Below are 72,089 nucleotides of genomic sequence, written 5' to 3'. Positions count from 1 at the left end.
GGAACAGGACGTACTGGACTCTGGAGACGCACAGGAAGCTTGGTGCGTGGTGTTGGTACTGGTGGTACTGGGCCGTTCCCTCCTTTCACGCTGCTTGGTCCTGGTCTGGTGAGTAATTCTGTCACGTTCGTTCTCCTCCTCATCTGATGAGGTGCATGGATCGGACCAATACGCAGAGTGATACGAATACATCTTCTTTTATTATAGACGAAGACGAAACGAACAATATACAAACTAATACAAAAAAACAATAAACCACGAACGTGAAGCTACAAATGAAAGTGCACACACAGCTACTAACGTTAGACATAGTCAATTACCCACAAACACCTAAAGCCTATGGCTGCCTTAAATATGGCTCCCAATCAGAGACAACAATAAACAGCTGTCTCTGATTGAGAACCAAACCAGGCAACCATAGACTTTCCTAAACACCTACACTGAACACAACCCCATACTGTAACGATTCTCTAGCTCTTCCTCCTCCTCGGACGAGGAGAGGCGAGACGGATCAGATGACCAATATGCAGCCTGGTAGTTTGACATGATTTATTTAAACAAGACACAAAACGAACTATACTTGATTAACTAACAAAATAACAAAACGAATGTAGACTGACCTGAACGTAAGAACTTACATGTAACAAAGAACGCACGAACAGGAAAAACAGACTACACAAAAGAACGAACGTACAAACAAACCGAGACAGTCCCGTGTGGCGCGACAAACACAGACACAGGAGACAACCATCCACAACAATCAATGTGAAAACACCTACCTTAATATGGCTCTCAATCAGAGGAAATAAAAACCACCTGCCTCTAATTGTGAGGCATATCAGGTCACCCTTTAACCAACATAGAAACACATAACATAGACTACCCACCCAAACTCACGCCCTGACCGTCAAACACATACAAAATAACAGAAAACCGGTCAGGAACGTGACACATACATTCTAAAAAAAAAACTAAACAATACACACACCCTAAACTAGACAAAATACACAAACATCACCCATGTCACACCCTGACCTAACTAAACTAATAAAGAAAATCAATATAACAAAAGCCAGGGTGTGACAGCTAGGTTTAACCACTTTGGTGAACTTAATTTCCTTGGCTTGGTGGACTGCAAACAATTTCAAACAATGTCACAAAAGTTAGACAAAAGTTAGACACCAGAAAACGAAGGCCTGTCAAAAAAATGCCAAGTACATAGATTTTGTTAGACTTAAGGCTGATCTTGTCGTATTGTACAGTTAAAAAATGGTACGAGAAAAATCACCGGGACAGCTCGTCAGCTTTTTGTTCCAGCATGTCCTGACACAGACTGTCCCCAAGGCAATAAAGTTACTGCAGCTGGTCCTCACTGTATCAGCCACAACAGTATCCGTTGAGAGGTAATTTTCTGCACTGAAATGGATAAAGACATACAGTCAAAACCAGACCAATCAAGGACGACTCTCATTCCATGCCATCATCTCCAATCGAGACCGAGAGACTTTTAAAATAGTTTTACATTCACTGATGTCTTTACCCAGACGGAAGGACATTGTTTACAAGAAAAAGTAAGTGCAAGTGTTTATGTACAGTGTCTACTATTATTACATGTCTATTGTGTGAGTATGTATCTCAATCAGTATCGCTGACTACTAGGCATTTTGTGTGTGTAGCGCTGTCTACAAATAGGTCTACTCGCTGGTATTTGGGTCGCTGTCTGGTGCTGAATGTCGCCTGTTCATGCAGGGCAGTTGTGTGGGGTACAAGCTCTTAGGCCCGTGAATGTGTGTCTAATGGTATCACCGCCTACCTGCTTCTGTTTGATGGTTGGTTGTGGTTGTTTGATGGTTATCTTTGTGATTGTGTCATACCGATAAACACCGAAAATGCCTACCCGGCATCAGACCTCACCGCACATCACTGCTCACCAAGGCATTCAGATGTAGAGGTGGGTCATGTATGTACAGTGCCTTCATAAAGTATTCACACCCCTTGACTGGAATATATTTTGTTGTGTTACTGTAACGGTTGCCTTCCCTCTCTTCACGAGCAGAGAGGGTGGAACAGGGATCGGACCAACACGCAGCGTAGCCAGTGCTCAACATATTTAATTTAACGAACTGTGAACACTTACAACAAATACAAAACAACAAAAAGTGGCAAACCGAAACAGTCCTAGCTGGTGCAGACAAAACACAGAGACAGGAAACAACCACCCACAAAAACCCAACACAAAACAAGCCACCTATATATGATTCTCAATCAGGGACAACGATTGACAGCTGCCTCTGATTGAGAACCATATTAGGCTGGACACAGAAACAGACAAACTAGACACACAACATAGAATGCCCACCCAGCTCACGTCCTGACCAACACTAAACAAGCAAAACACATAAGAACTATGGTCAGGATGTGACAGTTACATTCTGAGTTTAAAATAGATTACATTTCTTCTTTTTTGTGACTGGCCCCATAATGTCAAAGTGGAATTATGTTTTTTGACATTTTTACAAATTAATTAAATATGAAAAGCTGAAATGTCTGGAGTCAATAAGTATTCAACCCATTTGTTATGGCAAGCCTAAATAAGTTCAGAAGGAAAAATGTGTGCAATAATACTGTGTCACATAATACATTTCATGGACTCACTCTGTGTGCAGTAATATTGTTGTTTAACATGATTTTTGAATGACTACCTCATCTCTGTACCCCACACATACAATTATCTGTAAGGTCTCTCAGTCGAGCAGTGAATTTCAAACACAGATTCAACCACAAAGAGCAGGGAGGTTTTCCAATGCCTCGCAAAGAAGGGCACCTATTGGTAGATGGTTAAAATTACCCAATACATGATTCACCACTCAGTTCCTATTGGGCAAAACAGAATCCTCAACACAACCAAAACAAACTGCAAATGCATCCAACAACTTTTTAGAGTCACAAGCTTGATGTAGTCATTGAGTGCAATAAATATGGGACCAAATACAAAACTTTTGACTACTTTAATCCACTTTAAGTGAATTTTTACAAATACTTCCTCAAATGGGGGGACTAGATACATAAAGTGCATTCATTTCAGTAAACGGTAAAACAGATATGTATGAAAATACCATCAAATAAAATGTGACATTCTGTACTGTTGCCTCTTCGAACATTTGATCTCAAATCCAAAATGGTGGAGTATAGAACAACTTTTACATTTTTTACTTCACTGTCAAAATACATATGGAGGGGAGTGTACCTGTTACGTTTTTTGCACCACCCACTCTTTTTATATCAAAATTATTCAATTATTAATATGTTTCTTTCTCACAGAGGCCCAGAAGCACTCCCTTTACAGTACGGACAGTCTTTTGTCAACACACTACAATCGTTGTTCGTTGACAGACAGAGATAGAAGAGGAGAAGGACTCTGGTTTGCTAAAACTTTACACCAGACTTGTTAAGTGTGTGTCCGAGAGTGAAGTACTTCTCCCCCACCCCCTACCATCCAGAGGGGCAAGGCTGATCAATAGGGATTAAGCCCCTCACCCTAAAAACCAAAACTTCCCACACCACCAATGCCAGATCCCCTGGAAATGGTCCCTCACTCTCTGTCTGCCAGTCACACATGCTCTACATTATAGGCTCTCATGCCCTTAAAGCAGAAGGTAATTCCAAACAAAACACACAGCTTGGCAGCCCCCAAGGAAAATAACAGTCCACAGCTGACAGTTGAAAAATAACCCATGTAGCATGCATAGAGATCCCTCAGTCGTGAACAGTGAGTGAGGCGAGTGAATAATGTTGAAAACAGAAACCGCAGCTTTAACTTATACAGCTCTTTCCTCCTCGTCTCCTGACACCAAATCAATCACCTCAGAGAGGTCGTTCGGGGAACATGACCCTGTTCAGATGTTACAGCTCTGTGTGGCAAGTCTTATATACATTTTCATAGGTGTCAGATTGGATGTCATAAATGGTCACGAGCTATCAAACTGATTTGTTTAATGGGTCATGCTGTGTAATTTCAGTATGTCAGTACCAATGAGTGTCGACTCAAATGTCAAACCATGTCATAAACGGACAGAAACTGGCATGTCCCTGCCAATGCCTCTGGACTGTAGCCTTGTTGTCCTGTGGCAGTGCAGTGTGTTTTTGTCTTTGTGTTTGGCAGTGGTACACATAACAGAGTGGGTAACTTCTGTCTCACGCCTAGTGCCAAAATATGCCGCTGACCGTTTCTTTCCCTTTTTGTATCCTCTGTTTTGCCCTCTTAAGTCTTTATTTGTTTACATTCGCACTGCAAAACACACAGGGAGATGCAGCCAGCCACTAACCCTGTACTCCCTCCCTTCTGCCCTTTTTTCTTTCCTTCCCTTTCTTTTATGAAAGCCAGGCAGTCTGGCCCAAATCAGCGTCTGGGTCTGGGGGTCCCGGGGGAGCCCCACTCCCCCAAATAATAGATGGGTAGAGAGGAAAGCAGAGCAGAACAGAGAGGGAGGAATTGGGTAGCATTGGACGGGGCTTTCCAAACCCCTATACAGAGTCTTTTACTAAGCTTTATTCTGTTTAAAAACCACAAGACCCTCAGCATGTGATGAGGAAAAATATTGACTGTAAAGTGGCCCTTTTCACTTCACACAGTTGTTATGATAGGCTTTCAATCATCTGTGTCTTGTGTTTTTCTTGTTGCCATGTTTTGTTATTTAGCTTTAGTTCAAGTCTCAACCAGCTTCTACATTCCTTTTAAAGTTACTCATTTTCCGTGTGTGTGTTTGTTTGTGTGTTTATGTTGGAGTGTACTGCATGACTGTGTGTCTCCATAGTACCCTGTGGATTCCAGTGCTGGGGAGTTGAGACAGATAGGGCAGTAAATTTCAAATGGAAGTTGATAAATCGGAGCAGCTGTGACAGTTGAACTTCCTCCCCTTAGAGTGGCTCCCCCTCCCTAACCTTGGGAAAGAGATGCCACGTGCTCTAGAATTAGAGGTCGCACATCTTGCTGATGAAGTGTAAAGGTGGAAGTGTAAAGAGATAGAGGAGGCAACGTTCACATCTCAGGCAAGTGTGAAGTGCGTTTTCACTTGTTCACTCACATACACAAACATTGACTCTCATGCACAGGCCAGCCTGTTTGATCATAGAACAACTGTATACAGTCAGTATTGTACAGAAAGTGCTCAGTACAGTAAGCTACAAAATTGAAATGCATTTAACATTGGCATGTGCAGACACATTCTTGTTATCTCTCTATCACCCTCTCTCGCTTTCTGTCTCTCTCTCTCTGTCTCTCAATCACTGACACAAAATCGCACGAACACCGACATCAGCTGTGTCCTAGTCTGACCAGTTATCTATCCATCATCCTTCACATCTTTCAAGTGCAGGTATGAAGGTATTTCACACACTCTCATATCTCTGTGATGCCACAGGACCATGTTGTTGTGCATGCCTGCGTACGTATGAGGGATCCAAGGACAGCTCATCTCTCCAGGTACTGCAGATATGTATACGATTCTCTGCTATAAAAAAACCTGCCTGGATTATTATTATGTTACACCACTCCTAATTACTACTGACGTACTGCACTGTACTGAAGTGTACTGTGTGTGTGTGTGTGTGTGTGTGTGTGTGTGTGTGTGTGTGTGTGTGTGTGTGTGTGTGTGTGTGTGTGTGTGTGTGTGTGTGTGTGCGTGTGTTAGAATAGCAAATATAAGATCCAGAAAATATCTTAATATGTTAATTTGACTAAAAACATAACATGGCATATCTCTTGTATCTCATTATTACACTTTGCCTTGCATTTTGATTTTGTTTGTGCTTATGCATGCATGTGTGAAAGATTGGGTAAGGGGTGGAGTGGTTGAGAAAACATCTCAACAGACACTCAGTGTTACCCAGGAAAACACAGCCCTACCAGAGAGCAAACCACAGACAGACAACTATAAACACAACGATGTCTCTCCTCTCTCAGTGCACTGTCAGACTGATTACCTCAAAGCAACCCTCTCTATCCCCGCTGTTCGGCAGGGCTACGGTCAGAGTGAACAATAATATGATAACGCCCCTACAGAAGCAGAATTGTATTGACATTCAGCCCACTAGTACTTCAAAGAGGCATAAAGCACAGGAAGAGCACCAATAATTTAGAGTTTCGCAAACATTCTTATTGTCCTTCCTTCTAGATCAAACCCACCTATGGCTATCATTGACAGAGACCTATGCCAAATACCATTATAACTGACAGAGACCTGTCAGCAACATCAACAGATAGGAGGGTTATAAACAGTTGTGGGAACCTGGGAAACAATAGGCACAATCCCTTCAGTCCCTTCACATTCCAGTCTCATGCCAGATTCCAGGTTGCTTTTATAGATAGATATATTTATTTGACCATTTTAAAAGTATACAACCACACATGTGGGTAATGCATTTAAAATCATTGAGGATGACACAAAAAAAAAGTTTGAAAATGTATTTCCATTGTGGTCCTCTTAAACAAATGGTTAAAAATGTTTACAAACATTTCAACATAGTAGGCCTAGGCTACATAGTAGGCCTAGATTACATAGTAGACCTAGCCTACATAGTAGACCTAGCCTACAAGGCATACTTGGGTCACACATATATAACACATATCAAAAAGGACAGGATGACAGTAGCCATGGAGCAGGACTCCCTCAGTAGATCAGAACTATTAAGGCTCAATGGATTGATGATGAATTTAAAAACTGTATGGTTGAAAGAGATGGGGCGAAAAGAGTGGCTAATAAGTCTGGCTGCATATCTGACTGGTTGACTTAGTGCAAATTGAGAAATTATGTGACTAAACTCAACAAAAAGAAGAATAAACTGTATTATGGAGCAAAGATCGATCATATAAAAAAAACTGGAGTACTTAAAATGAAATTATGGACATAAAGACAAATTATACTACAACTTTTATCGAATCAGATGGCTTATTCACCATAAAACCATTTGATGTAGCCAATTATTTTAATGATAACTTCATTGGCAAAGTGGGCCTGAATTCAAAATGACTCAGTTGATTGTTTGTCTCACCCATCTACACACAATACACCATAATGACAGTGAAAATATATTTTTAGACATTTTAGCTAATTTATTGAAAATTAAATACAGAAATATCTCCTTTACAAAAGTATTCACACTCCTGAGTCAATACTTTGTAAAAGCATACAGAGATGAGGTAGTCATTAAAAAATCATGTTAAACACTATTATTAAAAGTGTGTGTCACGATCGCGTTGACATGAACGATAGGACCAAGGCGCAACATGATTTGAATACATCTTCTTTAATATAACGACGAAGATGAACACGTAACACTTATACACAAAACAAAAACAACAAACGATCGTGAAACCTAAAACGCAAGTGCACACACAAACTACTTACGTTCGCCATAAACATCTACATAAACAATGACCCACAAACAGCTAAAGCCTATGGCAGCCTTAAATATGGCTCCCAATTAGAGACAACCGAAATCAGCTGTCTCTAATTGAGAACCCATTCCGGCCACCATAGACTTTCCTAGACAACTACACCCAACATAGACACAGCTAGACACATACACTCAACACAAAACCATAAACTACAACCAACACCCCCTCTACCATATAATACCCCAAAATACACACATACCCCATGTCACACCCTGACCTAACTAAAATAATAAATAAAACAAATAATACTAAGGCCAGGGCGTGACATAACCCCCCCCCTTAAGGTGCGAACTCCGGACGCACCAGCACATAGTCTAGGGGAGGGTCTGGGTGGGCTTCCTTCCACGGCGGCGGCTCCGGCACTGGTCGTGGTCCCCACCCCACCATAGTCATAAGGGGCAGCACCGGGATAAGGGGCAGCACCAGGATAAGGGACAGCACCAGGATAAGGGGCAGCACCAGGATAAGGGGCAGCACCAGGATAAGGGGCAGCACCAGGATAAGGGGCAGCACCAGGATAATGGGCAGATCCTGGCTGGATGACGGCTCCGGCGGATCCTGGTTGGACGGCTCATGACTGGCTGACAGATCTGGCTGCTCATGGCTAGCTGACGGATCCGGCTTCTCATGGCTGGCAGACGGATCTGGACGCTCATGGCTGGCTGACGGCTCTGGCAGATCCTGTCTGGTTGGCGGCTCTGGCAGATCCTGTCTGGTTGGCGGCTCTGGCAGATCCTGTCTGGTTGGCGGCTCTGGCAGATCCTGTCTGGTTGGCGGCTCTGGAAGATCCTGTCTGGTTGGCGGCTCTGGCAGATCCTGTCTGGTTGGCGGCTCTGGCAGATCCTGTCTGGTTGGCGGCTCTGGCCGATCCTGTCTCGTTGGCGGCTCTGGCCGATCCTGTCTGGTTGGCGGCTCTGGCAGATCCTGACTGACGAATGGCTCTAGCGGCTCCTGACTGACTAATGGCTCTGACGGCTCGGGACAGACGGGCGGCTCTAATGGCTCTGGACAGACGGATGGCTCAGACGGCACTGGGCAGACGGATGGCTCAGATGGCGCTGGGGAGACGGATGGCTCAGACGGCGCTGGGGAGACGGATGGCTCTGGCCGGATGAGGCGCACTGTAGGCCTGGTGCGTGGTGCCGGAACTGGAGGCACCGGGCTAAAGGCACGCACTTTCAGGCTAGTGCGGGGAGAAGGAACAGGGCATACTGGACCCTGGGGACGCACATTAGGCCTAGTGCGTGAGGCCGGAACTGGTGGTACCGGACTGGGGACACGCATCTCAGGGCTAGTGCGGGGAGCAGCAACAGGATGCACAGGACTCTGGAGACGCACAGGAGGCTTAGTGCGTGGTGCCGGAATTGGTGGTACCGGGCTGGAAACACGCACCATAGGACGAGTGCGTGGAGGAGGAACAGGGCTCTGGAGACACACTGGAAGCCTGTTACGTGGTGTAGGCACTGGTGGAACTGAACTGGGGCGGGGAGGTGGCGCCGGAAATACCGGACCAGGCAGGCGTACTGGTTCCCTTGAACACCGAGGCTGCCCAACCTTACCTGGTTGAATGCTCCCCGTCGCCCGACCAGTGCGGGAAGGTGGAATAACCCGCACCGGGCTATGTAGGCGAACCGGGGACACCATGCGTAAGGCTGGTACCATGTATACCGGCCCGAAGAGACGCACTGGAGACCAGACGCGTTGAGCCGGTATCATGGCACCTGGCTCAATGCCCAATCTAGCCCTACCAGTGCGGGAAGGTGGAATAACCCGCACCGGGCTATGAACACGTACAGGAGACACCGTGCGCTCTACTGCGTAACACGGTGTCCGCCCATACTCCCGCTCTCCACGGTTAGCCTGGGAAGTGGGCGCAGGTCTCCTACCTGCCCTCGGCCCACTACCTCTTATCCCCCCCCCAAGAAATTTTTGGGTAGTATTCGCGGGTCTCCAGCCTTGCCTCCGTGCTGCCTCCTCATATCGCCTCCTCTCGGCTTTCGCTGCCTCCAGCTCTTTACGAGGGAGGCAATATTCTCCCGGTTGCGCCCAAGGTCCCTTACCATCTAAAATTTCCTCCCATGTCCATGAATCCTTAATGCCTTGATCCTGTTGCCGCTGGTCATGTTGCTTGATCCGGATTTGGTGGGTCATTCTGTCACGATCGCGTTGACATGAACGATAGGACCAAGGCGCAACATGATTTGAATACATCTTCTTTAATATAACGACGAAGATGAACACGTAACACTTATACACAAAACAAAAACAACAAACGATCGTGAAACCTAAAACGCAAGTGCACACACAAACTACTTACGTTCGCCATAAACATCTACATAAACAATGACCCACAAACAGCTAAAGCCTATGGCAGCCTTAAATATGGCTCCCAATTAGAGACAACCGAAATCAGCTGTCTCTAATTGAGAACCCATTCCGGCCACCATAGACTTTCCTAGACAACTACACCCAACATAGACACAGCTAGACACATACACTCAACACAAAACCATAAACTACAACCAACACCCCCTCTACCATATAATACCCCAAAATACACACATACCCCATGTCACACCCTGACCTAACTAAAATAATAAATAAAACAAATAATACTAAGGCCAGGGCGTGACAGTGTGTCACGTTCCTGACCTTATTTCCTTTATTTTGTCTTTGTTTAGTATGGTCAGGACGTGAGCTGGGTGGGCATTCTATGTTATGTGTTTCTATGTTTAGGTTCATTGTTAATTAGCCTGATATGGTTCTCAATCAGGGGCAGGTGTTTTACGTTTCCTCTGATTGAGAACCATATTAAGGTAGGCTGTTCACACTGTTTGTTTGTGGGTGATTGTTCCTGTGTCAGTGTTTGTGCCACACGGGACTGTTTCGTTTGTTAGTTTGTTCCTGTTCATTGCGTTCTTCGTTGTCTGTAAGTTCACATGTTCAGGTCTGTTTACGTCGTTTGTTATTTTGTAGTTGTTCAAGTGTTCTTCGTCTTCGTTGAAAATAAACAAGATTATGTATTCAACCCACGCTGCATTTTGGTCCGATCCTTGCTCCTCCTCAGACGAGGAGGAAAACGAACGTTACAGAATCCCCCACCAACCAAGGACCAAGCAGTGTGGGAAAAAGCAGCAGCAGCAGCGATCGCAGGATTTCTGGACATGGGAGGAAATACTGGACGGTAAAGGACCCTGGGAACAACCTGGAGAATATCGCCGCCCTCGTGAAGAGCTGGAGGCAGCTAAAGCCGAGTGGCGGTGGTATGAGGAGGCAGCACGGAAGCAAGGCTGGAAGCCTGTGAGTCAAGCCCAAAAATTTATTGGGGGGGGGGGCTACAACGGAGTGTGGCGAAGTCAGGTAGGAGACCTGCGCCAACTCCCCGTGCTTACCGTGGAGAGCGAGAGTACAGGCAGACACCGTGTTATGCGTTAGAGCTCACGGTGTCTCCTGTACGTGTGCATAGCCCGGTGCGGTACATTCCAGCTCCTCGTATTGGCCGGGCTAGATTGGGCATTGAGCCAGGTCCCATGAAGCCGGCTCAGCGCGTCTGGTCTCCAGTGCGTCTCCTCGGGCCGGCATACATGGCACCAGCCTTACGCATGGTGTCCCCGGTTCGCCAACACAGCCCAGTGCAGGTTATTCCACCTCCCCGCACTGGTCGAGCTACGGGGAGCATTCAACCAGGTAAGGTTGGGCAGGCTCAGTGCTCAAGGGAGCCAGTACGCCTGCACGGTCCGGTATATCCGGCGCCACCTCCCCGCCCCAGCCCAGTACCACCAGTGACAACACCACGCACCAGGCTTCCTGTGCATCTCCAGAGCCCTGTTCCTCCTCCACGCACTCTCCCTGTGGTGCGTGTCTCCAGCCCAGTACCTCCAGTTCCGGCACCACGCACCAAGCCTCCTGTGCGTCTCCAGAGTCCTGTGCGCCCTGTTGCTGCTCCCCGCACTAGCTTTAAGGTGCGTAGCCTTAGCCCAGTACCTCCAGTTCCGGCACCACGCACTAGGCCTACTGTGCGCCTCAGCCGGCCAGAGTCTGCCGTCTGCCCAGTTCCGCCTGCACTGCCCGTCTGCCCAGTTCCGCCTGTACTGCCCTTCTGCCCAGAGCCGCCTGCACTGCCCATCTGCCTAGAGCCGCCTGCACTGCCCGTCTGCCCTGAGCCTTCAAAGCCGCCCGTCTGTCCTGAGCCTTCAAAGCCGCCCGTCTGTCCTGAGCCTTCAAAGCCGCCCGTCTGTCCTGAGCCTTCAAAGCCGCTAGAGCCGTCCGCCAGACAGGAGCCGTCAGAGCCGCCCGCCAGACAGGAGCAGCCAGAGCCGCCCGCCAGACAGGAGCAGCCAGAGCCGCCCGCCAGACAGGAGCAGCCAGAGCCGCCCGCCAGACAGGAGCAGCCAGAGCCGCCCGCCAGACAGGAGCAGCCAGAGCCGCGCGCCAGTCAGGAGCAGCCAGAGCCGCGCGCCAGACAGGAGCAGCCAGAGCCGCGCGCCAGACAGGAGCAGCCAGAGCCGCGCGCCAGACAGGAGCAGCCAGAGCCGCGCGCCAGACAGGAGCAGCCAGAGCCGCGCGCCAGACAGGAGCAGCCAGAGTCGCCCCCCAGCCATGACCAGCCAGAGCCGTCAGCCAGCCATGACCAGCCAGAGCCGTCAGCCAGCCATGACCAGCCAGAGCCGTCAGCCAGCCATGACCTGCCAGAGCCGTCAGCCAGCCATGACCTGCCAGAGCCGTCAGCCAGCCATGACCTGCCAGAGCCGTCAGCCAGCCATGACCTGCCAGAGCCGTCAGCCAGTCCGGTGCTGCCCCTCAGTCCGGAGCTGCCCCTCAGTCCGGCGCTGCCCCTCAGTCCGGCGCTGCCCCTCAGTCCTTCGCTGCCCCTCAGTCCGGCGCTGCCCCTTAATCCAGTGGGGTTAATATGGAGGGTGGCCGTTAGGAGGAGGCCACGGACGCGGGGATTGACTATGGTGGGGTGGGGACAACGTCCAGAGCCAGAGCCGTGGACAGATGCCCACCCAGACCCTCCCCTATAGGTTCAGGTTTTGCGTCCGGAGTCCGCACCTTGGGGGGGAGGGGGGAGGGGGGGGGGGGGGGGGTACTGTCACGTTCCTGACCTTATTTCCTTTATTTTGTCTTTGTTTAGTATGGTCAGGACGTGAGCTGGGTGGGCATTCTATGTTATGTGTTTCTATGTTTAGGTTCATTGTTAATTAGCCTGATATGGTTCTCAATCAGGGGCAGGTGTTTTACGTTTCCTCTGATTGAGAACCATATTAAGGTAGGCTGTTCACACTGTTTGTTTGTGGGTGATTGTTCCTGTGTCAGTGTTTGTGCCACACGGGACTGTTTCGTTTGTTAGTTTGTTTCTGTTCGTGCGTTCTTCATTGTCTGTAAGATCTCATGCTCAGGTCTGTTTATGTCGTTTGTTATTTTGTAATTTATCAAGTGTGCTTCGTGTTCGTCTTTCTATAAATAAATCATTATGTCTTCAAACTACGCTGCACATTGGTCCGATCCATGCTCCTCCTCAGAAGAGGAGGAAAACGAACGTTACAAAGTGAGTCCATGCAACTTATTATGTGACTTGTTAAGCACATTTTTACTCATGAACTTATTTAGGGTTACCATAACAACAGGGGTTGAATACTTACTGACTCAAGACATTTCAGCTTTTCATTTTTGTATACATTTCGGAAAAACATAATTATACTTTGACATAATGGGGTATTGTGTGTAGTCCAGTGACAAAAAAATCAAATGCAGGCTGTAAAACAACAAAATGTGGAAAAACTCATGGGGTGTGAATACTTTCTGAATGCACTGTATCTAATAGAACAGAGAGGGTTTTCTTTCATGGAAGCTTCTCTAATGATAAACATGTAAAGTTTGGTGTACCACAGGGCAGCTATATTGGCTCTCTACTCTTTTCTATTTTTACCAATGACCTGCCACTGGCATTAAACAAAGCCTGTGTGTTCATGTACGCTGATGATTCAACTCTATACGCATCAGCAACCACAGCTAGTTAAATCACTGCAACCCTAAACAAAGAGTTGCAGTTCAGTTTCAGAATGCTGGCCAGTAATAAGCTGGTCCTAAAACTAAGAGCATTGTATTTGGTATAAATCATTCCCTAAGTTTTAGACCTGAGCTGAATGGTAAGGAACGGTGTGGCTGTTGAGCAAGTTGAGGAGACTAAAATACTTGGTGTTACCTTAGATTGTAAACTGTCATGGTCAAAACATATTGATTCAATGGTTGTAAAGATGGGGAGAGGTCTGTCCGTGATAAAGAAATGCTCTGATTCTTTTGATACCACACTCCACAAAGCATGTCCTGCAGGCTCTAGTTTTATCTTAACTTGATTATGGTCCAGTCATATGGTCAAGTGCTGCAAAGAAGGACCTAGTTAAGCTGCAGCTAGCCCAGAACAGAGCAGCATGTTTTGCTCTTCATTGTAATCAGAGGGCTAATATCACTACTATGTATGTCAATTTCTCTTGGCTAAGTGTTGAGGAAAGACTGCCTGCATCACTTCTTGTTTTTATAAGAAATTCCAAATTGTTTGCATAGTCAAATCAAATCAAATCAAACTTTATTTGTCACATGCGCTGAATACAACAAGTGTGGACTTTACCGTGAAATGCTTACTTACAAGCCCTTAAACAACGGTGCAGTTCAAGAAGAGTGAAGAAAATATTTACCAAGTAGACTAAAATAAAAAAGTAATAATAAAAAAGTAACACAATAAGAATTACAATAATTAAGTATTCAGACCCTTTGCTATGAGACTCAAAATTGAGCTCAGGTGCATCCTGTTTCCATTGATCATCCTTGAGATGTTTTTACAGCTTGATTGGAGTCCACCTGTGGTAAATTCCATTGAATGGACATGATTTGGAAAGGCACACACCTGTCTATATAAGATCCCACAGTTGACAGTGCATGTCAGAGCAAAAACCAAGCCATGAGGTCGAAGGAATTGTCTGTAGAGCTCTGACACAGGACTGTGTCGAGGCACAGATCTGGGGAAGGGTACCAAAAATGTTCTGCAGCATTGAAGGTCCCCAAGAACACAGTGCTCTCCATCATTCTTCAATGGAAGAAGTTTGGAACCACCAAGACGTCCTAGAGCTAGCCGCCCAGCCAAACTGAGCAATCATGGGAGAAGGGCCTTGGTCAGGGAGGTGACCAAGAAGGGAGGTGACCCGATGGTCACTCTGACAGAGCTCCAGAGTTCCTCTGTGGAGATGGGAGAACCTTCCAGAAGGACAACCATCTCTGCAGCACGCCACCAATCACACCTTTATGGTAGAGTGGACAGACGGAAGCCACTCCTCAGTATAAGGCATATGAAAGACCGCTTGGAGTTTGCCAAAAGGCAGCTAAAGGACTCTCAGACCATGAGAAACAAGATTATCTGGTCTGATGAAACCAAAATTTAACTATTTGGGCTGAATGCCAAGCGCCACTTCAGGAGGAAACCCGGCATCATCCTACGGTGAAGCATGGTGGTGGCAGCCTCATACTGTGGAGATGGTTTTCAGTGGCAGGTACTGGGAGACTAGTCAGGATCGAGGGAAAGATAAATTGAGCAAAGTACAGAGAGATCCTTGATGAAAACCTGCTCCAGAGCGCTCAGGACCTCAGACTGGGGCGAAGGTTCACCTTCCAACAGGACAACGACCCTAAGCACACAGCCAAGACAACGCAGGAGTGGCTTCAGGACAAGTCTCTGAATGTCCTTGAGTGGACCAACCAGAGCCCGGACCTGAACCCGATCGAACATCTTTGGAGAGACCTGAAAAAGCTGTGCAGTGACACTCCCATCCAACCTGACAAAGCTTGAAAGGATCTGCAAAGAAGAATGGGAGAAACTCCCCAAATACAGGTATGACAAGCTTGTAGCATGATACCCAATAAGACTCGAGGCTGTAGTCGCTGCCAAAGGTGCTTCAACAAAGTACTGAGTAAAGGGTCTGAATACTTTTGTAAATGTGATATTTTCATTTTTATTTCCAGAAACCTGTTTTTGCTTTGTCATTATGGGATATTGTGTGTATATTGATGAGGGATTAAAGCAATTTAATCCATTTTAGAATAAGGCTGTAACTTAACAAAATGTGGAAAAGGTCAAGGGGTATGAATACTTTCCGAATGCACTGTATGGCCCATTGTAGGCTACTGTACCTCTCTGTGATTCAGACCAAGCTCCACTCTATAGATCTCCCACCCACAGGTGGATGTCAAAATCAAGACAAAGGTCATAGGTTCAATGCTGTCAGTATTGTAAGGGTAAGGTCTTTAAAGGTGATTTCTGGCAGCTGTCTACCTGCTGACTTGCAAGTTATGAAGACTGCTCTCCTCAGAGTTGTTGATCATTTCCTGTTAAAAAAACACATGACAAAGAGCGCAGGGTAATTTCCATGCTGACACCCATAAAGATGGTCATGTCTAGATGGGATAAAGCTTTTGTCAAATTGATGTCAATATTTACCCATAACACAACCTTAACCTAATTATCTTAACCTGCTACGTTAATTATCCTAACCTGCAGCATAAGTCAATTTTGAAAAATGTGTATCCCTTCTAGACAAAACCCCAAAATGACCCCAGGTAGCTAAGTAACACACTAACCAGTCCTCCATTAGCCAGTTGATAAGGTTGCTAAGGATGCCAGTCGTTACGTTCTGAACGCTGAGTCAAAGGTCATGGCCACATGGCAGCTGCTTTGTGTGTTTTCACCATAGAGATAGATAGAGGTATCATCTTTGTGTCTGTGACAGCATGGGCAGCGCCATTGAGGCAATCTCCATTTTGAAGTAGTCAATTTTCTTCTTCACAGTTGGCTGATCCCTCCTGATGACCCGGTTGGACATGACTCCAACAGGCTCGCCAGTTCTCTAGTTGGATCAGCCAATGAAGTTGAAAGTCCCACCCAGTTGACAACATTAAAATGGTGGAGGCCCTCAATGGCACTGCCCATGCTAACATAGCTTTTTGGCCACTAGAGGCCTCTATCATTCTTTATGGTTTTCACAGGTCTGAAGTTTCTTCTGATAGCACTGACTCTAGTCACTGCAGATTGATTTTATTATTTAACAAGGTCTCTTTCACAGATGAGACCTGTATGCACATCTATACACGAAACGCAAAACACCATCATAGCAAACTAACACATTCTTCAGTAAAAAGGTCCTTAATCAGCCTTTTGAATTGACTTCCTAGAGGCACCAATTCATCAAACTTTAGAGAGCTTTGGAGCTCATTCCACAAATAAGGTATAAAAAAGCTAAAAGCCGATTTACCTGACACAGTGGAGATTGAAGAGATCGTGCGATTAGAGCACAGACGGCCCCATTCAACCTCCCAACCTTCCTCCCTCTCCCTCAGATGCCTGGGTTAAACAAACACTCACAGGGAGGTCATCCGAGTCATGGGTTAAAGCAGCTCCCTCCCATAAAGTACAGTATACTACAGAACATAGGGTTCAGCTCAACTCCACTCCACCCTTCCCTCCGTCGCTGAGATACAGATCTGTTTAGATAAGCCGGGGATTTAGCTGTGTGTATACTGTGGCGTAGGTGATCATATGAATAGGGTTCACTTGGGCTGGCATATAGTCATTGTACAAATGGAACGGTTGTATTAGTGTAATTGTGTATTCATCCTGATGGTAGACGAATAAAGGTTGAGCATAATGTTAAAGAAAATGGACTCCTAAATACACGCATTTTGCATCATTATGATGTGGCCGGTGACACTTTGCTTCTTGAAAGTGCAAAACCTTTTGGAACTGTATCAACAGTGGACTAATTAAAAAACTACCAAAATGTTGTTTTTGAGTGGATTTTCCCTTTAATCTTGACCATTTACATAAAGGGGTCTACAATGCAATGCCAATGTAAGGTGGCCTATAAGAAGGTTACCATTCTGGATCCAGGACAGCAGGAACAATCAAAGCACCACAAGCAGATGTGACAGAAATTATGGATCATGGATGTGGAGGAGAGTTGCCATGGTTCGTCTATTTCAATTCTCCATTGTTCAGCTTTCAGTCATCACTAGCAGCCAGTCAACAGCCAGCCCAGTTCGCCTCACATAGGAGAGTTTATGGGAAAAACACAGAGCATGTATTTCCTTTCTCTCAGCACGTATCTTTCCACAGAGTAACAGTGCTGTGCCTCCCTCTTTCCTCCCATACATTCTCACTAATACACTGGCTGGGAACAGGGCCGGCTCTAGCTTTTTTAGGGCACGAAGCAAGATCTGGTTAGGACTCCCCCACCTTGCTCCAAAATATTTTAGTGGCCCGCTCTTGATTGAAGTTAATTTCCTGTAATTCTACACATTTGTCCATGGTGTGTAGAAAATTTATTTCAGTTTTAAAGCTAATTTCCTCCAATTCTAAAAGTTTAGACATGAGTTATGCCACATTAAACCAAATCAAATTGTATTTGTCACATACACATTGTTACCAGATGGTAATGTGAGTGTAGCGAAATGCTTGTGCTTCTAGATCTGACAGTGCAGTAATATCTAACAAGTAATCTAACAAATTCACAGCGACTACCTTATACACACAATGTAAGCGGGTGGAATAAGAATATGTACATATAAATATATGGATGCGCGATCCTGTGCGGCATAGACAAGATGCAATAGATGTGTATACATATGAGCAGTAATGCAGTATATGTAAACATTATTAAAGTGGCATTATTTAAAGTGACTAGTGATACCATTATTAAATCCATTTATTAAAGTGGCAAGAGATTTGAGTCAGTATGTTGGCATGGCTACAGACATGAGTGCTACGGGTCGGTAGTCACTTAGGCAGGATACCTTAGTGTTCTTGGGCACAGGGACTATGGTGGTCTGCTTGAAACATGTTGGTATTACAGACTCAGTCAGGGACAGGTTGAAAATGTCAGTGAAGACACTTGCCAGTTGGTCAGCGCATGCTCGGAGTACACATCCTGGTCATCCTCATGCATGTTTCAGTGTTATTTGCCTCGAAATGAGCATAGAAGTAATTCAAGGGGTCTGAATACTTTCCGAATGCACTGTATGTACACTGAACAAAAATATAAATGCATGTAAAGTGTTGGTCCCATGTTTCATGAGCTGAAATAAAAGATGCCAGAAATGTTCCATTTGCACAAAAGGCTTATTGCGCTCAAATTTTGTGCACAAATTTGTTTACATCCTTGTTAGTGAGAATTTCTCCTTTGCCAAGATAATCCATCCACCTGACGGTTGTGGCATATCAAGAAGCTGATTAAACATCATGATCATTACATCATCATCAAATCAAATGTATTTATAAAGCCCTTTAAACATCAGCAGATGTCACAAAGTGCTTATACAGACACCCAGCCTAAAACCCCAAACAGCAAGCAATGCAGATGTAAAAGCATGGTGGCAAGGGAAAACTCCTTAGAACAGTGGGAACTTAAGAAAAAACCTAGAGAGGAACCAGGCTCTGAGGGGTGCCCAGTCCTCTTCTGGCTGTGCACAGGTGCACCTTGTGCTGGAGACAATAAAAGGCCACTGTAAAATGTGCAGTTTTATCACACAACACAATGCCACACATGTCTCAAGTTTTTAGGGAGCATGCAATTGGCATGCTGACTGCAGGAATGTCTACCAGAGATGTTGCCAGAGAATGTAATGTTCATTTCTCTACCATAAGCCGCTTCCGTAGTTTTAGAGAATTTGGCAGTATATCCAACCGGCCTCACAGACCACGTGTAACCACGCCAGCCCTGGACCTCTACATACGGCTTCTTCACCTGCGGGATCGTCTGACACCAGCCACCCGGACAACTGATGAAACTGAAACATTTCCGCATAAACTGTCAGAAACCTTCTCAGGGAAGCTCATATGTGTCCTTGTCGTCCTCACCAGATCTTGACCTGACGGCGTCGTAACCGACTTCAGTGGGCAGATGCTCACCTTCGATGGCCACTTGCACGCTGGAGAAGTGTGCTCTTCATGGATGAATCAAGGTTTCAACTGTACTGGGCAGATGGCAGACAGCGTGTATGGTATTGTGTGAACAGAATGCCCCATGTTGGCGGTGGTGTTACGGTATGGGCAGACATAAGCTACGGACAACGAACACAACACATTTTATCAATTGCAATTTGAACGCACAGATATACCGTGACGAGATCCTGAGGCCCATTGCCGTGCCTTTCATCTGCCTCCATCACCTCATGTTTCAGCATGATAATGTACAGCCCCATGTAACAAGGATCTGTACACGATTCCTGGAAGCTAAAAACGTCCCAGTTCTTCCATGGCCTGCATACTCACCAGACATGTCACCCATTGAGCATGTTTGGAATGCTCTGGATCGACATCTACGACAGTGTGTTCCAATTCCCGCCAATATCCAGCAACTTCACACAGCCATTGAAGAGGAGTGGGACAACATTCCACAGGCCACAATCCACTGGCTGATCAACTCTATGCGATGGAGATGTGTCACACTGCATGAGGCAAATGGTGGTCACACCACATACTGACTGGTTTTCTGATCCATGCCCCTGCATTTTTTAAGGTATCTGTAACCAACAGATGCATATCTGTATTGCCAGTCATGTGAAATCCATAGATTAAAGCGTAATTTATTTATTTAAATTGACTGATTTCCTTTTATGAACTGTAACTCAGTAAAATCTTAGAAATTGTTGCATGTTGCGTTTATATTTTTGTTCAGTGTACAATAATTACAATGTTTATATGACCCACTGAGAGCTAGCTGAAATGTTTGAATGCCACGTTTTAGGTCATGGTTAAGCAAAGACAATGACAGGCAAGTATATGAATTGGTTAAATGTGGTGTGGATACAATAAAAAGTAAAGACAATAATACAAATTTGGTGGGTTCTAATTTTTGTCCTATTTCACACATGTACAAGTGTGTATTATATATATTTTTGCATGTCCCAACACCTCCTGAGGCTCAGTTGGTAGAGCATATCCCAACTCCTCCCATGTGGCTCAGTTGGTACAGCTTGGCGTTAAGTGTGTTAAGTGCCTTGCTCAAGGGCACATCTACAGACATTTCACTTTGTCAGTTTGAACCAGTGACCTTTCGGTTACTCGCAACGCTCTAATCACTAGTCTACCTTGCCAACTTGAAGGGAAATACAAATGGTCCGTGTAACTGTATAAGGCACTACCACATAAATCCATAGATTCTGGCCTTATGAGGGAGATAAAATATATTAAGATGAATAGATAGAGAGAAAGGCTTAGCAGAAACCATGGTGACAAACTGTAGGGCTGTGGTGCCAGATCCCATTGACCTTTGAGTGGAGAGGTATAGTTAATCAGTGACATAACACTGGCCACCTGTCAGACACAGATAGGTGTCTATGCAAACTACCTGCCCTCCAGGACACCTACAGCACCCGATGTCACAGGAAGGCCAAAAAGATCATCAAGGACAACAACCACCCAAGCCACTGCCTGTTCACCCCGCTATCATCCAGAAGGCGAGGTCAGTACAGGTGAATCAAAGCTGGGACCAAGAGACTGAAAAGCAGATTCTATCTCAAGGCCATCAGACTGTTAAACAGCTATCACTGACCTGGGGGGCTGCTGCCAACATACAGACTCAAATCACTGGCCACTTTAATAAATTGATTTAAAAATGGTATCACTAGTCACTTTAAATAATGCCAATTTAATAATGTTTACATATCCTACATTACTTCTCATATGTATATACATCTATTGATTTTTGCCTGTGCCGCACGGCCAACACACATCCATATATTTATATGTACATATTCTTATTCCACCCCCTTACATTGTGTGTATAAGGTAGTTGTTGTAAATTTGTTAGATGACTTGTTAAATATTAATGCACTGTCGGAACTAGAAGCGCAAGCATTTCGCTACACTCGCATCTGCTAACAATGTGTATGTGACCAATAAAATGTTATTTTATTTGATGCTCACCCATTACACAGTGGAGACTAATATGACCCACTGAGTGAGAAAGGTACAGGACATGACATTCAGTGAATTTAAAGCCCTGGTCATGATGCAGTATGATGTAGTTATGAGGTACTAATTTACATAAGTATGCACACCCCTATGTCAAAACATGTTACAATCACCTTTGGCAGCAATTATAGCTGTGAGTCTTTCTGGGTAAGTCTCTAAGAGCTTTGCACATAGGGATTGTACAATATTTGCACATTATTCTTTTTAAAATTTTTCAAGCTCTGTCAAGTTGGTTGTTGGACATTGCTAGACAGCCATTTTCAAGTCTTACCATACATTTTCAAGACAATTGAAGTTAAAACTGTAATTAGGCCACTCAGGAACATTCAATGTCGTCTTGGTAAGCAACTCCGGTGTATATTTGGTGTTGTGTTTTAGGTTATTGTCCTGCTGAAAAGTGAATTTGTCTCCCAGTGTCTGGTGGAAAGCAGAATGAACCAGGTTTTCATCTAGGATTTTGCCGGTGCTTAGCTATATTCCATTTATTTGTATCCTAAAAAACTCCCTAGTCCTTGCTGATGACAAGCAGACCAATAACATGATGCAGCCATCACCATGCTTGAAAATATGGAGAGTGGTATTCAGTGACATTTTGTGTTGGATTTTCCCATAACATAATGCTTTGTATTCAGAATATAAAGTAAATGTCTCTGTTAAATTTGTTGCAGTTTTACATTACATTAGTGCCTTATTGAAAACAGGATGCATGTTTTGGAATATTTTTATTCTGTACAAGCTTCCTTCTTTTCACTCTGTCATTTACGTTAGTATTGTAGATTAAAGATGTTGTTGATCCACCCTCAGTTTTCTCTTATCACAGCCGTCAAACTATGAAACTGTTTTAAAGTCAACTTTGGCCTCATGGTGAAATTCCTGAGTGATTTCCTTCCTCTCCGGCAACTGAGTAAGGAACCATCCAAAACACCATCCAAAATTGTATTAATAACTTCACCATGCTCAAAGGGATATTCAATGTCTGCTTTAAAAAAAAAAAAAAAAAAAAATATATATATAAACCTCTGTTGTCTTTGTGGTTGAATCTGTATTTGAAATTCACTGCTCGACTGAGGGACCTTACAGATAATTGTATGTGTGGAGTACAGTATGTGTGGGATATGAGGTAGTCATTCAAAAATCTAGTTAAATACTATTATAGCACACAGAGTGAGTCCATGCAACTTAGTATGTGACTTGTTAAGCAAATTTGTACTCGTGAACTTATTTAGGCTTTCCATAACAAAAGGGGTTGAATACTTATCGACTCAAGACATTTCAGATTTTCATGTTTAATTCATTTGTAAAAATGTCAAAAGACATACTTCCACTTTGACATTATGGGGTATTGTGCTTAGGCCAGTGACACAAAATATACATTTTAAATGAATGCTATAAACAAAACAAAAATGAATAAAGCTGAGGGGTGTGAAAACTTTTTGAACATGGAAGACCAGATGTATTTTCTTTATTCTTTATTGCAGTGGTTGGGCTATGCTCTTTGAATCTGTCTTGAAATGACCCTTTACAAAGCAATGAATGCATCGTATGCTACTCCTCAGTAGTTCTGAGGGCGAAAGCCTTTTCTGCTGACTAAGTCAAATCTCTGCTTACACCTAAAACATCACCAGTGTTTTCACACAAGTAATCGGGGCTATATAGCCCAGGATCTGTGACTTTGAGTAACACTGCTATTTCCCTCTTTCTCACTAATGTCCACATTTAACAGCCTCTACTACACAATGCCCCTTATTTATAGGCCTGGGCCAGTCGTGTGAGTGGGTGTTTGTGTTACCTCAGACTCTAAATATCTATTCCTCTCAGCCTGCTACTTCCTGTCTGACAGGAAGTGTGTATGTGTGTGTGGAGGGAGGTCAGTGACCTTTGGGTCTGAGCGAGCGACTGACGTGTTGTCCGTGGCAACGTGATGCTGTGTTTCCAGGCTCATTGTGCTGAAGAGAGAAATGGGCTGTGAACTGGAGGTTTGCTGCTTTCAACAGCCAAGACAGCCTCCCCTTCCTTCATTTAATATTTCACCCCTCCTCAAACCTCCCTGCATCCATCCATCCTTTGATTGAATCGGTAATCCCCCTCTGGCACTGTGTGGGCAGCTGTGACAACAGCTCTGAGGAGAGATGGAGTCGTTGGGAGTACATCCCATCCCTTAACAGATGCGAGAAAGGCAGTCACAATATTTTCAGACCAGTTTACAAGTTCTCTCTGTTTACTGACAGAGTGCACAGTCAGCATTCATTCAAAGGCCTTTGTCTGTGTGTGTGTGTGTGTGTGTGTGTGTGTGTGTGTGTGTGTGTGTGTGTGTGTGTGTGTGTGTGTGTGTGTGTGTGTGTATGTGGTAAGGTAACACCCCACTGAGGTTAGAGTTTGGATAGGGCATTCAGCTGGTTGCAACATCCTGTTTTGAGAGACGTTGCAAACAGGTCCGTACACTTCTCCCTATCAGTCCACTGTGGGAAAACTCCACTCCACTAAGAACAATGAAGCACCCCGGGGGCAGAAGAAAATACAGTGTAGACATAACTCTAGAACCTAATTTGAAGTCTTCTTTTCTTCACTGTGGCAGCAGGTTCTTTTAACTTCCTCAGACATAGACAGACATTAGATACACATGACAGGATATCCCCAGGCAAAACAGCCCCACCTTGGCGACGTGTCCGTCTGCCTTCCAACTGAATTGAGGAGAGAAGAAGCATTCCGGTGGCTGTGACATCACTTCCTCTTGTCTCAGAGGTCAGTGGCATTGCGGGGGTATTCTGTGTCTAGACTTCCTGCCATTTTGCTTGGTGGCGGTGGGTTGTGTAACAGCATCATAGAGCACACAGATGTTAACCTAACTGACTGTATCCATCATAGGGTATCAACAGCTTACGTTGCATGATATGCCAAAGTCAATGGCAGTTCAAAGACTTCATAAACAAATTAGAGGACATCAGATCAGAGGCACATCTATGTAAACACACACTATGTCATGAAGGCTTAATGTCAAGCTGTACCATCATGTGTAATGGCACCCTGATAATAATGAAACAACATGACCACGGCAGTTTGCGTTTTTATTTCATGTCTGTCCTGTTAAAGTAAGGTCTCTTATTCCCGATCCTTCACAAACAGATCATAAAAACATACATTTAGAAAAATATACATTGATATTAGAACTGAAGATTTAAAATTCTGTGTTTATTCAAATATACATTTTGCATATTAGAATCTATAAAAAGTGAGAAAGGCTTGTTTCGGGCAGGGATTTCTGAGGTGTAAAAGACATGTATCTGACCGAACAAATCGGCAGGTATTTCCAAACCCCTTAAAGCTTATTTACGTTCAGCGATGATGTGTGAATACTTTATGAATTCCAAATTGACCCCTATCCCCTAGGCACTCCTGAAGACCTGAAACACTTGGATAGATGTAAGCATATATAGTGAAAACTCCACACAGACAATCAAAAGGAAAGTAATACTGGTACTTTCATTCTTTCAGATCTACAGGAGTGCCTACGGTATAGGGGTCAACTTGGAATTCAGCAGGGGATATTCTTCCCGTAAGAATAGTTGAAGAAAAGGGTCAAGGGGAGGTATATATGAAAATAACATATTGTTTCTCTCCTGCTCTACTTCATCCCTCTCTCTCAGGCCATCATGTCCCCCTAGTCTGGTAGAGAAAAGCAGAAGTTGTAACATACTCCTGCTGCAAATGCTACAGTACTAAAACCTTACCGTTAGTTCTGTCCAGTTGTATACGGAGGTACTCCATTTTAGAGGAGAGAGGAGTTTTTGGAGGTGTTAAAGACTATCCCTCGATCTCCACTCCAGAGTTAGGCTGCACGTCACCAAGCGAAAGCAACTGCCTTTCAATTCAGAAAGACAACGAGACAGTTCAAAACAACTGTTTGTCCCGCAGGACCTCAAAGTTTAACATGCAACACTTTCTATCAACAGTTCCACGTGCTTTGTCCTTCATTGACATCACATACAGTACAACATCCCTTGCCTCCCACAGTATTCGCAAACGTCCTTGTAATGTTCCAAAAACAACTCTGTCCAAAATCGCCAAGTTCCTCTCTCTAAGGTCGTTTCAATCCGCTCAATATCCCCCTATCATACGTAAGGCATCCTTCGCGTGGTCATGAAGTTCTAAATTCTACGTCTTTCTGCAAAATTCACAAAAAGTTACGACAATCCTTTATCCAAAGGCTTCAGGTTCCGTTCAGTTCCTCTCGATCTGGTCGATGTCCAGCTCTCCTCCCAGCTGGTAGATATCCTTCTCTGTCCCACACTCACCCTTCCAGAGGGTGTGTCCCTCCCCCATTCTCTCCCCCCCTCCCCCGCATGGGGACCAGGGCCTAGAGTCCAGGCTACACGCAGAGTCACTGTCCAGCTCCTCATAGGAAGAGTCATCCTCCTCCTCATCCACTTCCTGTTGAGTCTCAGCACCTAGGTCAGGCGCACAGGTGAAGTAAGATTCCGATTGGCTCAAGCTCCCGGAGGAGGGTGGGGGCATGTTTGATTGACAGCTGTCCGGACCAGAGAACCCAGGGCAGCTCAAGCTGTAGAAAGTCTGGAGTTTCTGTTTGAGAGAAGAAATAAGAGGGAAAGAAAGGGTAATTTTGATTGGTATAACACAACACATTTACAGTATCCTTGTCTTACTGTTCAATCTTGATTCAGGTCACACAACCTAACTTAATTAACCCGTCAGTAACACTCTGTGAGAGTTGTTCAGAGAAACCTGAGAGCTAGGTCTTTATGGCATGTGGGTGTGTGACTCGTGCTTCACTGGTGGAGCTGAACTCGCCCTCCCACCAGGGAGCTAGTTGTGCTAATGTCCTGGTTAGTCTGTTCACAGTCAGAGGAAACACAGTGGAAAGACAACATGGTGAGATCAGTTGCAAACCACAAACGTATCCTCTTCCTCCCAACCCCATGTTTCTCCCTGTCCTGCTGCACTGAGGGGATGAAGCACAAAAACACACCGGGCAAAATGGCAAGCTTTCCTGAAGACTTATAATGTTCTATATATGATTCCTCCTGCTTGTTTGGCTTGACCTAGCTTCTTGAACTGTACTGGCCAACTCACACACCCATCATCAAGTTGACACTTAGAAATAATTGTGTGTTGGACAAAAGGGAAAATGTATAGTGTGTGTGTGTGTGTGTGTCCGTGCATGCTCTAATGAGCAAACACCCAGCAAATGGACGTCACAAGCCCTCAGGAGAGGAGAGATTACTCTGGAGCAGCTCTGGGTTTACCTAGGTGTGATCTCTCCTTTCAGAGACGTGTGTGTACGACAAACACACGGTGCCCATGCAAGGTGTGTAAATCAGGCTATTTGGGTGACAACTACAAGTATGCTTAAGAGAGTGCGTGTGTGTGTTTACTAACGAGAGAGAGAAAGCGAGAGAAAGCGCGAGAGAGGGCTAGTTAGAATGGCAGTGTCTGAATACCTATATTTGCATTCTAAACAGTAGGCTTTTTGGTTACGCAAAAATATAACGTTTTATAGTATAATGTGCAATTTCAAAAAATCTGTATGCTTTAAATGCCAGGATGTCATACTCATTTAGACTTTTCATCTAATAGAATTCACTGCACACTACTGAGGAAGAGAATCGTATTTTCACAGCCATGTGTGTTTGACAACAGCTGATAATCAGAATAGGGACGCGCTCTACAAAAATGAACGAATGGCGAGGAACAAGCCATTCATTCCCTCAACCTTACAATAGAGCCAGAGCAGAGGCATTCCAGCAGTGAAAGGGTGAAGCGTCCCTCTCTCCCAGTAGCAGATGTTGAAGGCATGGAGGTGAATAGAGATGAGTGTGTTTCTATAGCCCACGGCACACATGATGGACAACTCTAATGTTCCTCAAATCCCTCATTCACTTCTTCCTCTTACAATGGACTGGTAGAGACTTTAACCAAATGCTTTTACAAAACGTACATGTTTTGGTTTGGGGCTCCCAAATACACTACGTTATGAGACAAATCAAATAAAAATATAAAGTGCTGGGTTTATATAACTTTCATGTTTACTATCTTTGGCAATGTCAGCTTTACATTCTGTGGCTAAAACATACACAAAGCTAACATTTAGACACATTTGGTACACCAATAATATATCAGGTGACCACTGAAGGCCAATGCTTTGCTGTAGTCACCTCAATGGAGTGGAAAGGGGATTTTTGAGGGCCTCTCCCTCTTTCTTCAACCCTTGTAGTACCCCCTTCTAATTATAACACACAGAGGAGAGGGGGAATGAGGGAGAGGCAGAGAGTGTGTGTGGGGGGGGGGTATTCTCTACAGTATGCTTCTTATTAAATCATATTGGGCTAAGACCAGGATTTGCAGAAAGGGGTTTTAATAATCTGCAGTTTACCCACCTTTTGTTTTCTAGAGCACCCGCCTTTTTCCACATGTTGTTGTGTTACAGCCTGAATTGAAAATGTATTCAATTGATATTTTGTTTCACTAGCCTACACACAATACCCCATAATGTCAAAGTGGAATTATGTTTTTAGAAACTTACATATTAATGAAAAATGAAAAGAAGCCCCTTTATTATGGCAAGCCTAAATAAATTCAGGAGCACAATTTTACTTAACAAGTCACATAATAAGTTGCATGGACTCTGTGTGCAATAATAGTGTTAAAAATGATTTTCAGTGAATCTCAAACACAGATTCAACCATAAAGACAAGGGAGGTTTTCCAATGCCTTGCAAAGGTCACCTGTTGGTAGATGGGTACAAATACAAAAAGCAGACATTGACTATCCCGTAGAGCATGGTGAAGTTATTAATTACACTTTGGATGGTGTATCAATACACCCAGTCACTACACAGATACAGGCGTCCTTCCTAACTCAGTGGTCGGAGAGGAAGGACACTGCTCAGGGATTTCACCATGACGCCAATGGTGACTTTAAAACAGTTACAGAGTATGATGGCTGTGATAGAAAAAAACTGAGGATGGATCAACAACATTGTAGTTACTCCACAATACTAACCTAAATGCCAGAGTGAAAAGGAGGCCTGTTCAGAATAAGGCACTAAAGTAAAACTGCAACAAACGTGGCAAAGAAATTACATTTATGTCCTGAATACAAAGCGTTATGTTTGGGGCAAATCCAACACAACACTTCACTGAGTACCGCTCTTCATATTTTCAAGCATGGTGGTGGCTGCATCATGTTATGAGTATGTTTATCATTGGCAAGGACTAGGGAGTTTTTAATGATACAAGAACCTGGAATATAGCTAAGCACAGGCAAAATCCAGGACAATAACAAGGCCAAATAATACACTGTTGCTTACCAAGACGACATTAAATGTTCCTGATTGACCTAGTTACTGTTTTGACTTAAATCAGCTTGAAAATCTATGGCAAGACTTGAAAATGGCTATCTAGCAATGATCAACTACCAACTTGACAGAGCTGGGAAGAATTTCAAAAAGAATAATGTGCAAATATTGTGTGCAACGCTCTTAGAGACTTACCAAGAAAGACTCACAGCTGTAATCGCTGCCAAAGGTGATTCTAACACGTATTGACTCAGGGGTGTGAAAACGTATGCAAGAGAGATATTTCTGATATAAACATTTCTAAAAACATGTTTTCAATTTGTCGTTATGGGGTAGTGTGTGTAGATGGGTGAGAATAAAAATCCATTTTGAATTCAGGCTGTAACACAACAAAATGTTGAATACGCCAAGAGGATATGAATACTTTCTGAAGACAATGCACACACACACACACACACACACACACACACACACACACACACACACACACACACACACACACACACACACACACACACACACACACACACACACACACACACACACACACACACACACACTCACACTCACACTCACACTTATGTACAGCTAACCTTGTGGGGACATACAATTCAGTTCCATTCAAAATCCTATTTTCCCTAACCCCTAGCCCTAAACCTAACCCTAATCCTAACCCGTACTCTTACCTTAACCCTAACCAAAAAACCTAAACTTTATCGTAACCCTAAACCTAACCCTAGCTCCTAACCCTAACCCTACAACTAACCCTAGCTCCTAACCTTAATATTTAACTTAATTCTAACCCTAACACTAATACTAACCTTAACCCTAAACCCCCTAGAAATAGCATTTGACCTTGTGGGGACTAACAAAATGTCCCCAGCTGGCCAACTTTTTGTTCGTTTACTATTCTTGTAGGGACTTCTGGTCCCCACAAGAATAGTTAAACACGTCCACACACACACACACACACACACACACACACACACACACACACACACACACACACACACACACACACACACACACACACACACACACGTCCACACACACACACACACACACACACCACACACACACACACACACACACACACACACACACACACACACACACACACACACACACACACACACACACACACAAATAGCAGTCACTCAGCTAAAGCTCTTGATCAGAGCGTATTTCCTAGACCCATATAAAAAAAGGAGGTACTGGTATAATAAAATGCCCCCAGAGAGACAGTGTGTTATGGGAGAGAGAGGGACCTCCTGGAACAAACGCAGACACAGGAGGGGAAAGAATGGAGCTTTACCCATTACTGGCAGGCAGACAGACAGAGACTATTACAAGTCTAACATATTTACCTGTGTGTGTGTGTATGTGGGTGTGTGTTTGTGTCACAGTTTGCTGCCATAGCAGGGCCCCATGCCACTACACCAACCCGACTACTTAGATATTCCCACAACCCCACAGGGGCTGCAGCTCAGCTATGCTCACCATGCCTGTCATCCCAGGAATGGAGAGGATGGGAGAAGTGACCCCCGTCACTTCATGAGCCTGAACCCAGGCCAATGAGAAGATATTCATTCATGAAACTCCGCTCTGCTAGCTAAATAACCTTCTCTCTACACTGCAATTTCTCTTGCCCCCAGAGATGTATGCACCCTCGTACAAACTGCAAATGCATCCAACAATTTGTAGAGTCACAAGCTTGAAGTGCTAGGAATATGGGACGAAGTACTGACTACTTTAATACACATATGTGAATTTGTCCCAATACTTCTGGTCCCCTAAAATGGGGGGACTATGTACGAAAAGTGATTTCTAAACGGTTCAAATCAAGTCAAAGTTTATTTGTCACGTGCGCCGAATACAAACAGGTGTAGAACTTACAGTGAAATGCTTACTTCAGGCTCTAACCAACAGTGCAAAAATGGTATTAGGTGAACAATGGGTAAGTAAAGAAATAAAAACAACAATAAAAAAAGAGTGAAAAATAACAGTAGCGAGGCTATAACAGTAGCTATATACAGGCACCGGTTAGTCGGGTTGATTGAGGTAGTATGTACATATGGTTAAAGTGACTATGCATATATGATAAACAGAGAGTAGCAGTAGCGTAAAAGAGGGGTTGGCGGGTGGTGGGTGGCAGGACACAATGCAGATAGCCCGGTTAGCCAATGTGCGGGGGCACTGGTTGGTCGGGCCAATTGAGGTAGTGTGTACATGAATGTATAGTTAAAGTGACTATGCATATACGATAAACAGAGAGTAGCGGCAGCGTAAAGAGAGGGGTTGGGGGGGGGCATGGCACACAATGCAAATAGTCCAGGTAGCCATTTGATTACCTCTTCAGGAGTCTTATGGCTTAGGGGTAAAAACTGTTGAGAAGCCTTTTTGTCCTAGACTTGGCACTCCGGTACCGCTTGCCATGCGGTAGTAGAGACTGTATGACTGGGGTGGCTGGGGTCTTTGACAATTTTCAGGGCCTTCCTCTGACACTGCCTGGTGTAGAGGTCCTGGATGGAAGGCAGCTTAGCCCCAGTGATGTACTGGACCATATGCTCTACACCCTGTAGTGCCCTGTGGTCGGAGGCCGAGCAATTGCCATACCAGGCAGTGATGCAACTAGTCAGGATGCTCTCGATATTGCAGCTGTGGAAGCTTTTGAGGACCCATGCCAAATCTTTAGTTTCCTGAGGGGGAATAGTCGTGTCCTCTTCACGACTGTCTTGGTGTGTTTGGACCATTCTAGTTTGTTGATGTGGACACCAAGGAACTTGAAGCTCTCGACCTGCTCCACTGCAGCCCCATTGATGAGAATGGGAGCGTACTCGGTCCTCCTTTTCCTGTTGTCCACAATCATCTCCTTAGTCTTGGTTACGTTAAGGGATAGGTTGTTATTCTGGCACCACCCAGCCAGGTCTCTGACCTCCTCCCTATAGGCTGTCTCGTCATTGTCGGTGATCAGGCCTGTTGTGTCGTCTGCAAACTTAATGATGGTGTTGGAGTCGTGCCTGGCCATGCAGTTGTGGGTGAACAGGGAGTACAGGAGGGGACTGAGCACTCACCCCTGAGGGGCTCCAGTGTTGAGGTTTCAGTGTGGCAGATGTGTTGCTACCTACCCTCACCACCTGGGGGTACTACGGTGTTGATCACTGAGCTGCAGTCAATGAATAGCATTCTCACGTAGGTGTTCCTTTTGTCCATGTGGGAAAGGGCAGTGTGGAGTGCAATAGAGATTGTTTCATCTGTGGATCTGTTTGGGCGGTATGCAAATTGAAGTGGGTCTAGGGTTTCTGGGATAATGGTGTTGATGTGAGCCATTACCATCCTTTCAAATCACTTCATGGCTACGGACGTGAGTGCTACGTGTCTGTAGTCATTTAGGCAGGTTGCCTTCGTGTTCTTGGGCACAGGGACAATGGTGGTCTGCTTGAAACATGTTGGTATTACAGACTCAATCAGGGACATGTTGAAAATGTCAGTGAAGACAGCTACCAGTTGGTCAGCACATGCCCGGAGCACACGTCTTGGTAATCCGTCTGGCCTCGCAGCCTTGTGAATGTTGACCTGTTTAAAGGTCTTACTCACGTCGGCTACAGAGAGCGTGATCGCACAGTCGTCCGGAACAGCTGATGCTCTCATGCATGCCTCAGTGTTGCTTGCCTCGAAGCGAGCATAGAAGTGATTCAGCTCGTCTGGTAGGCTCGTGTCACTGGGCAGCTCACGGCTGTGCTTCCCTTTGTAGTCTGTAATAGCTTGCAACCTTTTGGTTACTGGTCCAGTGCCCTTATCCACTAGGCTAAATGCCGCCACACATTTAAAGAGCTACTGAACACGGCGATTGGCACGTATGTTTTTCTGTTGCTCATTCAAAAAAATTTATTTCAGTCTTGGTGTGTTTCCTGACGGATTCAGATTTTGGTTAATTATGTTTGTCCCCCATGAGACACTGAAGCCTATTTAATCTAAGATAACTCAAGAAATCGGTAATTCTTTTTGACGTTTTGGCCGAGGATGTTTTAGTTGCACAATTTTACATCTGAGGTGTTAGGTGCAGTATTTCGCAAGTAAAAAAAATGTGCAATGCCTTGTCTTATGTAAACAGTCGGAACTGCTGTTTACACTCTCACAAGCCGCACAAGGGTCGTTAGAAGGTAAGAAGTTATTTTACATAGAATATTATAGGAAACACCAGGACATAATGTCTATGATACTGTAATAAACTCACATAGTTGCTGTCACAAACTCCAAACTACACAGTTGTCACTGACTAGTTGGATATTCATTTCCCACTGAGCAAACCAAATCAAATGTATTTACAAAGCCCTTTTTTTACATCAGCAAACAATTTCTGTACTTACAGTATTTTCACCCCAAAATGTTTTATCAGGTTTATGCTTGGCGGGCCATATTTGTTTATTGACATTTGTCAATAAAACTCATAAAAGCAGCTGTTTATGTCAACGTGGTTTTAACTTATAGCCCTGGTTGTGCTGAAAAGAAAATAGTAAAACACTTCAATGTGATGCTAAATATGAGATCAGAGCAAGCAGATGAATGAAAGTAGTGAATTTCAGCTTTTTCACTGTGCAAAGCATGGGACCAATGGAGTTAACAATCCATGGGAGACCTAGGCTATTATGCAATAGTCCTGACACCTCACACCTAGTTTCTCTACACAGTCGTGTGTGTGTGTGTGTGGTTATTCACTGGGTTAATTATTCTAAGGTGAGGCCTAACTCATACGTGAAGAAGCATTCACATCTAATTCTCACCTTCAGGACATATGCATACACACCCATAGTGATTGAGGATGGATTTCGTCTTTTGAATCACTTTTCACATGTAAAAACAGCCTGAGAGAATTGGGCAATCACATTCCCATGCAATTATGCTCGTTAAAGTCAATCGGATTTGCTCTCCACACTAACAAGTCAAATGTCAATAAACTTGAACAGAGTGAAATGGCAAATTAACATCTCAATTAACAGAAAATAAAATGATTCCCCCACCAATCCTACTTGGATTAGAGAGTACAGAATTCCAGCAACAATTCGTAAAATCTCATCTGTTCCCAACATTCTCTCCTTTCTAGTAATTCTCTCTAGATGCCAGGCAGAACACAGGCTGTAACCAGCCTCAAATTTCCACCTTCTCATTTCCTTTTCCAACCAGCAGTTAATACTCCTCATCTGTCCTCATCCGAAGACCAAAGTTTAAGATTGAAAGTTTACTCACCACGTGCACAATAGGTGTAAAACAGTACAGTGAAATTCTTACCTTGAGAGCTCTTTCCCAAAAATGCAATTTTAATAATACCATAGATAATATAATTAAAAACATTTAAAAACACAAGATCTACAATGTGAGTTAAAGAAACACAAGAATGTGAGTAGATACACGTCAGTGCCAGTACCTTATTCGATGTGCAGGGGTATTGGAGTGGTTTAGGTGGTTTTACATATAAAGTGACTGGTAGTAGGATATACTAATAGTGATATATACAATCAACTAAAATATAAACACAAAATGTAAAGTTTTGGCCCCATGTTTCATGAGCTGAAATAAAACATCCCAGAAATGTTCCATAAGCACAAAAAGCTTCTCTAAAATGTTGTGCACAAATTTGTTTACATCCCTGTCAATGAGCATTTCTCCTTTGCCAATATAATCCATCCACCTGACAGTGTGGCATATCAAGAAGATGATTAAACAGCATGATCATTACACAGGTGTAACTTGTGCTTGTGACAATAAAAGGCCACTCTAAATGTGCAGTTGCAGTTTTGTCACACAACACAATGCCACAAATGTCTCAAGTTTTGAGGGAGATTGCAATTGGCATGCTGACTGCAGGGATGTCCCCCAGAGGATGTTGCCTGAGAATTTAATGTTCATTTCTCTATCATAAGCCATCTCCATGTCATTTTAGAATATTTGGCAGTACGTCCAACCGGCCTCACAACCGCAGACCGGGAGCATGAAAAACAGTCCATGTCTCGGGTGGCTGGAGTCTTTGACAATTTTTCTGGCCTTTCTCAGATACCGCCTGGCATGTTCGTCCTGGATGGCTGGGAGCTCACCCCAAGTGATGTGCTGGGCCGTCCCCACTGCCCGCTGTAGGGCCTTCCAGTTCCGAGCGGTGCAGTTGCCATACAAGAAATTGATACAACCAGTCAGTATGTTCTCAATGGGTCAGCTGTAAAAGTTTCTGAGGATCTGAGGGGCCATGCCAAATCATTTCAGCCTCCTAAGGGAGAAGAGGCGATTCCGTGCCTTCTTCAAGACTGTTCTGGTGTGAAAGGACCATGTTAAGTCATCAGTGATGTGTACACCGAGGAACTTGAAGCTCTCTCCACTGCGGCCCTGTTGATGTGGACGGGGTGTGCACCCCCACTGTTTTCTGTAGTCCACGATCAGCTCCTTGGTCTTGCTGAAGTTGAGGAAGAGGTTGTTGTCCCGGCACCACACTACCAGTTCTCTGACCTCCTCCCTGTAGGCTGTCTCATCGCTGTTGGTGATCAGGCCTACCACTTTCGTGTAGTCAGCAAACTTGATGATGGAGTTGGAGTTGTGTGTGGGGGGCCCCATGTTGAGGGTCAGCATGGCGGAGGTGTTGTCGCCTACTTTGTCCACCTGGGGTCGGCCCATCAAGAAGTCCAGGATTCAGTTGCAGAGGGAGGTGTTCAGTCCCAGGCTCCCGGGTTTGGTGATGAGCTTGGAGGGCACTATGGTGTTGAATGCTGAGCTGTAATCGATTAACAGGATTCTCACATAGGTATTCCTCTTGTCCTGGTGGGAGAGGGCAGTGTGGAGTGCAATTGAGATTGCATTGTCTGTAGATCTGTTGGGGTGGAATGCAAATTGGAGTTGGTTTAGGGTGTCTGGAATGATGGAGGTGATGTATGCCATGACTTTCAAATCCCTTTAGAGGGCAGTAGTCATTGTGGCAGGTAGCCTTACAGTTCTTGGGAACATGAATGATGGTGGTCAACTTGAGACGTGGGGATTACAGAGAGGTTGAAAATTACGTGAAGATGCCTGCAAGCTGGTCAGTGCATGCTCTGAGAATGCACCATGGAAAACAGTTCGTTTCCTCAGCCGTAGCCTCTGTGTTGGCTGAGATAGCTCTATGTGTGGTAGCCCTGTCCTTTAGTTTAGCGTGTACCTCTGTGTTAATCCAGGACTTTTGATTGGGGAAGCAGCTGTGGGGACAACGTCGGCGATGCATTTCCTGATGAAGCCCAAGGCGGAGGTGGTTAGCTCGTCGATGCTATCGGCGGAGTCCCGAAACATATTCCAGTCAGCACTAGCAAAACAGTCCTGTAACAGCCTTCAATTCAGAGGACTATTTCTCTATGGAGTGCGTCACGGGTACTTCCTGTTTGTGCATTTGTTAGTACACAGGAAGCGCACCCTTTTGCGTCTGGCAAACCCCTCACCCCTAAGCCGGCATTACAGAAGTTCCAAAGCAATAATCAGTACACATAGAACCATATTCCTAGTTTCATACATACAGTACGGTTATATAGAGCTACCGTACATTTGCAGTGCTATATACAGACTGTTTCTGCTTGTGTATCACTACTGCAGCCAGGTTTATAGTACTGAGTCAGACTCAATACCTTACCTAAGCCATACTATACTCAACAGGACTGAGATTGATCAAGAGTGACTGAGTTTGGGTGTGTGCATCTGTGACAATGTGTGTATGTGTCAGTGTGCTTTCGTGACCTACAGTATTCTGTGCTGTGAGAGAGTAAATTGGTAAGTGCATATCTGGTTTCATGCGTGTGTGGTGGCTGAAAACACTGCTCAAACCCGCACCACCCGATCTCATCAGTCCTCCTCACACAGTGCTAAAGCGCAGTCGAGCAATCCCAACCACAAACAAAAACGAAATAATAAAAAACTAGCCTCCATTCATTATTGGTACCATCCATGCGAAAATAATAGCCTGTGAGCCATTTGGGCATTCCAGAGAGCGAAGGTAACTGGTGCGGATAACGAAAATGCCCTTGGTTTTAGTGGCTGGCATGGACACAGGAAACATGCTAGGCTCCATTACTGAACACTTGTTGATCCAACCCTGGCAGGGTTGAGGAGGAAGGAGAGGCCCAAAGTTATGATATCAGCTAGCTACATCAGTGTTTACACTGTGCTAGTCCTGGAGGAGCACTATATGTACTGGATTTAATTCCAAACTATGCAATCTCAGCACATTCTCAAGGGAGACGCCTTCGTCAGAGGGATAGAGCTAAGTGAGCCAGGCAAGTGTGGTGTCACTGTAGGAAAGTTAAGTGGGACTGCATATAGTGCTGTATCATCATAATTGGCTGCATTCAACATCTGATTCATGTGCAAAATTAGACTATATCCATGATCCTATCCATCGATTCTACATGAAGCCATCAAGTAGTAATCTCAGAGCAGTTCCACGACTTCCTCTGGATTTCCACAAGCACAAACAAGCCTCCTCCAGGCCAGGCATAATGTGATCCAGCTAAAAATAAAAACCTGTGTGACTAAATAGCCTGATCATTAATCAAATCTCCCTCCCCCACGGTCAACCACTGGAGGGAGGGATATAGTGACGGAGGGAGGGAGGAAGAGGGAAATGGACTGTGTGGGTTCAACTTTTGCATTGTGTGTTTACCCAACAGAGTCAATGAAATGATAACCGGCGCCAAGTGTGCTAGAGCATGGCAGTGCGAAGCATGACCAAACACAAGGAATGCTCCTTAGTTAACGGCATTTCCCAAAGGGGAGACTTGAAAACATTTACCCTCCACACTACAAACCATCGACCCAGAAAACTTAATACAGCCTGATTTAATCCCCCAGATCAGACACAAAGAAGGAAGCCAAATTATGTTTGAAGAGCTCTTGAACGTTCCCCATCTCTGAAGAGAAGTATTCCTTTGTTGGTAATTTTGTTTGGCCTGATCTCACCTTATGTATTCAGGTTATTAAAGGTATTAAAGAGTTTAAAGACTTGGATGAAAGTTGAGCTATATATTTTTTTTTACAGTACACAAAACAATTGAGTTAAGGTGTCTTAATACAAACGGCTGCTCTCATCAGTGGGTGCATCACCCCCACCCGCTCCGAACTGCCAGCAGGGTGATGCCCCCGCCCCCTGCCCAAAGGGATTTTCCAAGGACGGGAAGAACCAAGCCCCAATGGACACCCGGGCGGGCATGGAAGCAAGCGCACACGCAATCATCAGGACCAGCACACATGCCGTCTACAACTTGATTTATTTAGGTTATGTTCTATGGCCTTCAAACTCATCTCTGGACCTCGGAGCCAGTTCCACTGCGTTGTTTCATTGTTCCTCTCTAATCAGGGACTGATTTAAACCAGTAGGCTCCGGACCTCGTAGGGTAAGAGTTGAATACCCCTGTTCTATGGTTTACATGTGTTCTGATAGTGTCCCAGAGACCATCTAGTCCATTGTCATAGTCTTGAAGGCTGCTCGTTCCATAGTCCAAGAAGTCCATTAACCAATGCTGTCCATGCTGAAACACTGAGGTTTACACACTTTCCAATTCCTAAGTATTGTCTGTTTGACTGATAGTTGGGCCAGAGTACTGATGCGTAGCGTGGTACTAGGTTGGATATTACCCTACTCCCTAGTAGGTACACTACAGGAAACAGTGGGATACATACATTCAAGATTTCAGACAACATATCAACTAACTCAGTCCAGAATCTTTTGACAGCTGGACATTTGCAGAACAGATGCATTAGTGTACCGACCTCACCCCAGCCATCCCAACAAGTCTGAAAGGCTTTGTTTCATGTTTTTCAACTTGTGTGGTGTGATATATGCCCTTCGTAAGATCTTCATTTGATCTACTCTTAATCAAGATGAGAAAATACCGATTAAGCTCTGTGAAATGTCTCAGTCATCATAACATAATCGGATTCCACTAATATGTTTTGATCTAAAGTTGCCTTTCAGTAATTTGGCATTGCCAGACACTCTTGGCAGACTATTGAGGGGTGTGTGTGTGTCCACGGTTACTAACCTGGGTCATCTTGGCCAGGTCCAGGGAGGGCCGGGGTTCCTGAGCATCCTCTGGTCTCCTGCGCTTCATACCAATCTTCTTATCGTTCAGGACGCAGGGATGGGACTTGCTCCGCGACAGCCCCCCAGTCCCCCCTGCTGTCTGCCCAGCACGTCTCCCCAGCTGTGGGTTGCAGTCCGGTGAGCTGGCCCCTTCTCTGTGGTGGTCTGGCAGGCTGATCTGCTCATGGGACAAGGAGAGGGGCCTGAGAGAGTGGTGGTACGGGGGGGAGGTAGGGGAGGCAGTGAACAGGGGGTGAAGGGGCAGGTGCTGGTTGAAGCAGGGAAGCTCCAGGGTGCCTTCTGTGGGGTTGTTGGAGCGGGATGGCAGGCTGAAACTGGAGCTCCGCTGCATGGCAGGAAAATTAACCCCCAAAAAACTTCCACCACCTCCTATTCCACTTCCTCCAGAGCAGCGCTGCACACTCCCCCCGCTGTGGCACCTCCTCTTCTCCACCGCCGTCCACACTCGCGACCCCTGAGGTCTCCATGACGACCTGCAGCTCCCAAACGCTTCGGAGAAGGACAGTGAGAGTGAGCGGCACTGGCGCTTGCTAGGGGGCGCCGTGGTGGAGGTGGCGAGGGCCAGGGACTGGGTGGCTGCCAGCTTGGCATCGCCCAGGTTGAGGTCTCGAATGAGGCTGGTGATGGCGGTGGCGGTGCCCACCTCACGGCCCCAGACCCGGCTACTCTGCTGACACTCCTCGGGAAGAACGTCCCACAGGCTCTCCAGACTGGCGCCGGACTGGCAGGGGGTCCCTGGCTGGATGGCACAGCCTCTGCGCAGGTCTAGCCACCTGTCTGCCTCTGGAACACAAGGACACACAATAAATACATGTTATGTTTTATACTTTATATATCATCTAATTTGACATAATGTACTTTTGAAGTGGGTATATAAATCAGGACATAACAGATGGGAAGCTTGTATCAGGGGCCTAATTTGAAATCATTACTATCAAAAAAACTCAATGGTCCTCCTATTTCACTTCTCCCCCTCTGGCAACATAAGCTACTATTTGCCATCTCATGGAGTTTTGGAAATCCCACTTTATCTCCTCTACAGAGGCTATGTCAAGATAAAGTGCAGCTTTAAGTGACACAATAAACGACAGGGAAAGAAGGGCTAAGCTTCCAGGGTGAGGTTCAATGTGCAGTGTGCATCTTCTTCACGTATGCGAGTTGGGCTTCACGTTAGGATGATCAACCCAGTAAATAATCACACATGCATGCACACGCACACTCAGACAGTAAGCAATAGACAGTAAGCAGTAGCAGCTCTTGGTTAGTAAGACAGTAAAGTGTTTCCTGGTGAGTATCGCCACATCTGTAGGAACTCTAGAGAGAGAGATGGAGCACATCACTCAAGGTCTAGATTCGCAGTAAAGGTGGTTTAGGACAGGATAGTAAAAGACAGCTATTGACAGGGGATTGGTTCAACCCAAGCTGCACTTCTTGACAGTACATTATCTGAAACAGAGCTGCTTGCTCTAGATCAACAGTTGCATTATGGCTGGCAGGGAAATAGTCTGAGATTATTGGTATTACAAGATTCTACAAGCAACCTGGCAGCCTCTACGAGACATGTAAATGTCAAATGGCAACATACGTCATTAATTACTCACATTTTTTATATAGCACTACAGTTGTCACAGAACGCTTAGTTAACAAAAATTGGCACGTAGAGGCCTAAGGGCAACAGTGGCACGGTGATGTTTGGCCAACAACAGTACCAGTCACATAACAAACACTGACTTTCAGGTCTATGAACCGGACAATGTTGTGCCACTTGTTTTACTCTTGATGGGGGTTTCTCCAACTGAAAAGTTAAGTGAAGACAAGTTTAGACTGAAGGAGAACTTCCAAAAGTCCTCTGACTGGAGAATATGTCTTAGTCCGGGTGGGTGGCTTCCTCCAACAATGACAGAAATGCAGCCTGACTTGATTGGTTTAAATTCAGACAGAACTTGACAAATGAATATGCCAACATTATTCATCACAGGCACAAAGGAAGAATATGACAGTCCAGTGGGCAAAATACCACACTGGTTCTGGCTAACGTAGCCGCTACTGATCTCAAAGCTAGCACAGATCTCTATTGATTCCCAATTGGCAACCGGGGGCTCATCTCTGTCCAAATCCATCCCTTCAAATGCTTCTCTCCATTTTTGCCCTTACTTGGTGGGCGGAAGGCTTTGTTTCAGTCCCAAAGAACAATGGACGGGGGCTACGACATGACCTGACAAGAATGTCAAGAATACAAAATGACAATAGGAGAAAGCATCTAAAAGAAATTACCTCGCCCAGTGAAAAATGTGTTCAGCAAAGGACTGCAATCCCAGCAAAAGCCATTTAATAGCATACAATGTCTTATGTCAGCTGTATCAGATATAGTAGTTGTAGGATATATGCAATGTGTATCCCTTTGGCTTCCCCCGCTCTCCGGTACATGGGACAGATGACGGGGCGAGTCCAAAGGGACTCTTATTTACAGTAGCTTGTCTTTAAACATGGGGGGGGGTTAAGGAGTGTGATATTCGCTGAGCCAAGGAAGTCAATGACAAAGGCAACACAACAATTCAATTACTTTTAAGTCCAATGAGTGCAGTGCACAGCTCTGTGTGAAGGCAAGTGCACACTGGGCATGAGAGGGAGGCGAGAGACAGATGGTAAAAGAGAGAAGTGAGACAGAAAGAGAGTGACAGAAGGGGATCAGCAGAAATAGTTAAAAGAGGAGGGGAGCTTATAACAAGACATAAAGCTGGTGAACAACACAAAGAAAATGAAGATAAAGCCTGATACAAGACGGTAAGAAACTTAATGGTGAGGATAACAGAGCGAAGGCCATAGTCTGAGGGATGGATGCACTCACCCACAGTGCCACAGGAGAAGAGGGTAGTCCCTCTGCTCATGGTGCCGTGCTTACGCTGTTGATGGACAGATGGAGGGAAACAGACAAAGAGGACATGGCTTAGACTAGGCTCATTTATCACACTCTAAACATGTCCGTACATAACTCTCCAAGCATCACACACACAAACACACACACACACACACAATCCCTGTTTGTCCTAGAACGTACAGAACAATTCAGAAAAGAGAACAAACAGGGTGGTGCAGTCAAGCTCATAGAGAAATAGGGCAAAGGGACGGAGTCATTAACATTGCTGGGAGACACCTTAGGTGCATCGTCACAACAAAACAGTGTTATGACAGCACAGCTAGACACCTCACAGTACACACTGGGGGCTATAAAGAGGTACAACTGCTCAAATGGGCTTAATTTTAGTTGAAGTCTTTTCACCCAAATTGCTTGATTTGAAAATCAGCCCTTTAATGTCATCGACTGCTGAGGTAGAATAATATAACATTTATTTAGAAGGGCCAACCTAGAGGCCATATAAATGAATTTAAGACCTTGATGGCGAGCAACCTGCCAAAAACTACAATAGGATGTATTGTAAAGAAGCCAAAAGAGAACCCAAGTCTCATGTTTCCAAGGTCAGTTGAGAGAGAGACGCACCTGTAAGGTACTTGTTACAGTGCTTTAGTTATAGGTCTAGCAGAGTTTTACTCACCAGCAGCAATTCAGTGTCTTTGGACCTTACATCATCGACACCCTTCTTCTTTTCCAGTGTTTTTGAGAAAATGATCACCATGGTACGGCGCAGCTCTGCTCCAGTCCATTCCAGTGCAGGAGAAGGCCGTGGAAAGCCATCTTAGTTGAGGGCGGAGGGGAGACAGTCTTTTGGGCAGGTTGGATGGGCAAATGACCACCTTCCATCGGCAGAGTGTCCTCGGGTGGTAGGGGAGCGTCTCTCACTCTTCAGCCATCCCTGTGCAAAAACAGACAGAAAGAGAGATGTGGTGAGCACAAACACACATACAGTTGAAGTTGGAAGTTTACATACACCTTAGCCAAATACATTTACATTCACAATTCCTGACATTTAATCCGAGTAAACATTCCCTGTCTTAGGTCAGTTAGGATCAACACTTTATTTTAAGATTGTGAAATGTCAGATTAATAGTAGAGAATGATTTATTTCAGATTTGATTTCTTTCATCACATTTCCAGTGGGTCAGAAGTTTACACACACTCAATTAGTATTTGGTAGCATTGCCTTTAAATTGTTTAACTTAGGTCAAATGTTTTGGATATTCTTCCACAAGCTTCCCACAATAAGTTGGGTGAATTTTGGCACATTCCTCCTGACAGAGCTGGTGTAACTGAGTCAGGTTTGTAGGACCCTTGCTCGCACACGCTTTTTCAGTTCAGCCCACACATTTTCTATAGGATTGAGGTCAGGGCTTTGTGATGGCCACTCCAATACCTTGACTTTGTTGTCCTTAAGCCATTTTACCACAACTTTGGAAGTATGCTTGGGGTCATTGTCCATTTGGAAGACCCATTTGCGACCAAGCTTTAACTTCCTGACTGATGTCTTGAGATATTGCTTCAATATATCCAAATAATTGTCCTACCTCATGATGCCATCTATTTTGTGAAGTGCACCAGTCCCTCCTGCAGCAAAGCACTCCCACAACATGATGCTGCCACCCCCGTGCTTCACGGTTGGGATGGTGTTCTTCGGCTTGCAAGCATTACCCTTTTTCCTCCAAACATAACGATGGTCATTATGGCCAAACAGTTCTATTTTTGTTTCACCAGACCAGAGGACATTTCTCCAAAAAGTACGATCTTTGTCCCCATGTGCAGTTGCAAACCATAGTCTTGCTTTTTATGGCAGTTCTGGAGTAGTGGCTTCTTCCTTGCTGAGTGGCCTTTCAGGTTATGTCGATATAGGACTCGTTTTACTGTGGATATAGATACTTTTGTACCTGTTTCCTCCAGCATCTTCACAAGGTTCTTTGCTGTTGTTCTGGGATTGATTTGCACTTTTCGCACCAAAGTATGTTCATCTCTAGGAGACGCGTCTCCTTCCTAAGCGGTATAACGGCTGTGTGGTCCCATGGTGTTTATACTTGTGTACTATTGTTTGTACAGATGAACGTGGTAACTTCAGGCGTTTGGAAATTGCTCCCAAGGATGAAGCAGACTTGTGGAGGTCTACAATTCTTTTCTGAGGTCTTGGCTGATTTCTTTTGATTTTCCCATGATGTCAAGCAAAAAGGCACTGAGTTTGAAGGTAGGCCTTGATATACATCCACAGGTACACTTCCAATTGACTCAAATGATGTCACTTAGCCTATCAGAAGCTTCTAAAGCCATGACATAATTTTAAGGAATTTTCCAAGCTGTTTAAAGGCACAGTCAACTTAGTGTATGTAAACTTCTGACCCACTGGAATTGTGATATAGTGAATGATGAGTGAAATAATCTGTCTGTAAACAATTGTTGGAAAAATTACTTGTATCATGCACAAAGTACATGTCCTAACTAGAGGTCGACCGATTATGATTTTTCAACGCCCATACCGATACCGATTATTGGAGGACAAAAAAAGCCGATACCGATTAATCGGCCGATTTTTATATATATATTTGTAATAATGACGATTACAACAATACTGAATGAACACTTATTTTAACCTAATATAATACATCAATAAAATCAATTTAGCCTTAAATAAATAATGAAAAATGTTCAATTTGGTTTAAATAATGCAAAAACAAAGTGTTGGAGAAGAAAGTAAAAGTGCAATATGTGCCATGTAAGAAAGCTAACGTTTAAGTTCCTTGCTCAGAACATGAGAACATATGAAAGCTGGTGGTTCCTTTTAACATGAGTCTTCAATATTCCCAGGTAAGAAGTTTTAGGTTGTAGTTATTATAGGAAATATAGGACTATTTCTCTCTATACCATTTGTATTTCATTAACCTTTGACTATTGGATGTTCTTATAGGCACTTTAGTATTGCCAGTGTAACAGTATAGCTTCCATCCCTCTCCTCGCTCCTACCTGGGCTCGAACCAGGAACACAACGACAACAGCCACCCTCGAAGCAGCGTTACCCATGCAGAGCAAGGGAAATAACTACTCCAAGTCTCAGAGCGAGTTGATAGGCTTGAAGCACAGCGAAGAGCTTTGCTAAACTTTAGTTTATTTGGTAAATATTTTCTTAACTCTTCTTGAACAGCACTGTTGGTTAAGGGCTTGTAAGTAAGCATTTCACGTTAAGGTTTACACTTGTTGTATTCGGCGCATGTGACAAATAAAGTTTGATTTGATGTGGGCACACGTGTGTGAGCACGCCAAGGATGACCTTTTTCTATCAAACCACAACAGTGTGTCCCCAGGCGCAGGGCGAGGAGGACAGCAGGATTGCTCCTTGTGTGTGTCTGTTTGGCAGGCAGCAGGGCCCTGAGAGAGACGGGCCTAAACACATACAGCACACTGGGCTTGGCCACCACATACAGAGTACACCACAGGCTCACTCTGTAGTATTTACTGAGTCCTCCTCTACAAAATGTTTAACTCACAACACTAGGGAGCTAATCCAAAACAATATAGTTGAATCCCCCAGACAGACAGAGCTAGGCTATATCAGGAATAGTAATCACTGCAGTGACCTTGGGGTTGTCCCGACCACTCGCTGTAAAACAGCTGATTAGAGAGGGCCAGGCCTGTTCCTCCAATCAACAGCCTACTGTCTACTTTCAGATTCTACTGTGGGCCAACAGACACAGCTACCACAGCCTTCAGAGCTCCTCAGCTAAACCCATGACCACTCTGGGTTATCCTTAAGATATGGTAGAGAGAAAATGTAAAGGGTTGATGATTTAAAAAATGATGGGGCCAGTTGGAGAGGATAGAAAGTACTGGGCAGTGAGATTGCATTGATATACTACATGACAAAGAAAGGGGTAATGTGCTTGCCAACTGTGGGGAAACAAAGGAGGTGACATAAGGAGGGCTTCACGGGTCCCAGAGGCTGTCCTCCACCCACAGGGGCCAAAGAGACCAATGGCTCTGCTCTCCTCTCTGGCCCCATGACGGCATGTAGCCTCCTAATGTTTAATGTGGGCCAGCCTAGCCCATGCAGGCCCACTGCCGGCATATGATTCCCATTATCTCCATGTATCCCTGGGAGTCAGTGGAGGAGGACTGGGCCTCTTGATGTTAGAGGGGGCGGTGGAGCAGGACTGGGTCTCGTGAGACTAGAGGGGGTGGCGGAGCAGGACTGGGCCTCGTGAGTGTAGAGGGTGTGGCGAAGCAGGACTGGGTCTCGTGAGACTAGAGGGTGTGGCGAAGCAGGACTGGGTCTCGTGAGACTAGAGGGGGTGGCGGAGCAGGACTGGGCCTCGTGAGGCTAGAGGGGGTAGCGGAGCAGGACTGGGCCTCGTGAGTGTAGAGGGGGTAGCGGAGCAGGACTGGGCCTCGTGAGGCTAGAGGGGGTAGCGGAGCAGGACTGGGCCTCGTGAGGCTAGAGGGGGTAGCGGAGCAGGACTGGGCCTCGTGAGTGTAGAGGGGGTAGCGGAGCAGGACTGGGCCTCGTGAGTGTAGAGGGGGTAGCGGAGCAGGACTGGGCCTCGTGAGTGTAGAGGGGGTAGCGGAGCAGGACTGGGCTTCGTGAGGCTAGAGGGGGTGGCGGAGCAGGACTGGGCCTCGTGAGTGTAGAGGGGGTGGCGGAGCAGGACTGGGCTTCGTGAGGCTAGAGGGGGTGACGGTGCAGGACTGGGCCTCGTGAGACTAGAGGGGGTGGCGGAGCAGGACTGGGCCTCGTGAGGCTAGAGGGGGTGGCAGAGCAGGACTGGGCCTCGTGAGGCTAGAGGGGGTGGCGGAACAGGACTGGGCTTCGTGAGGCTAGAGGGGGTGGCAGAGCAGGACTGGGCTGGTGAGGCTAGAGGGGGTGGCGGAGCAGGACTGGGCCTCGTGAGGCTAGAGGGGGTGGCAGAGCAGGACTGGGCCTCGTGAGGCTAGAGGGGGTGGCAGAGCAGGACTGGGCCTCATGAGGCTAGTGGGGCTGGCGGAACAGGACTGGGCTTCGTGAGGCTAGAGGGGGTGGCGGAACAGGACTGGGCCTCGTAAGGCTAGAGGGGGTGGCAGAATAGGACTGGGCGTCATGAGTCTAGAGGGGGCATGTGTGTAGCCTAGGTGTCAACGAGGGGTCATGGGAGAGGGAAAACACAATGAGAATTACCTTCTGGAGCCATGTGATCCAATTCCACATGATGCAGAACTAGGACACATTGGGCCTACTGGTCAATGCTCACATTTTATTTCAAGTATGGGTAGCTATAGCCCAATATGGTGACCGGAATATGGGCAAGTGGGTGTGTTGAAAGGAGTGGTTGTATGGAAAGTGAATCAGCTGATTGAGCAGATTTGTTGCCACTCAAGATCGTTTTGCGTGGCTGATTGGGCTGCACGACGAGTCAATTAGCCGGCGACCAGTGCTGTATTGACTTGCCTGTCAACCTGAGGTGCTTCCTACTCATGGGCTGCTATATCATGGTCATGTCGCCGACGGTAACTAACTTGGCAACTTAGTTCTTCAAATTATTTTATTTACACTTTAGTCATTTAGTTGACGCTCTTATCCAGAGCGACTGGCCCAACGCTTTTAACCGCTGGGCTACCTGCCGCCTACCTATTTCAAGTAGGTTAGCAACCTACACAAGAAATAAATTATATTGATAACCATCTAGATGTCACCTTGATACATACAGTATGGTCTACTACTCAATGGGGATGGAATGAACGGCAACAACACCGGGACACAGTGCCCTTCGCACACGCTTGCCAAGCACTACTATCTGACGACGGCGTGCAAAGTAGTTACCTCGTAGCCAATATCAGGGTGACTGTCACAGTAGGCACACGTATACAACACATGAAGCTACAGTACACCCATCATCAGTACTTTTATTAACAAATAAACAGTCCGTTTCATAACTGAAATGTAACAATTATTTGTGCAAAACTAAGTGTGAAATACAACTCAGACTCATTCTCTGGCTTCAAAAAAGAAGTCCAAACTCTCACGGTATGGTAGCTCAATATACAGTAGGTGCATGGTAAGAAACAAAACAAAACAGCTTAAACAAACCGTTCGAACATATAGCAGAGTGCTTTCCACACACCCACTACTTTCCTTTTGACATACCCACTCGCCCACACTCCGGTCGCCATATTAGGCACCAGCTACCCCCTTCTCCTTTATTCGCTTAATGAACTTGAGGAATCTCAAAACCCTAGTAGTTCTACATTGGCACATTTCTGTGGTACATCTTCAACTTACAGTTGCCTCGTGTAACATTTTAACCATGGTTCCATGCTTGTTAAATCATGTTTAATATCTGAGTAAATTATACTGCAGCAGATGGCAGAATCTTTGGCTCCAATTCAAGTTTAGGCCCAAAAAGGATCATATTAAATGTCAATAATAATTATATTTATATATCCCTAGAGGGAAAAAATCTAAATCTAAATGATCCAATTCCATAGGGGATGTATGTACCTAACAGTAATTCTAACCAGATTCTTCTTCATTATAGAAGTTGGGTCTGGGCACAGGCCTCTTGGCTCTCAATGGTCGATTACAGAGAAGGATTTGAAAGGGCAGTACTGGTAATGGCACCATGCCCAGGCTGATTCTGCACAGGCACATGAATGGGCACCTGGGGTGACAATATGGGGCACTGTAAGGTTCTGTGGCACAGTGTTTAGTGTCCATTACTGATTGGATGTGGTTACGGTAAACTTGTGAGGAGTGCGTCTAGTGTCACAGCTTTGATCAGTTATGTTGAAATAAACAAACACATCGCATCAATGACCTCTGCAACTTGTGGTTGATGAGAGGGTGAGACAAAGAAAAATAACAAATAGATATATGTAATGTGTGTATGTAATGCTCTAGGACCCTCAAACTCAACTCTGGACCTCAAAGCCAGTTCCACTGCATTTTTTCAATCAGGGATTTAGACCTGGGACACCAGGTGTGTGCAATTAATTATCAGGTAGAACAGAAAACCAGCTGGTTCCGGACCTCGTGAGGCAGGGATCATCAAATAGATTTAGCTGTGGGACGATTATTTTCTTGAGCGGATGGTCAGGGGGCCGGAACATAATTACAAATCATTTGTAGACTGCAAATGGACCACAAAAAGCCCAAACAGATATAATATTTGACTAAAACATCATAATTTCAAACCTTGCTTACATTTGTATACGATCACATATCTCTCTATTGTGCGTGGGAACAGATTTCCAAATAAAAATCTATTGGAGCTGATTCGATGGTGTTTTTACAGTTTTTTATGTCCAACAATTTTAAAATTAAAATGTATATGTATATATTTTTTTGCTCATTACTTTGTGGGCCAAATAAAATCAACCGTGGGTCGCCAGTTGGGAACCCTGTCATAGGGTAAGAGTTGAGTATCCCCTGGGCTATGACAATGTTATCCTGTTCTTTGTTTTGTGTTATATGCGCAACCAAAGTATGGCTAGTAGGCTATGTCTACTGTGGAGCCTAGGCCTAGTATGTTGAAGATTGTAAAATGTTTAACCATTTAAGAGGACCACAATGGAAACAAGTTTTCTAACTTTTTTGTATCATCCTCGATGTTTGTAAATGCATTATCCACATGTGTGGTTGTATTGTGTTTTAAAATCTCTCTCTCTCTCTCTCTCCATTATCTGCATACTCAAGTATTTCGGGAGATTTAATAAGATGGCATGCTTTTATTATGACAAAAGACACACTATTGACTATATTAGAGTTATAGTGGCTTAAAAGGTGTTACAAAAATTATTCTTCCTCATCAGGTGGCGTTTTCAGGCCCACTGGGAGAGAAGGAGAACTACCATTCTCTTGTGAAAGTCTCAAGTAGCGTCTGTGTGGGCATGAAGAGTTAATGCTGGGTCAGCCCTTTCTCGTGTTGAGGATGAGGTCGTAAAACGGGTCTGGAGAGGTCACTGCATACCAAGCCGCCCTCCGACCATCAGCCCAGCACCCATTAACTGGACACTTTGTCCCAAACACCACCCCATCATGCAACAGGAGCCTGGTGAGAACATAAACAAAGCAGCTCTCATTCACTCAGCTTTTTACTTGACAACATCTGATTTGATGTGCAGTTACTGCGGTTGATATTGGCCTTCCAAGTCAATTCTAAATTACATTTCTTTAACAACAGTGACCATGAGCTTCTACACAAGTAAAAACTGTCTTTATCTCTATGAGCAGTTTTAAAGACCATTCATTTATTTTTCTCTGAAAGAAGAGCAGTGACCATGACAACCCAGTCCTGTGACAAACTGAAAAACAAAACAGAGAAGACACACCTTTCTTGAGAAAGGTTTCCAGGGCGCTGACATATCAAACAAACACACACACACGTAGGCATACACACACGTACACACTGGAGGTCTAAGTGTGTGTCGATTACAATACTGCTGCTTTGTTGCCATTTTAAAGCTAGCGATATACAGGGCCGGATTAATGCAGGGGCTTACCGGGACTGAAGCCCCTGGGCCCAGGGGCCTATGATTTCTTAATCACTCAACCACACGAATGCCCGGTCATTTCAGTCAGCTGTTTGTTCCACCCCCACCCCAAAAAAAAACATATTTACGGTTATTTTATCATCCATGTTGTAAATAGGAACTTGTTCTCAACTGGCCTACCTAGTTAAATAAAGGTGAAAAAAAAAAAACGTTGTTACACGGTTATATGGTAATTGTGTCAGTCCTAATGAGCAGTAATGATTATATGCTCTTCAAAGCTGATTTAGGACTTCTTCCTAAATCATCACTAATCTGTAGCACAAAACTGAACTGGGTAGGTCCAGGGGTTGGAGACCGTTATTAAGAAGGATTAGGCCAGGGGCCCCCCTTGGCCTCTGGAAAAACCATTGCATGCCAGCCAGGGCTCTCCACACATCAGGTATCCTACTAATTACCTCCTCTCTCACCCCCTCACCCCCGTCCCTCAGTATATGGTTTCTCCCATTACCCCTGACAGGCTGCTCTATGCACATTAAATCAGGCCCTTATCCACCAGGGAAACGTTACATGAGAGCTTCCAGAGCAGACCATCATGATTAATCCACCTCACAGGAATCTATAAAGGCTAAGGAAGGGGACCACTCCTACAGTATGGTGTGTAAATAGGTGACGTTATACAGACAGTCACTTCCAATCCCATATTGCATGTCTTGGGTAGCTGTACCCTCCAAACTAGTTACAGGGTAGTGTGGTCTGCACAACGCATCACTGGGGGCAAACTACCAGCCCTCCAGAACATCTACAGCACTCGATGTCACAGGAAGGCCAAAAAGATCATCAAGGACAACAACCACCCAAGCCACTGCCTGTTCACACCGCTACCATCCAGAAGGCGAGGTCAGTACAGGTGCATCAATGCTGGGACCGAGAGACTGAAAAACAGCTTATATCTCAAGGCCATCAGACTGCTAAACAGCCATCACTAACTTAGAGAGGCTGCTGCCTACAAGACCCAATCGCTGGCCACTTTAATAAATGGATCACTAGTCACTTTAAACAATGCCACTTTAAATAATGTAAATAATAATAATATTTTACATTACTTATATCATATGTATATACTGTATTTTATACCATCTATTGCACCTTGCCTCTGCCGCACGGCCACCGCTCATACATATATTTCAATTTACATATTCTCATTCACCCCTTTAGATTTGTGTGTATTAGGTAGTTGTTGGGGAATTGTTAGATTACTTGTTAGATATTACTGCACTGTCGGAACTAGAAGCAGAAGCATTTTGCTACACTCGCATTAACTTCTTGCAACTATAGGGGGTGCTGTTTTGCATTAGCATAATTTTCTCTACAGATTAAACTGCCTAGTACTCAATTCTTGCTCGTACAATATGCATATTATTGTTATTATTGGATAGAAAACACTCTCTAGTTTCTATAGCCGTTTGAATTATGTCTCTGAGTGAAACAGAACTCATTCTACAGCACTTTTCCTCCCAGTGTGTGAGATTTAGACATCTTGGCCTCTGGTTCCAGATCAGTTTTAAAAGTCTCTGTAAATCCTATGAGATACAAACACTGCCCACGCCTTCCTCTAGATGTCAGTAAGTGGTGACAATTTGAATGGAGTCGATTGCGCAATCATTGGCTCTATAAATCACCAAATACCGGAAGTAGCGTTCCTTTGGACTGTGCGCTCAACGCAAGAAGGATATCTGACTGGCCTTTTTCCAAGCCTTGGTTTAGCCAGTAATATAGCGTCGGTCATCTTTTTACTCGTTATAGGTGTTAGAAACATCATAAGGTAGTTAATTTAAACCGTTTTATAGCAATTTATTTCCGTTTAGTGCGATTTTGAGGCATTGCTTTGCAATAGACTTTGAAGCTCCGGGCACGTTTCGGGGTCCCGGTCGTACGTTAGTGGGCATTTCGACGGACAAGTGGACATCTTTCGATCAAAAGAAGATTAGACCCAAGAAAGGATTCATTGCCCAAGATTCTGATGGGAGAACAGCTCATAGTAAGAACAATTTATGATGATAAATCGTGTTTCTGTCGAAAAATGTTAAACGCTTATAACGCCATTTTGTTTGCTATAGCTTCGCTTGGCGCAACCTGTATTGAAAAGTAAGGATAATTTAAAAAATGTAATTCCGCGATTGTATTAAGAATTAAATTGTCTATCAATCGCTGTCCACCCTGTATTTTTTAGTCAAGTTTATGAGTATTTATGTATAAGACTAGATCACTGTCTAATATGGTGCACGACATTTTCTGACCAGCTGAGCTACTTTTGTCATTGTCTAACCATGATTTTGGTGGCTAAATATGCACATTTTCGAACAAACTCTATATGTATGTTGTAATATGATGTTACAGGAGTGTCATCTGAAGAATTCTGAGAAGGTTAGTGAAAAAATTAATATATTTTGGCGATGATAACGATATCGCTCTCTTTGGCTTGAATAGTGCTCGGGTAACGTTTGCATATGTGGTATGCTAATATAACGATTTATTGTGTTTTCGCCGTAAAACACTTAGAAAATCTGAAATGTTGTCTGAATTCACAAGATCTGTGTCTTTCCATTGCTATGTGCTGTGTATTTTTAAGAAATGTTTTATGATGAGTAAATTGGTAATACACGTTGCTCTGTGTAGTAATTCTAGGAGCTTTGGTGAGATTTGTGATGCTGGCTGCAATGGCAAACTATGATTTATACCTGAAATATGCACATTTTTCTAACAAAACCTATCCTATACCATAAATATGTTATCAGACTGTCATCTGATGAGGTTTTTTCTTGGTTAGTGGCTATCAATATCTTAGTTTAGCCGAATTGGTGATAGCTACTGGTGTTGAGAGAAAATGGTGGACAAAGAAAAATTGTGATTTTTGCTAACGTGTTTAGCTAATAGATTTACATATTGTGTCTTCCCTGTAAAACATTTTAAAAATCTGAAATGGTGGCTTTATTCACAGGATCTGTATCTTTCATTAGGTGTCTTGGACTTTTGATTTAATGATATTTAGATGCTACTATTTAATTGTGACGCTATGCTAGCGATGCTAATCAGTGTGGGGGGGTGCTCCCGGACCCGGGGTAGAGGCTCCTGAAAGGTTAACATCTGCTAACCATGTGTATGTGACCAATAAGATTTGATTTGATAACACTGCAGGTCTCGTATGGGGGAGCATAGTCGATGAATGGTGTGGGAATGGGGGAGTGTTGGGGGTGGAGGGTGACGGGCAATTATGGGCATTCCATTGAGTCAAGACATCCACTCATTCATGAGAAAGGTGAGCCTTACCCATTCAACCAAACATCCATCTGTTACTTTCTTGGCAACTGTCTTGAGAGCTGTGTGTGTGTGTTTGTATGTATTAATGTGTATGTGTGTGAGTGTGGGTGGGTGGATGGATCCAGGGTTGGAAAAAAACGGGTCAATGTCTGTGCCCATGACTATATATATGAATGGACAAATCCATCGGTAACGTGATAGCATTCATTCCTATGTGAAAACTCAATAGCGTATTTGAAGCCAAGGAAGTCGGATAAGATGGCCTCTCATGTGGGAGATTTATGTAGACATAACATGCACAGTTTGAGCTACACCAGGAGAAGACGTTGCAGGCTAGCTTAGTGCTGCCGCCTCTCATTGAGTATCTGAAGTTGGAGGCCGACCGGGGTACCGCAGGCTGCCATTCGCTACTTATCCTTATAACGTCTTCTGTGTGCAATTGTAAAATAATCGGTTAAAGGACATTCCTCTGGTGTAATAGAATCAATTATTGGTACCATGACTGTCTTGAAAATGTTTATTTATTTTCACGAAGATTGACCACAAAGATTGCCATTTTCCCCTTAGGGGGAATCCTTTTTTCTACAAACAATACCTGCGGTACAGCGGTCGGCCTTGAACTTCTGTGGCTTAAATGAGAGACATTATCGTTCACATAATGTAAAAGATGAAGATGTAGTGCAAAGAGATTGCCTAATTTAGCTACCATTATGAACACAACTGAGATGGAAGAAACATGATTTCCTTTAGCTCAGTAATCTTCACAATTATGTGAGGCTAAACTTATTGGCAGAGAAACTGTGAAATACAATGGCAAATACTGTGAAAAACTGTGAAGTGCAGGAAGGCCACTGCTTCAGCACTAGCATGGAAAACAAGCTCTGCTTCCTAATACGTTGAATTATGTCATTTGCACCATACATCATTCGGAAACTTTCTATTTCTTTTTTAGGGGTATATAATTGAGGGATTACATTTTAGACAGAATCAACAGAAAGTCTAACCAAACCTCAAATGACTCAGACAGGAAATATGCAGTGTTGTTAAGAAGGAGGAAAGGAGAAGGTGGAAAATAAACAGAAGAATGAGTCTTTCGTCATTCATAATAGAAGTCTTACGATAGTGAATAACAAAAGAAAGCAAAACATGAGGTTACTTCAGATGTCGATAGGGAATTCAGGGTGTATGATTTAGAGGTGGCTGCCCGTGACACATGCACATTTGTGGCCTGCTGGAGGTCATTTTGCAGGGCTCTGGCAGTGCACCTCCTTGCACAAAGGCGGAGGTAGCGGTCCTGCTGCTGGGTTGTTGCCCTCCTACGGCCTCCTCCACGTCTCCTGATGTACTGGCCTGTCTCCTGGTAGCGCCTCCATGCTCTGGACACTACGCTGACAGACACAGCAAACCTTTTTGCCACAGCTCGCATTGATGTGCCATCCTGGATGAACTGCACTACCTGAGCCACTTGTGTGGGTTGTAGACTCCGTCTCATGCTACCACTAGAGTGAGAGCACCACCAGCATTCAAAAGTGACCAAAACATCAGCCAGGAAGCATTGGAACTGAGAAGTGGTCTGTGGTCACCACCTGCAGAATCACTCATTGTTTGGGGGTGTCTTGCTAATTGCCTATAATTTCCACCTTTTGTCTATTCCATTTGCACAACAGCATGTGCAATTTATTGTCAATCAGTGTTGCTTCCTAAGTGGACAGTTTGATTTCACAGAAGTGTGATTGACTTGGAGTTACATTGTGTTGTTTAAGTGTTCCCTTTATTTTTTTGAGCAGTGTATATGGAATCATGCAGTAACCAAAAAAAGTGTTAAACAAATCTGTCACGGTCGTCATAGTCGTTCTCCTCCTCAGACGAGGAGGAGCATGGATCGGACCAACGCGCAGAGTGGGTAGTGCTCATGATAATTTATTAAATCGAAACGAAACTGAACACTTACAAATACCAAAAAACAACAAACGTGACAAAACCGAAAACAGTCCTGTGTGGCACGAACACTGACACGAGATACAAACACCCACAAAACACACGTGAAACCCAGGCTGCCTTAGTATGATTCTCAATCAGGGACAACGATATACAGCTGCCTCTGATTGAGAATCATACCAGGCCGAACGCACAAAACCCCAACATAGAAAACAACACATAGACAACCCACCCAACTCACGCCCTGACCATACTAAAATAAAATAATTTTTTTTATTTATTTATTTATTTTACCAGGTAAGTTGACTGAGAACACGTTCTCATTTGCAGCAACGACCTGGGGAATAGTTACAGGGGAGAGGAGGGGGATGAATGCGCCAATTGTAAACTGGGGATTATTAGGTGACCATGATGGTTTGAGGGCCAGATTGGGAATTTGGCCAGGACACCGGGGTTAACACCCCTACTCTTACGATAAGTGCCATGGGATCTTTAATGACCTCAGAGAGTCAGGACACCCGTTTAACGTCCCATCCGAAAGACGGCACCCTATACAGGACAGTGTCCCCAATCACTGCCCTGGGGCATTGGGATATTTTTTAGACCAGAGGAAAGAGTGCCTCCTACTGGCCCTCCAACACCACTTCCAGCAGCATCTGGTCTCCCATCCAGGGACTGACCAGGACCAACCCTGCTTAGCTTCAGAAGCAAGCCAGCAGTGGTATGCAGGGTGGTATGGGTGGTAAATACAAGACAAAGGAAAACAGGTCAGGAACGTGACAAAATCAAAATATATTTTATATTTGAGATTCATCAAAGTAGCCATCCTTTGCCTTGATTACAGCTTTGCACACTCTTGGCATAACTCAACCAGCTTCATGAGGTTGTCACCTGGAATGCATGAAAATGAACAGTTGTGCCTTGTTAAAAGTTAATTTGTGGAATTTCTTTCCCTCAATGCGTTTGAGCCAATCAGTTGTGTTGTGACTAGGTTGGGGTGGTATACAAAAGATAGCCCTATTTGGTAAAAGACCAAGTCCATATCATGGCAAGAACAGCTCAAATAAGAAAAGAAAAATGACAGTCCATCATTACTTTAACACATGAAGGTCAGTCAATACAGAACATTTCAAGAACTTTGAAAGTTTCTTCAATTGCAGTCGCAAAAACCATCAAGCGCTATGATGAAACTGGCTCTCATGAGGACCGCCACAGGCTAGGAAGACTCAGAGTTACCTCTGCTTTTGAGGATAAGTTCATTAGAGTTAGCAGCCTCAGAAATTGCAGGCCAAATAAATGCTTCACAGAGTTCAAGTAACAGACACATCTCAACACCAACTGTTCAGAGGAGACTGAGTGAATCAGGCCTTCATGGTCGAATTTCGGCAAAGAATCCAATAATGAAAGGACACCAATAATAAGCAGAGACTTGCTTGGGCCAAGAAACATGAGCAATGGACGTTAGACTGGTGGAAATCTATCCTTTGGTCTGATTAGACATTTTTGGTTCCATCCGCCGTGTCTTTGTGAGATGCAGAGTAGGTGAACGGGTGATCTCTGCATGTGTGGTTCCCACCGTGAAGCATGGAGGAGGAGGTGTGATGGTGCTTGCTGGTGACACTGTCTGTGATTTATTTAGAATTCAAGGCACACTTAACCAGCATGGTTACCAAGGCAATCAACTGACCTCAACCCAATTGAGATGGTATGGGATGATTTGGACCATGTATCGGCTGTCTTTCTCCTCATCCTCGGACGAGGAGAGGAGAGAAGGATCATCAGACCAAAATGCAGCTTGAGGGAAATAAGCCATCTTTTATTTTAAATACGACGATGGCAGCACGAAACACAAAACACTTTCAAACTTACAAAACAAGAAAACGACGTTGACGTAACCTGAACATAAACTTACATAACTAAACATAAACTCACGGACAGGAAACAGACGACATCGAAACGAAACGAAACGAACAGCCAAACAGTCCCGTATGGTACATACATTACACGGACACAGGAGACAATCACCCACAAACAAACAGTGAGAACGCCCTACCTAAATATGACTCTTATTTAGAGGATAACGCAAACCACCTGCCTCTAATCAAGAGCCATACCAGGCAACCCAAAACCAACATAGAAACAGATAACATAGACTTCCCACCCAAAACACATGCCCTGACCATAAACACATAAAAAACAACATAAAAAAGGTCAGGACCGTTACAGAACCCCCCCCTCAAGGTGCGAACGCCGGGCGCACCAGCACAAAGTCCAGGGGAGGGTCTGGGTGGGCAGTTGACCACGGTGGTGGCTCCGGCTCAGGACGCTGTCCCCACACCACCATAGTCACTCCCCGCTTCTGTCTTCCCCTCCCAATGACCACCCTAAAACTCACATCCCCTAAATAAACGGCCAGCACCAGTAGAAGGGGCAGCACCGGGACAAGGGGCAGCACCGGGACAAGGGGCAGCACCGGGACAAGGGGCAGCACCGGGACAAGGGGCAGCACCGGGACAAGGGGCAGCACCAGGATAAAGACCAGCACCGGGATAAGGGGCAGCACCGGGACAAGTGGCAGCACCGGGACAAGGGGCAACACCGGGACAAGGGGCAACACCGGGACAAGGGGCAGGTCCCGGCTGATATACTCTGGCAGATCCTGGCTGAGGGACTCTGGCAGGTCTATGCAGGCTGACGGCTCTCGACGCTCATGGCAGGCTGACGGCTCTCGACGCTCATGGCAGGCTGACGGCTCTCGACGCTCATGGCAGGCTGACGGCTCTCGACGCTCATGGCAGGCTGACGGCTCTCGACGCTCATGGCAGGCTGACGGCTCTCGACGCTCATGGCAGGCTGACGGCTCTCGACGCTCATGGCTCTCTGACGGCTCTGGCTGCTCATGGCTCTCTGACGGCTCTGGCTGCTCATGGCTCTCTGACGGCTCTGGCTGCTCATGGCTTTCTGACGGCTCTGGCAGATCCTGTCTGGTTGGCGGCTCTGGCAGATCCTGTCTGGCGGGCGGCTCTGGCAGATCCTGTCTGGCGGGCGGCTCTGGCAGATCCTGTCTGGCGGGCGGCTCTGGCAGATCCTGTCTGGCTGACGGCTCTAGCGGCTCCTGTCTGGCGGATGGCTCTGTAGGCTCATGGCAGACGGGCGGCTTTGCAGGCTCATGGCAGACGGGCGGCTTTGCAGGCTCCTGGCAGACGGATGACTCAGACGGCGCTGGGGAGACGGATGGCTCAGATGGCGCTGGGGAGACGGATGGCTCAGATGGCGCTGGGGAGACGGATGGCTCAGATGGCGCTGGGGAGACGGATGGCTCTGGCCGGATACGGCGCACTGTAGACCTGGTGCGTGGTGCCGGAACTGGAGGCACCGGGCTAAGGATAAGCACCTTCCTACTAGTGCGGGGAGCAGGGACAGGGCACACTGTACTCTCAAAGCCCACTCTGTAACTGATGCGAGGCACCGGCACTGGTGACACCGGGCTGAGGACAAGCACATCAGGATTAGTAGGGGGAGAAGATACAGTGTGTACAGGGCTCTGGAGACGCACAGGTGGCTTAGTGCGTGGTGCCGGAACTGGAGGCACCGGGCTAGATACACGCACTACAGGGAGAGTGCGTGGAGGAGGAACAGGGCTCAGGATACGCACTGGTAGCCTAGTGCGTAGTGTAGACACTGTAGGTACTAGGCTGGGGCGGGGAGGTGGCGCCGGAAATACCGGACCGTGGAGGCGTACTGGCTCTCTTGAGCATTGAGCCTGCCCAACCTTACCTGGTTGAATGCTCCCGGTTGCCCGACCAGTGCGGGGAGGTGGAATAACCCGCACCGGCCTATGTAGGCGAACCGGGGAAACCATGCGTAAGGCAGGTGCCATGTATGCCGGCCCGAGGAGACGCACTGGAGACCAGACGCGTTGAGCCGGCCTCATGACACCTGGCTCAATACCCAATCTAGCCCTGCCAGTGCGGGGAGGTGGAATAACCCGCACTGGGCTATGCACTCGTACAGGAGACACCGTGCGCTCTACTGCGTAACACGGCGCCTGCCCGTACTCCCGCTCTCCACGGTAAGCCTGGGAAGTGGGCGCAGGTCTCCTACCTGCCCTTGGCCCACTACCTCTTAGCCCCCCCCCAAGAAATTTTTGGGAATTACTTACGGGCTTTTTGGGCTTCCGTGCCAGACGCGTTCCCTCATAGCTCCGGTTCCTCTCTCCGGTAGCCTCTGCTCTCCTCAGTGCCTCCAGCTGTTCCCATGGGAGGCGATCCCTACCAGCCAGGATCTCCTCCCATGTGTAGACACCTTTTCCGTCCAATAAATCGTCCCATGTCCATTGCTCCTTCTTCTCCTGTCCCTTACTCCGTTGAGTTCTCCCTTGCCGCTTGGTCTTAGCGTGGTGGGTGATTCTGTATCGGCTGTCTTTCTCCTCATCCTCGGACGAGGAGAGGAGAGAAGGATCATCAGACCAAAATGCAGCTTGAGGGAAATAAGCCATCTTTTATTTTAAATACGACGATGGCAGCACGAAACACAAAACACTTTCAAACTTACAAAACAAGAAAACGACGTTGACGTAACCTGAACATAAACTTACATAACTAAACATAAACTCACGGACAGGAAACAGACGACATCGAAACGAAACGAACAGCCAAACAGTCCCGTATGGTACATACATTACACGGACACAGGAGACAATCACCCACAAACAAACAGTGAGAACGCCCTACCTGAATATGACTCTTAATTAGAGGATAACGCAAACCACCTGCCTCTAATCAAGAGCCATACCAGGCAACCCAAAACCAACATAGAAACAGATAACATAGACTGCCCACCCAAAACACATGCCCTGACCATAAACACATAAAAAACAACATAAAACAGGTCAGGACCGTTACAGACCACATAGTGAAGAAAAAGCAACCAACAAGTGCTTTTCCTTCAAGACTGTTGGAAAAGCATTCCAGGTGAAGCTGGTTGAGAGAATTCCAAGAGTGTCCAAAGCTGTCATCAAGGCAAAGGGTGGCTACTTTGAAGAATCTAAAATATGTTTTGATTTGTTTAACACTTTTTTGGTTACTACATAATTCCATGTGTGTTATTTCATAGTTTTGATGTCGTCACTATTATTTTACAATGTAGAAAATAGTAAAAAGAAAGAAAAACCCTGGAATGAGTAGGCGTGTCCAAACTTTTGACTGGTACTGTATATATGTATAACTTTATGAGTTGGATTTCCTGTCTTTACAATTAGTTTATTTTGGTTTGCGCTCATTAGCATATTTAGCTAGCAGCCTCCTAGGAAATTCAGTATTACTTGTGCAAATAGTTTTGCATTCTTTGGCATCCCTTTGTGTACTAAGCCAGTAATACCATAAATCACGGAATGACAGAAGGACGGTATGACGATATGAAAATCTGGATACCGCCCAACCCTAAAAAAAAATATTTTGGGGGGTGGGGGGGGATTATCGAGTTGGTGGCATGCACAGTGATGTGGGCCGGTGTGTACAAAATGCCAGGGCCAGGGTGGAATTCTTGTCCCAGTCCGTCCCTAAAGAATGCAGTGCAAGAACAACACTGGAAACTTTACACCATGCAGACAGGAGTTCTCTTTCAGCCAAAGTCAAAGTATGGGATGGCAACATACACACTTTTTGGGGACGTGCATTCATTGAAAGTCTAGACAGAAACACTGTCATTCATCTCTCTCAGGTTCGGTCCACAAGGAAATATAACTACATTGAACCCTGACTTATTGAACCCAACAGTCTTCAGTAGTCTCCTTTCTTTGTCCATCTCAACATAAGGCTTCTCATCAAGCCTCTCACCAATCAGTGGTAATGATGAAAATTCAAAGAAGCCATTTAAAACTAGTGATGAGACACATAAACAGAAAGATGTGGCGATGTGCCTCAGGGCTTTAAAAAGACGCTTCCCTTACGAAAATGCTGTTCAACTGAAACCACATCTTGTCATTGACAGGGAGTTGGGGAGGGTTGCTCTGGTGTATGCCGGAATGGCTCCTTTTTTCTCACCAGCCGGTCTCAGACTCTGTGGGTATTCGAGATGCAACATTTACAAATGCATCATATAAATGACATAAACTCAGCAAAAAAAGAAACGTCCCCTTTTCAAGAACTTCTTAAAAATCCAAATAACTTCACAGATCTTCAGTGTAAAGGGTTCAAACACTGTTTCCCATGCTTGTTCAATGAACCATAAACAATTAATGAACATGCACCTGTGGAACGGTCGTTAAGACACTAACAGCTTACAGACAGTAGGCAATTAAGGTCACAGTTATGAAAACTTAGGACACTAAAGAGGCCTTTCTACTGACTCTGAAAAACACCAAAAGAAAGATGCCCAGGGTCCCTGCTCATCTGCTTGAATGTGCCTTAGGCATGCTGCAAGGAGGCATGAGGACTGCAGATGTGGCCAGGGCAATAAATGGCTATGTCCGTACTGTGAAACGCCTAAGACAGTGCTACAGGGAGACAGGACGGACAGCTGATCGTCCTCGCAGGGGCAGACCACGTGTAACAACACCTGCACAGGATCGGTACATCCGAACATCACACCTGCGGGACAGGTACAGGATGTCAACAACAACTGCCTGAGTTACACCAGGAACGCACAATCCCTCCATCAGTGCTCAGACTGTCCACAATAGGCTGAGAGAGGCTGGCCTGAGGGCTTGTAGGTCTGTTGCAAGGCAGGTCCTCAATAGACATCAACGGCAACAAAGTCGCCTATGGGCACAAACCCACCGTCGCTGGACCAGACAGGACTGGCAAAAAGTGCTCTTCACTGACGAGTCACGGTTTTGTCTCACCAGGGGTGATGGTCGGATTCGCGTTTATCGTCAAAGCAATGAGCTTTACACCAAGGCCTGTACTCTGGAGTGCAGGCAATCTCTACGCTGTGTGTTACAGGGAAGACATCTTCCTCCCTCATGTGGTACCCTTCCTGCAGGCTCATCCTGACATGACCCTCCAGCATGACATTGCCACCAGCCATACTGCTCATTCTGTGTGTGATCTCCTGCAAGACAGGAATGTCAGTGTTCTGCCATTGCCAGAAAAGAGCCCGGATCTCAATCCCATTTAGCACGTCTGGGACCTGTTGGATCGGAGGGTGAGGGCTAGGGCTATTCCCCCCAGAAATGTCTGGGAACTTGCAGGTGCCTTGATGGAAGAGTGGGGTAACATCTCACAGCAAGAACTGGCAAATCTGGTGCAGTCCATGAGGAGGAGATGCACTGCAGTACTTAATGCAGCTGGTGGCCACACCAGCTACTGACTGTTACTTTTGATTTTGACCCCCCCTTTGTTCAGGGAGACATTATTCAATTTCTGTTAGTCACATGTCTGTGGAACTTGTTCAGTTTATGTTTCAGTTGTTGAATCTTGTTATGTTCATACAAATATTAACACATGCTAAGTTTGCTGAAAATAAACGCAAATGACAGTGAGAGGACGTGAGTTTATATACACACAGAAACGTGAGGGGAACTGGTGAACATTACTATTTGTTTGAACTCAGCTCACAGACTTTGACGTTGTGGGCGAAGCAGAGCCGTTATGACTGAAGGTCACACAGATAGAGTTAAAAGGTTGTCGTTAAAATTAAATGTGTACAACACAGAGGCACAGGCAGGCATGGCTAACAATCCTTTTTTCTGGAGGCTTTGCATAATGCCTTGGGCCAAGGAACCACAGAAAGAAAGAGGGGGAGAGAGATAAAGTGAGAGTGAGAGGGTTACAGAGAGAGGGAGAGAATGGAACAGTGCCTTGCTCACAGGCACGCAGCTGCCCACTCAGAGAATGGAGGGCCTCACACACAAAAGTCTTGCAAATGGGTGCGTCTTAAGCACACACAGGAGCATAGAGTGATCCCCTTTAAAAACCTACTTGGTTTAATTACCTCCATAAATTACTACAGCTATCCCATGTCCAAAACAAGTCCCTCTTGTCTGCCTACCGCCTGTCTAGCTATCTGAGACAACCCTGTTCAACTTGACTGTGTTTCACATGCAGATTCCAGCATAGGCCTTTCAGGTTTTACTGTGCTAAAAGGAAGAAATTTAATCAAGGACACCCATTTTTAACACGGCAGTGGATAGTTTGGGAGATCATGCTTCTCATGCAAATCTACTTTGCAGGGCCATGCAGACCTTTCAGGGGGCAGGTGCTCAAGCAAAATTTTTTAAATACATATCTCGAAATTCATATTGACTAATGACAAATTGTAAGTATGCTAGTTACGGTGCCACCTAAAGACATGATTGACATTGGGAAAAGAGGGTGGGCTATCAACTGATCATTGATGATAGATTTGTTTGATTGTGATTTATCTTCAAGGCTCTTAAATAATAACTTAATAATATATATTTTTATTTGTTTAACCTTTATTTAGCCAGGCAAGTTAAGAACACATTCTTATATACAATGATGGCCTACTGGGGAACAGTGGGTTAACCGCCTTGTTCAGGGGCAGAACGACAGATTTTTACCTTGTCAGTTTGGGGATTCGATCCAGCAACCCTTTGGTTACTGGCCCAACACTCTAACCACTAGGAATATTCATATTATTCTATATGGCTGGCTGGCTAGTGGCTTGAGTGGATATTTTAAGTTATAATGATTAGCTAGAGTCTAGACTACCTGTGTTGCTGTTGTTGACTGAGTTGGGTTGCTGTTGCCGGGTGGAGTTGGGTCGGCGCTAGGGTTGTTGATGCAGCCTCTCCTCTCTGTCTTTCTGCCACGCCTATCAGCCAACCAGACTGAATATTAATGATGTAAATAATATGTTATCAAGTGTTATTAAAATGTTATGCTGCTGTGGGAGTACTGTTGCTATTTAAATTAGATAGCTAGCTACACACAGTTAACCAGTGACCACATCGCAAGCCTTGCATGTTTGGATACCGGGCGTGCGCAATCTCGGTAGCCTACAGGGCAGACTGGGAAAAAGGTTTGAGCTCTGTACATGGCAGACCAACAGGCGCAACCAACGGATGGGGTGGCGAACTTGGCGACGTCTTGGAAATGTCACGACGACTTGTGGGCAATAGGTTCAGAACAGTAACGACAAAATGTTATTATATATACACTGTGTATATATACCACCACCCAAAAGGTCAAAGGGGCATGCACAGGGCACAGGTTGACTTATCTGCACATGTGCATGCTTCATGGCAGAAACATAGAAAGAGAGTCCATAAATGAGGCCTACTCTGCAAGATTGTAAACAAACCAAGTTGTACTTTACCCTGAAAGTGCATAAAACTAAATTAGACAAAGCACAGTTGTTTGATAACAGATTGTCTGGAAAGGTTTGAGGAAGTGTTGTGGCAATTCCTACACAGGTACAGCAGTTGTCTTATGTACGGCTATACACAGAGAAGATATATTTGCATGATTTAGCATAATGAATTCATCATTACCGTTTTGTTTAATTCATGTGATCGACCAATACTGGTTCATAACATGTGACAGACCAATACCTCACGAGGCTTCTTCTCTCTAAGCTGAGACCTTGAAACTGAGATATCTTTCGTTCTCAAAACAAAGGTCTGGGAGTACTGCCAAATTGCAGCTACTGATAGTGAGGATTCGATCAGTCAGTCACTTGCATTAGCATAGAAAACAGTTACTATAAAAGCACATGAATAGAACACAGAAATGTGTTATTAGAAAAGCAGAAACATTAAAAATGTCCAGCAAAGAAGCTATGATCTTCAATCATTGTGAAACTAAACAATGCTGAGTATCACAGCTTTCTTTGGCAATCACAAGCAAGTCAAAGCTTAGTTATCATAACTGTGTTTACCACCATAGCTAAGAAGTATGAACCAACACACAATAAACTGTTGTCCTGAACAAACAGCCCCTAGACTGTCTCAGACACACACAGGGCTGGTGGCATAACCATATCAACATCCCCTTTGCATTTAGATACTAGAGCTGGGCATCTGAGTCAATCTAAGCCTGACTTTGCACCTAGTTTGCCAGTTGAACTGAGATTAGTTTTCAAGTGAACGAGTAAATTCCCTCCTGGCTGCAAGTAAGAAGGGGAAAGGCCAACTATGTACATGGGGCATTCACTAAAACCAGTATTTTTGCCAATAACCACCGTAGTAAACCTAGAGAGAACCAAGACATATACAAACACATAGGCATACATTATTTCAGGCTGTCCTAGTAAGGTGAGAACAGATACACAGTTATACTGTAAGCATTCTATGGAATTTCAGGCCATCCTGATACTAAACCAGTCCTGCCTGGTATTTAGGGCCTGATGTCTGCAAATATCAACCATCTCTCCCTCAACATAACCAGAGGGGAAAAAACAAATACTCTTAACAATAACTTCCCTAGTCCCAAAGGAAATGACCCTGACAAACCCATAGTCAAAGTGTACCATTGTCAGTTGTACTTTAATTCAGTGTACCCAAACATTCTGTAGCCCCCCCCCCCCCCCCCCCCCCCCAATTACATTACACACTCCAACCATGATCCAAAATAAGACTCCAAAAACAATGCAATCTAACAATACAGCAACACTTTGATTGTTTTGTTTAGAGAGTAGAGGAGAAGTTTGATTGTCTGAACACATGGAATTGAATGACCACACCATTCAGAACAACTTTGTTCAAGTTGCATTTGAAGCGCTTTCTGAAAAGTCTAGGGGTTGCATTCCATTCAGCAACAAAAACAAAGAACAAAGTGATTCATATCAAGATATACCCGCTGCACCCATCCTCTGCTAAACCACGAACGAGAGAACTGAAATATACTGTTGAGTGTGGTGTCTTGCCCAGTGTGTGTGTGTGTGTGTGTGATAACTCATGGAACACCACAAACGACTATCAATCTCTTTTCAGATCGCGGTGCGGAGTGTGTCAATAAAATGTTATAATAAAGCCACATTACCCTCGTCTTGCAGTTCCTGAAAACAGACAAGGGTTATAGGCACAAAACATGACATGAAAGGGGAAATTAGGTGTGAAATGGAAGCTAAAAGTCTACATTTCTGGGAAATGAAGGAATATATAAATTTTTCAACCATTTTCCATCCTATGAATTAGGAATAAGCAAAGGCTTTGATTTCTGGTCACACAGATGGAAAGGGGGTCTTAACATCTACTAGAAGTCTAAAAGTTTTAAAAGGTATTAGAGATACATAAAAAAAACAACAATGATGAAGTGAAGACCAATGCCAACTAAAATCAACATAGTTTAGCAAAAACGATTTGCCTTCTGTAGGTTAAAGAAATACTGCCTAGTGTCTTGTCATTGTGTTACTAAAAAAAACATATTTTATCTCACTCATGAAGAGTGGAGGATTTTGATGGTTCACAGAAGTAATAATTAAAGGTAGACCTACCATTTAGTCATTGTGCTTTTACTGACAACAATTTTGTTTATGAATTATTAAGTGATTACAACGCGTCACTCTGTTACCAAATCGGTAAAAGAGTGACCATAAAATCTGTAACAGAATAACTGCAATTGAATTGGCCACAATGGGAAGTCATATAAGTCACAAACCAAAGTTGCAGTAGAGCACAGTACAGTAGAGCATATTAGAGTATAATTAATTACAGTAGAGTTCAGTACAGTAGAGCACACACAAGTGATATAATATACTCTAATGGACTGTACTCTACTTTATCTCTTCTCGCTTTAAATGCAACTTGGACAAAGTTGATCTGAATGGTGTGCTCATTCAGTTTCAATACTCTATACTCTACTTTCTTTTCTTTACTGTACTGTGCTCTACTGTACCACCCGGGGTCACAAACATCTGTTTTAAAGGGGAAATGGAAAGAGAGCCTGTTATGCGACTTCCGCTTTTGGACGTTAACAAGGCGACCGCGACACTCCATCTTAACTCCTCCTCCACATTTGCTGGATTGGCTGTGATGTCCAAACTTGTAAGTGGCTCATTAGAATTATAGCCAGTATGTAGCACAATACCCAAACATGCATATGTAACAGTTTAACTTTAGACCGTACCCTCGTCGACACGGGGGCGAACCAGGGACCCTCTGCACACATCAACTGCACACATCAACAACTGACACCCACGAAGCGTCGTTACCCATCGCTCCACAAAGGCCGCGGCCCTTGCAGAGCAAGGGGAACCACTACTTCAGGGTCTCAAAGCGAGTGACGTCACCGATTGAAACGCTATTAGCGCGCAGCACCGCTAACTAACTAGCCATTTCACATCCGTTACACATAGGAGGATATTACATTTTTCTAGCTTTGTGTACTTATTCAGGATACATCACCATGAAAAGAATGACATTGATAATTATGCATTTCTGTACATTACAGATCAAGGACCCATGATGTTATTCTGTTACGGTCATTCTGTTGATCCACTTCACTTACTGTAGTTAAATAACCAAAATAGTTTTGTGTCAAACTCAAGTTGTCATATCATAGCTGATACCCCATTCTTTCTCAGACATCTTTGAATCTCAATTCAAAGTAGATATTTCACAGTTTTTGGAAAATGTGGTCACATAAAAAAATGAGGAAGATATTACTGTCATTCTGTTACCAAACTTTGCATCTGCACTGTTCTTCAAGTAAATGTGTTTTTGTAAAATTTTTAGTGGCAATTTTTAAAAGTGGACTCCTGCATATACACTGAGTGTACAAAACATTAAGAACACCTTCCTATTATTGAGTTACACCCCTCACACACGTCTTTTGCGCTAAGAAAAGCCTCAATACCTCGGAGGATGGACTCTACAAGGTGTCGAAAGCGTTCCACAGGGATGCTGGCCCATGTTGACTCCAATCCTCACAGCAGTTGTGTCAAGTTGGATGAATGTCCTTTGGGTGTTGGACCATTCTTGATACACACAGGAAACTGTTGAGTATGAAACAAACAGCAGCGTTGCAGTTCTTGTCACAAACCGGTGCGCCTGGCACCTACTACCATACCCTGTTCAAAGGCACTTAAATATTTTGTCTTGCCCATTCACCCTCTGAATGGCAAACATACTGTACACAATCCATGTCTCAATTTTCTCAAGGCTTAAAAATCCTTCATTAACTTGTCTCCGCCCCTTCAGCTACACTGTTTGAAGTGGATTTAACAATTTACATCAATAAGGGATAATAGCTTTCACTTGGATTCACCTGGTCAGTCTATTACATTTACATTTACGTCATTTAGCAGACGCTCTTATCCAGAGCGACTTACAGTAGAGTGCCTACATTTTATTACATTTTACATACTGAGACAAGGATATCCCTACCGGCCAAACCCTCCCTAACCCGGGCGACGCTATGCCAATTGTGCGTCGCCCCATGGACCTCTATGTCATGGAAAGAGCAGGTATTCATTTTTTAAAAAGTAACCTTTATTTAACTAAGCAAATCAGTTAAGAACAACTTCTTATTTACAATGACGACCTACCCCTGGCCAAACTCGGATGACGCTTGGCCAGGTGATGTGATACAGCGTTGATTCAAACTCGGGACTGTAGTGACGCCTCTTGCACTGAGATGCAGTGCCTTAGACCGCTGCACCACTCGGGAACATTCATCATGTTTTGTACACTCAGTGTAGGTGTATTGTTTGTTAAACTTAACAATCAATGGTTTTTACTTCGTGTAACGGATGTGAAATGGCTAGCTAGTTAGCGGGTACGCGCTAGTAGCATTTCAATCAGTTACTTCACTTGCTCTGAGACTTAAGTAGGGTTTCCCCTTGCTCTGCAAGGGCCGCGGCCTTTGTGGAGCGATGGGTAACGCTGCTTCGTTGGTGACCGTTATTGATGTGTGCAGAGGGTCCATGGTTCGTGCCTGTGTTGGGGCGAGGGGACGACGTAAAGTTTATCTGTTACATTCGCATACATTTTAAAGTGAAAAAGTGAGTCTCAGCATCACTCTGTTACTGTGGAATTGCCCAAACCCCTATGTGCCTGCACAACCATAATAATAGCATATCCAGCTCTACAATTCCCCCTCTGGATATTTGAGGGTATGCAAGCATGGTGAGAGGTAGCCTAGTGAGGGTGCCTAGGCTAGGTGAGAGGAGGGGGAGAGAAAAAAGTAGTACTTCACAAGAGTGAGTGCGGGTTGGAAGGGGCGAGAGGGGGTTGAGTTGAGTCAAGTACAGACAACCGAACCGCGTTACAGAGCTGGAGCCTTGAATACAGTAAGGCTTTTGTCCCAGTGGCCCAAGCACTGCGCACAAAGCAAATTATCTATCAATCAACTCCTCTCTATTTTCCTATACGACTACGCGCTGTTTTACTACAGTGGAGTCATGCGCATCAGGCAGCTAGAAAGCAAGCAAATTGATTTGCACAGAATCGCAACACGGTATTTGCCTTGTTCCTCAATGACATTGTGCAGTTGCCTATTTTAATATAAATAAAACAAGATAATCATAATTTCCCAAACACTTGCTATTATGAAAGCATGGATAACAAGCAAGCAACACTTCCAAGTTATTTGACAATATTTGACTTTCTCTAGCCATAGGTTAGCCTAAGAACAATATTGTATGCTTCTTTGAACTTATTGCATGTTAGTTAGCAACGGAAAACATATCAAGCAAACTTCAGCAATCAATAAACTATTTTGGGCAACAAAGACACCCAAAAGAGGATGAACATACAATGTCATAAGTAAAGATGATACCGGGATGGATGCCTTACTACCTGGCCAGCTGAGAGTCTGTCGAGGTTAAGTCATCTTCGATTTCCGTAACAAAGGACCTGCAAAGTATGTGGGTCCTCATTCGCACTGCTGCCGCCACAGCGACGTCGCCAGTGTGGGACTGAGCAACTGCATGAAACTCGGTACTCGCTAGCTAGAAGGCTGTAACAAAATCCTCGTTCAGCGAAACCATTTCTCACGCGGGGAGGGGGGGGCAAGCAATTATTGGTTCCAATTTAACTTAACCATGCTTATATTGAGAATATTTAATATATTCGATATGTTATGTTTTTTGCCATTCATTACACATTGTTTTACTTCTAGTTCAATAGAAACGACATAATTTTACTCTCCCCCTCCGTATTGGTATCGTCTACTCGTGTGTCCTTTTCCCCCACAAACTATTCTGAATTTACAACTCCGTAGTAACACTGTAACAGTAACTAGTTCACTTGGCTTCATGCCCATAGGTGGCAAAGGGGCACTTGCCCCCTCAGATTTGTCATGTAAAAAAACAACATAATGAAGTTGTTGTTTCTCTATAATACTACTAGCCACCTAGCAATTTTATGATGTTGATTTAGCTAGCGCATATACAGTAGTTATGAGGTTGGAAGATTGGGAACCTAACTACCAAGAAGCCATATCAATTAAGTTAGAGTAGCTTTCTTGTCTATCTTAGCTGGCATGCCTGATGGCAAGGTTTAGAATATAAATAACTAAATGCACTTAAGACACATTCCTTTCAATCTTTTACCCTGTCTTTAGCAGAGATGCAGAGAATAATATTTACACTGAACAAAAATATAAATGCAACATGCAACAGTTTCTAAGATTTTACGGAGTTACAGTTTATTAAAAGTTTATATAAGGACATCAGTCAATTAAATAAATGCATTAGACCCTAATCTATGGATTTCACATGACTGGGAATACATATATGTATCTGTTCGTCACCGATACCTTAAAAAAAAGGTTGGGGCTTGGATCAGAAAACCAGTCAGTATCTGGTGTGATCACCATTCGACTCATGCAGCGCGACACATCTCCGCATAGAGTTGATCAGGCTGTTGCTGTGGAATATTGTCCCACTCCTCTTCAATGGCTGTGCAAAGTTTCTGGATATTTGTGGGAACTGGAAAACGCTGTTGTGCACGTCGATCCAGAGCATCCCAAACATGCTCAATGGGTGACATGTCTGGTGAGTATGCAGGCAATGGAAGAACTGGGACATTATCAGCTTCCAGGAATTGTGTACCGATCCTTGTGACATGGGGCCGTGCATTATCACGCTGAAACATGAGGCGATAGCAACAGATGAATGGCACAACAATTGACCTTAGGATCTCATCACGGTATCTCTGTGCAATCATATTGTAATTGTGTTCATTGTCCATAGCTTATGCCTCCCCATACCATAACCACACCGTCACAATGGGGCACTCTGTTCACCTGTTGACATCTTCAAAACGCTCACCCACGGGACACCATACACGCTGTCTGCCATCTGTCCGTTACAGTTGAAACCTGGATTCATCCGTGAAGAGCACACTTCTCCAGCGTGCCAGTGGCCGTTAAAGGTGAGCATTTGTCTACTGAAGTCGGTTATGACGCCAAAATGAAGTCAGGTCAAGGGTGGTGATGATGACGAGCACGCAGATGAGCTTCCCTGAGACGTTTCTGACAGTTTGTGCAGAAATCCTTTGGTTGTGCAAACCCACAGTTTTATCAGCTGTCCGGATGGTTCATCTCAGACCATCCCGCAGGTGAAGAAGCCGGATGTTGAGGTCCTGGGTTGGCATGGTTACACATGGTCAGCGCTTGTGAGGCCGGTTGGACCTACTGTCAA

At 44.8% G+C, this 72,089-nt stretch overlaps 1 protein-coding gene across 2 annotated transcripts; it reads right to left on the bottom strand.

Moving 5' to 3' along the window:
* Positions 1 to 24,519: 24,519 nt before the first annotated feature.
* On the bottom strand, positions 24,520 to 70,385 carry LOC129857680 (protein FAM53B-like). Of its 2 annotated transcripts, XM_055926174.1 has the most exons (6): positions 70,243 to 70,385; positions 68,300 to 68,438; positions 42,445 to 42,702; positions 41,739 to 41,793; positions 38,829 to 39,673; positions 24,520 to 26,051 (listed from the first exon to the last, which is right to left on the bottom strand). In XM_055926174.1, the coding sequence occupies exons 3-6, from the start codon at positions 42,523 to 42,525 to the stop codon at positions 25,692 to 25,694; spliced, it is 1,341 nt and encodes a 446-aa protein (XP_055782149.1). In that variant the 5' UTR covers positions 42,526 to 42,702; positions 68,300 to 68,438; positions 70,243 to 70,385; the 3' UTR covers positions 24,520 to 25,691. The 2 variants fall into 2 exon arrangements, with proteins under 2 accessions (XP_055782149.1, XP_055782140.1); XM_055926165.1 differs by lacking the exon at positions 68,300 to 68,438.
* Positions 70,386 to 72,089: the final 1,704 nt, after the last annotated feature.

This window comes from Salvelinus fontinalis, chromosome 1, assembly GCF_029448725.1.
Source record: "Salvelinus fontinalis isolate EN_2023a chromosome 1, ASM2944872v1, whole genome shotgun sequence".
NCBI lineage: Eukaryota > Metazoa > Chordata > Actinopteri > Salmoniformes > Salmonidae > Salvelinus > Salvelinus fontinalis.
This window is presented reverse-complemented; position numbering and strand designations above follow the sequence as displayed.

Coding starts and splice junctions, on each gene's coding strand:
- LOC129857680 (XM_055926174.1), bottom strand. CDS start 42,525: ATGGTGATCATTTTCTCAAAAACACTGGAAAAGAAGAAGGGTGTCGAT. Junction 39,674..41,738: donor CTTCTCCTGTGGCACTGTGG/GTGAGTGCATCC, acceptor CTTGTGTTCCAG/AGGCAGACAGGTGGCTAGAC. Junction 26,052..38,828: donor ACCTGGCCAAGATGACCCAG/GTTAGTAACCGT, acceptor TCTCTCAAACAG/AAACTCCAGACTTTCTACAG.